Raw genomic sequence first — 72,089 nt, forward strand, 5'->3', positions numbered from 1 at the left:
CACATTTGCTTTCTCTAGACCTTATAATACTGAGTTACTTCTAGCTGAGCAGGCAGAAGGTGAGTGAAATGAGAGTTAAATACTTTTGCAAAGGATCACTTATTTTTATGAATCATGAAATCTAAACTGAACCTAAGAGAGAACAGAAGGGTGTTTATAGGTAAGGAGAGAATGTGGGTTTAATATTTGGGAGATAAAGATGAGAATTTACTTGAAAATAAACTGAAAGCAGAGAAGATTGGGACATGTGACTGGGATTTGATATGTTGGCATTAGATACTTTGAAATTGGTAAATTTGGGAGTGTATAATTGTGAAGGAGAGGAGGTCAGTAGAGATACAGGCAAAGAAACAGGTAAGACAATGTGTTCCTGGGAATAACAACAAGTAATATGGTAGACATGCAGGACTGGTCCTGGAATAGCACAGGGAATTGATAGGCAAGTTAATGAATGATAGTAATAAGGATAATTCTCTTTTTTAGTTTTTAGTTTCCATTATGTAACCAAATAATTCTAATAGTAAGCTTTACCTATTACTTAATTTATTGGTTTTGGAAAAAGATATTTGGTTTCCTATCTTGATGGAAGTTTTGGGGTTTTCTTTACTTATAGTGGATGTTGTCTTCCCTCTAATCTCCACAAAGTTTTGTCTAGGGCTTTGTTCGACTGGCAAATATCAGCACAGCCTTCAATATTCAAATATGCCTCTAAGTTCATTCATAGTTTCATCTCTGGATTTTTGAGTGCCTTCTGCGGTCCTCCCCACACCTTCCTGGGACAGAGCAGTTTTTAGCACTTTGATATAGCACTAAAGTTGTTGATGGATACATACAGGCTCATTGGCCTACCTAACTGTAATAGTTGGCATAACACTTAAATATCACTGCTGGTGTTCCATGCTAAATCCTTTTATAGATTGCCATTCCAACATGAAACTACATATTTAAACCCTCACTTTTTAAAAAATAACTGCTATCATTTACTGTAGACTATCTTCTTATTCTTTGCTCTTTACAATTAGTCATTAGTACTGCTTTACTTGTATTCACCTGTTTTGCCCTGCCTTCAGTCTTATCATGTACAGGTTTTACTTTATTAAGATGGATAATATCTGCATTGAAGTCTGCATATGCAATTTAGTAATTGTAGTTAAAAAAAAAAAAACACATTATCTACTAATTTCTTTGTACCACATCATCTCATAGCACAGGAATGACTGGGAAATTTCCTACAGGTACTTTTTTCCCCACTTCTTTCTGTTAAACAACAAAAGGATATGTCCAACTGACTAGTTCTCTATAACATGTTTTCCAGCTGGCATTTGAAAATAGCTTGGTGAGTTATTTATTACAAAAATTCACATTCTTGAAAGTTTGCACAGATAGTAATTGAGTGAGAAAGCAAAATTCCATACTAGCTAGGAAGTCTCTCCAATTTTCTTGAAGTCCTTTACTTCCTATTCAAATGTGGCCTTTTCTTGGTGATGGTTATTTTCTATTTTTGGATAATGACTTTCTGGTGCAGTTCCACTCTTCACTGTGTATTTTCATCATGTCATTAGGTTTTTCTGCACTCCCAATAATACTGGAAAGCCCCTGCAATCTACTTCTTTCCCAAAGGATGACCCTCTGGAAGTATTTCTTTTTAAAATTTGTATATACAATGATATGAAGAATAACAACTTCACACCTGCTGGCTTAAGAAAAAAAGGTAGGAATAGAGGAGGTAGCTTTTGCATTTCATTTGCTCGCTCCTAACCCTTGTCCCCACTCCAAAATACACACATATGTTTACATATGCATGTATTAGTCAACACCACACGGCATGTTTTTATGTAGTGAAATAAATGGTATGTATATCATTTATCAATTTGCTTTTATGTGACATTTTGAGAGCATCCATGTGTACTACATGTAGTTTCAGAACATTCATTTTTACACCTTCATAGTAGTACTTTGTTCCATGAAAATACAAGTTTCTTAGCCATTTTGAAGTTGATGAGTGTTCCACATTTTTTCTCTTTTGCTCTTACAGACAGTGCTGCAATAGAGAACTACCTGTATATTTGTGAGTTTGAAGAAAGATTTTGTATACACAAATTATTTAGTTGGAGGCACATGAATGTATCTACAATTTTACTAGATACTGTCAAATTAATTACCAAATTGGTTTCAACAATGTAGGTTCACACTGCTATGGTTTGAAAGTCATCTCCAAAACTAATGTTAAATTGGATTGTCATTTTGATAGTTTTGAGAAGTGGGTCTCTTAACAGATGATTAGGCCAGGAGGGCTCTGCCCTCATGAATGGAATAATGCTGCTATTGCAGGACTGGGTTAGTTCTTATGGAAACAGGTCCCTGAGAGTGGGTGAGTTGGTCCCGATTACCTCTGTCCTGTGAATGCTTGCTCACTTGTCTTTCTTCTGTGTTTGGATGCAGCACAGAGACCCTCCTCACCAGAAGCCACTTTATGCTTTCAGTCTTCCCAGCCTCTAGAAGTGTAGGCCGAATAAACTTTAATTGCTTATAAATCATTCGGCCTTTAGTATTGTTAAAACAGCAACTAAGACATCTGCCAACTGACTTCTTATTGCTCCAAATTCTTGTCAATAGCTGAAGCTCTAACTTGCATATTCTTGTGACCTAATTTGCATATTCTTAATTATCAGTGTTATTCAGATTTTCTGCTCTGTGTGTCTTTTTGTATTTAGTCATGTTCTAAATTAATGTAGTCCCCTATTTCTTATTGATTTGCTCAGATATATATGCAAAAATACATATTTATTTGTCTCTTACACATACTCAGTATATGATTTTTAACTGCATTTATTTTAAGTAGATTTTTGGTTGACTGACATGGGTCAATAGTTCATTAATTAATTATTTAAGTAGTAAGTGTTAAATAGCTTTTAACATGTACTACCATTTTCCTTAAGGGTATATACTCATATATGCTTTGGGTTTTATTTAGGAAATCCTCCAATTCGTAATGCAATTTTTACTTATTTTCTTCTAAAGATTAAAAAGGTTTTCATTTTATTTTGAATCCACCTGTATAGATATTTCTGCATGAATGAAGAAAGGACACCACTTTATTTGCTTGCAGAACAATAACGAGATGATTCTCCCAGATCATTTGTTGACAGCTTTCCCAGTGAAGATCACAATGACAACTCTCATCTAGTACCAGACTGGACTTGTGGCTCTCTTGACATGCTACACAGCTGAACTTTCTTCTTTACTCCTGAGTTTCATCTACATTTTGAAGATAGAGTTCAGTGACTCCTAAGAAAACAAGTATGGGAAATAAAGCATAATTACTTTAGCTGTAGATTATACTGCTGTTTGTAGATTTATATGACTATATAATATCAGTAAACCTTTACCTCAGGCAGTAAACACAGTATAAATTTAGATTCCCAAGGCATATTTCCAGAATTTGTTTGTCTCTTCTACTTGCTACCTATGTGATCATCATGCTAATAATCTTCTGACTGGGTATGGGCACCACTTGGAAGGACACAAAGGTCACAAATTGTTCAAAGAAATAGATTTTCATATGCCCAAACTACTTATGTATATGTGAATACTTTCCCCAAAGGTATCTATGAAGACAGCATTTGTATTGACATTTTGACTGATATTTTGTTCTTTTCTACCCAGGTTTCTATCATTTTACCAAAGAAATACATACCTCTGATTCATGATAACAGTAATATCATTTGCCATTTCTGTTGGTAAACTCTTTAAGGCACCTAACACATGGACAATTCCAAGTGTTATACAGGAGTGATTCTAAATGGGTAACAAATGCCTTTGTGAAACAGTTGCGGCCATTTTTTTTTATTGCAAAGTAAAAATTTGCTTTCACCCTTAAAGAAATACATTTTGATTCAGTTTTCAGGTGAAATATCATTAAAAATAACTTTTGATGTTAGATCAGTCTCTGATATTTAGCATATGACTTAGTGAGGAGTCTGGCTCCTAATTAAAATCCTGTGATTATTTTTCATTCCTAACCCATAGTCAATTACAAAGGCTTTACCAGACAGACCTTGAAGAGCACCTTGGAGATTGTACTTTGCAGTATCTGAGGGAGTTGCAACCAGATAGGCAGCACCCAGGTTGGTCTTATTTTGCACATATTTGTTTTCCTAGCCCCTGGACTTTTATTACCAAGTCTATCTGTGGACTTGTGCATTAGTCCTCTTCAGGTATTTCCCTGTGACTTCTTCATTAGAGAAAGAAAGGGAAACCTCAAAGTTATTTTTTTCTACTCTGACTCAGTAACAGGTAGTTTTATATTCATAGCTCCTCCTCTGGTTCTTGGTTTCCCAAACCCCAGATCCATACAATTGCTAGTCCCATTCAGGGCTCCCTCAAGAGTGAAATTTTCTTCATGTCTACTGATACATCTGGCCTTCCATTGGTTTGCTGTTCTATGTAAAAATGGAGCTGGTGCTTTTCCTGGCTTTAGACTTTTCCTCAAAACATCAAGATAAGCAATTAAAGTTTTAATGTTTGCTTTTTGGCTTGTTGTTATAATGGCTATTCAACACTTGGCCCTTCAGCTCTCCCTCTCCCAGCTTAGCTGAGGTCTTGACACTTCGGAGTTAATAAAATTGAGTGACATTACTTTAAAAAACTCTTATTCTCATTAATAATTTACTTGCTATTCAATATTAAGTCTATGGAAGCAAAACACAGCATCACAAAACTGGCATAGAATTGAGGCTAAATTATTTCTCCTAGCAACAGGTGACAGTCATCTATAGATATTAAAAATTAAGAAAATCAAGCCACATTTGTTAAGGCATGGGTACATAGCTAAAAATTTATTTTTTTATTTTTCATAATTGTTAAATTGTAAAAATATTTGTATTGATTTATGATTAATTTAAAATCCAAACCAAGAGAAAAATATTTAACACACATGTCTTATGCTACAGGAAAACATTTCAATATTAATTTTGTGTGTATATATGTATATATAGAGATATATTTGTTTCTGTGAAATCTGAAAGGTTTCAATAAAATACTTTCAAAAATAAGAATATACTGCATTAAGATATAACTGTGAATGAAGTAAAATGGAAATAGAGTATAAAGAGAAAAAATGATGTAAACTCTCATTTATTGGTTAAAATTTCATCAAAATTTGAACTGATAATATTGAATTTCAGTGATATTCTGATACAATTGGGAACATATGATTGAATATCAAGAGAGCAGTTGTCAGGTGAAATATCAAAATACCTATGTTTACAATATAGAGAAATAACTTCCCTTTCAGCTATATTTCAACTTTGGATATAACACTTCAGAGGTCAAGTTAAAAACGTGATCGGATAGATACTTTGTTTTTGGACATTATTTTTGGAGTACATCGTCCAAAATATTTAATGACTACTTATCTAGGAGATCTTACTGTTCTATAATACACATAAAACAACATAGAAAATCTCCAACTTGGCCAGGATCAGGTATAGACTCTTAAGGAAAATAAAGCTTAACAATATAAGCCTCATGCTGATATTCAGGAGAAGGTGAAAAATTTTATTGGGACCTCGGAAAAGTGGACATAACACTTTAGAGCTACTTTTTAAAAATTGCTAAGAGTGAAGGTCCAAACTGTTACACTTTAGAAGCTTAATCTCCTCGGAGTTATCTTCCAATACACCCAGCCTGCAGAAAAGTTCACTGTAAAAATAATGGATATAGTACACACAGGATACTCTCTGTCAATCAAGGCTTTGGCAGGAAATAGATGGTGTATTCAAAAGGGTAACTGAAGAGAATTTAATGCAGGGACAATTTACAAAGGTGCAGCCAAGGTCAAGGGAGCAAGGAATGATGAAGTACTAATACAGAGGGGAAGTCTTTGCCAGCTGCAGTCGTTACCAGACCCCACAGAGACAACTGCACATTGAAAACCCGGGTTGCTTTTTAGCAACTATGATTCCAGGGAGAGAAACAGGGAAATAAATGCCTTCTCCCTTTGTCCTACTGCCAGTGTCACTTATTGGCAAAACCAAAGCAAAAGTCAAAGAATTAGGGATCCTAGTGAAGTGACCTGGTAGAAATCAGGTTTCCTAGGTGATGGCAGGGTATATAAATGCATAGTGGAAGAGAAAATAGAGACAACCCCACATACTGCTTAAAAAATAGTCATGACTCTACTATTGAGTGAATTAGAATTCTACCAAAAGTAGTAAATCTCTCTATTTTAATACTAAATTACAAAAACTAATAGACTATTATTCATTTCGAGTTTATAATGAAATATATGAATTGGAGGAGGTGATTATAGATAAATGTATGTGCATGTGTATGACACAGGAGATTTAACTTTTCTGGTAGCCACAATTTAGAAAGGATAAATTAATTTTAATAAGGTTTTATATGACATGATATATAAAATATTGTTTCAACACATTTAATTAAAAATTACTAAGTGGAAGTTTTATATCCCACTTTATTTCATAGTGTCTTCAAAAGCCAGTGTACATTTACACACATGTCACATTTCCAGTGTCCAAGGGCTAGGCATGGTAAGTAACCTCCCTGGTTATTGCAGTCCCAAAATCAATTAAAAATCCTTTGATAGAAATGAAGGGTCATTTACAGTTAAAGTGTGAAGAAGAGATTGTATTTGGATATTGTTATTGAATGTGTTTTTCATGTTTCTAGCCAGAAAGACAGAAGATTATGCAAATGAATTTTATGAAGCTCAAAATTATATGAATTAAGCTCATTTAAATACAATAATTCTACATATCTGTTTTACTCTCTCTTGCTCTTGCTTTCTCTTCCTATTATGATTTTGAGGTCAACATAGAAATTTAACCTTGGACTAAAAAGTACAATCTACAGCTGAAATTATAAAAAGGCTTGGAATGAGATTGTATCCATAAAAAAAGGAAGAAAAAGAAAAATATTTTAAAATATTTTTTATTTTATTGAGACATAATTTACATACCAAAAAATTAAACATCTTAAAGTACATAATTATGGTCTTAGGATTATTCACAAATCTGTGCAGCTATCATCAAACCCAAGAACATTTTTATTACACACGATAAAATCTTTGGTTCAGTTAGCATCTCTCAAACTCTGAACAATTATAAGAATATGCAAAAATATATATATATATATAATATTATATCATTTTGAGGAGGATCTCTGTATATGTGATATTTTGTATTATAGTAATCTGAAAATGAACTTATTGGAGTGACTGCCTTATAACTACACTTCAAATAATTGGATAATTGATTTATCTCTGTGAGTTTATAGTTTTTGAAAATACTCTTATTATTGAAGTATCTCAGAGCAATGTTTACTCACTGTGTTTACAATTTCAATAGTGTGGTAAGAACTATATTGTACTTAGGAAGATTTGTGGTATTAGCAGACAAAGCAGTATATGAAAGAGATTTTAACTTATAGAGTTGTTCTTTAAAGACTTTTAAGGGAATATTTCAATTATTTTATAAACTAGCAGAACATTTTTCTTTTGAAAAGTTCCTTGAAAGTGAGTGCAGAAAATTTAGGGGGAGAGGTCTAAAATTTTGCCAGCAAGTACAATAAAAGTTATAGTTTGTATTTGTTACTATATACTTAAGACCTGTGATAGGTAGGTCCTTTAAATCCAGACCTTATTTTCTTCAACACTGTGTTTTAAGAAGACGGACATGATCACGTTCTTATTTGGAAAAAAACCTCCATGCCAGAATGAGAAGGGTTTAATCAAATTATTAATATCAACCTAAATGATCAAGTTAATTCATTCAAACTTTTTAAAGTGGAGATGCACTCCCCATCCAGGGCAAGGACTGGCTCCTGAAAGTTCTGACCCTCCATGTTGTGAGAAGAGTCAAGAAATTTAAGCTATTTTACATGTGAATTTTAGTGAATTCCTGTTTTTCTCTCTGCTGCCACTACTGCCCTGGCATGCCGCCTTGAGTTCCATCCTTTCCAAGTTCCTTGGGGTTGACCAGTCCCCTTCTAGCTAGAGAGGGCTCCCTCTTCTAGGTGAAACCAGTATTGGGGACAGGCAGTTAGTGTAGAAATAGGGGATGGGGTCAAATTGAGAAAATGGAGGCCATGAAAACCATCTGCATATGGAAGTTGGAGACTGCCCCTGAATGGAATATCAAGGATCTCCGGAACCTATTGATTACCAAATTTACCGGCTTTCCTCAAGGACTATAGGCAGGGAACTGCTAATTAATGCCCCCTGGGCTCTTACCTGCCTGAATCACTTTGACTCTCCCCCTGCCACCTGCTGCTCACCTTTGCTGTCACCAGCAACTCCTGGACCTAGTCACATAGGCAGGAAGGAGAGATAAGCGGAGAGAGAACAGAACAAAGGAGAACCTAACCTGTAAAAGATGTAGAGTGTGCTCACTTCTTGGGACTTTAGAACATCAGTCATGACCCCCTTCTCCCTCCCGGGAGAAGGCTGTATTATCACCTTTAAATAAAACCTGCTTTATATGCTTGCCTTGAGTGCTTCTCTGATGTTACACTTCAACACCTGAGGAAGCAGAACTCGTCATTGGTAAAGGAGCCGATATCATTGGCGGTTGTCTCTTCACACCTATTTCATTCATCAGCATTAGCACTTTGTCCTAATTTACTTCCTACTGGTGGCCCTCTTTCTGTTTGTTTAATTGTTTTAAGTGTATTCCCTTTTTTCTTACTCTATTATTTTTTTTAAGGATCTTCAAAAAATTTGGGGGCTTTCAACCATCTAACTATTAAGCTTTAATTTAAATCAACTCTTTCCCAATATTTTGCTCAGCAATTTTAAAAATATTTCCTCAATTTCATTCCAGGTCAATCTTTCAAAGTGAATATTATAAGTATTTTGATGTATAAGAGGTGCAGAATTAGATAGATATGGAGTTACCTGTTTATGGTAATCCACTAGTAACTAAAGGAATATGGTTTTTAGTTTAACCTTCTTAAATACTAAATCTAAACATTTTTAGACTGATGTCTTTTGTTTTCAATGAAGAAAATTTTTTTTTCACTTTTTTTTATTGTAAACAAATGGGATACATGTTGTTTCTCTGTTTGTACATGGCGTAAAGGCATACCATTTGTGTAATCATAAATTTACATAGGGTAATGTTGGTTGATTCATTCTGTTATTTTTTCCCTTCCCCTCACCCCTCCCACCCCTCTTTTCCCTCTATACAGTCCTTCCTTCCCCCATTCTTGCCCCCCTCCCTAACCCTAACTCTAACCCTAATACTAACCTCTCCCATGCCCCATTATGTGTCATCATCCACTTATCAGCGAGATCATTCTTCCTTTGGTTTTTTGAGATTGGTTTATCTCACTTAGCATGATATTCTCCAATTTCATCCATTTGCCTGCAAATGCCATAATTTTATCATTCTTTATGGCTGAGTAATATTCCATTGTATATATATATGCCACAGTTTCTTTATCCATTCATCAACTGAAGGGCATCTAGGTTGGTTCCACAATCTGGCTATGGTGAATTGAGCAGCAATGAACATTGATGTGGCTGTATCTCTGTAGTATGCTGATTTAAGTCCTTTGGGTATAGGCCAAGGAGTGGGATAGCTGGGTCAAATGGTGGTTCCATTCCAAGTTTTCTGAGAAATCTCCATACTGCTTTCCAGAGTGGCTGCACTAATTTGCAACCCCACCAGCAATGTAGGAGTGTACCTTTTTCACCACATCCTGGCCAACACCTATTGTTGCTTGTATTCTTGATAATCGCCATTCGATTGGGGTGAGATGGAATCTTAGGGTGGTTTTGATTTGCATTTCTCTTATTACTAGAGATGTTGAACATTTTTCCATATGTTTGTTGATTGCTTGTAGGTCTTCTTCTGTGAAGTGTCTGTTCATTTCCTTAGACCATTTGTCGATTGGGTTATTTGTAATCTTGGTGTTGAGTTTTTTGAGTTCTTTATAGATTCTGGAGATTAGTGCTCTATCTGAAGTATGATTGGCAAAGATTTTCTCCCACTCCGTAGGCTCTTTCTTCGCATTGCTGATAGTTTCCTTTGCTGAGAGAAAGCTTTTTAGTTTGAATCTATCCCAGTTGTTGATTCTTGCTTTTATTTCTTGTGCTATGGGAGTCCTGTTGAGGAAGTCTGGTCCTAAGCTGACATGTTGAATATCTGGACCTACTTTTTCTTCTATAAGATACAGGGTGTCTGGTCTGATTCCGAGGTCCTTAATCCATTTTGAGTTTAGTTTTGTGCATGGTGAGAGATATGGGTTTAGGTTCATTCTGTTGCATATGGATTTCCAATTTTCCCAGCACCATTGTTGAAGAAGCTATCTTTTCTCCATTGCATATTTTTGGCACCTTTGTCTAGTATGAGAAAATTTTCAAGCAATTTTAAAATTTGGATGTTGTATTGTTTGATACCATCACCATGATATGTAAACTGAAGACACATTTATTTATACAAAAAATAATTGGTAACCTATATGGGTTGATTCTCAGCATTTACTTTACGTCTATTCTTTTGTGTATGGTCAATACTATCCCACAGAGTGAATTTGCCCTGGTACCCAAGAAACAAGTTGTAGAGAAATGGTGTCAGTATGGGTAGTAAAAGGTTTTGCCAAAATAATGCTAGATTTCTAAACAAATTGTGAGTGTTGTATAAGGGGAAAAGTCACTGATAATATCTGTTCTTCTGACAGAAGATATCTGATGATATCTGTATTCATGAAATACACTAAACTTTTTTAATCAAAATGCATGGTTAGTAGTCATAGTAGTAGTAATAGCAATTTCCCACACCTTCCTTAGACTTCTGTCTGGTAGGGAACTTTCACCCTGATTCTTAAGAACAACTCATGAAACTTCACAATTTATCCTGTGACTTTTAGGCAACAAAAAATTCCTATGTTTGTTTTATTCCACATGGTCTCAAGTCAATGTCTAATTTTCTAAACAAATATGAATTGATCTATGAAGACCTCAAAAAATTTTAAATCAATATGGAAGGGAAAGTTAATGCAGCCTTATAAATATTAGTGACTTATATTACCATTTTGAAAATGTGGTAAACAAAACAAAATATTAAAAGGCACTTAACTTTAACATATTCATAAAGAAAAAGTGAAAGCATATTTGCCAATATCTGTGATTAAATAACTACTTCCTGGAATTCTTGATTCTTGGGACTGGTAGATTATCCCACATAAGTTATTACAAAAACCAAATGATATCTATTACAAAAATTACCAGAAATGAAATATTTTGAGATGTGTCAGTGTACTTACAAGATGACCAGATATTTAGATGTATGTATACCAAAGTGATGGAACCAAATTGTATTTATGTGATTCACATAGGTAGGTAGAGAGATGATAGATATTTGTGTGTGCATGTTTTGGTTTGGATATGATTTGTTCCCTAAAGTTTGTGTGCTGAAAGATTGGTCTCCAATGCAGTGGTGTGGAGAGGTGGTACAATCTCTAAGAGTGGGACAAGTCAGGTACTCAGGTCATGAGGATCCCATCCTTGAAGAAATTAATGCTTGTCTTGCAATACTGGGTTGTGTTTTGCAGGGCTAGAATAGTTACCATGAGAATGGTTGTTATAAAGCGAGACTGTGTGTTGTGGCCTCTTCTATACAAGTACTCTCCTTGAGTTGGGTGTCACAATATGATGTAGTATGGGGACCTTGCCAAATTCAGCTGCCTGGTTTTGAATTTTCCTGCCTCCTGCTTGTGAAATTAATAAATCACTTTGTTTAAAAAGGACCCGAACTCAGGTATATTGTTAGAGCAACTCAAAATGGACTATGACAATATAAGAAGGAAAATGAAGACAGTCTGATTCAGCCAGATAATTCTTAGTTATAAGCAGAATTAGCACTTGTATATGTAATACAACCTCTGGGACGACTATTAGGGCTCTTAGACTCTCCATAAACCTCTGTTCTTATTGATGTCTGAAATTCTGACCTCAAGAATTTATTCATTTCCATGATGATTCTGTTTTAGTTCAAATGGGCAGTGTAAACTAATGTTTAAAGCCATTTTAATACAGTGACAAAATGCTTTGCAGTAGATTTTGTTTGATGTAGACAGCAATAATGAGGAAACCAGTCATCTTGTGGAACAGAGGAGGACCCTGACTGAAGGACAATGACAGAGCAGCACCATGCGGGAATGTGGGATGAATGGTAATGGACAACAGGCTTCATCTGCGAAACAGTTTTCCCCAAATCAATTCTTGTCAGAGCAATGAGTAAAATGGTGACACTCTGAAATCTATGAATTGCCAAGTACTGTCAAGTGTATTATTACTGCAAGCCTAATATCTGAGCACATTCACCCCCAGGCATCAACTAATCTTTGCTTAAATGTACCATAGTCAATTCTGCCTATGCAAAAGAGAATGAGGAGACACAGGAAATGGCCTCAGTAAATTAAACTGAATTGTCATCTACACTTAGCCTCCGCCATGGCATCATGATTCACATTGTCATGGCAACTAATATTTGAAAAAGAGGAAGGATCAAAACAGATATTCTTCTTTGGTTTGATTAACTGGGAGACATGGTGGGAAAGGAAAAGGTGGAATTTGATATAGCTTAATAGCTATCCTCATTTCTAATAATTTATTTTCTAAGAGATTTGCATTTTAATGGAGTAAATACCATTCACATTTACCTACAAGCAACCTAAGAATTTTTTTTTTCTTTTAGAGAATATTTATTACATGCTAACAATTTGCCAAGAATATGAGCTAGGCTTTGGAAACACAAAGACAAGTCAGAAAAAGTTCTGAACCCCAGGAAATTCACTATGTATTGTGGGAAAATTATATTTATTGTTTAGGTAATTATAATGCAATGCAAATACATAGTCTATACACAAATTTCTATGGAAGTGAAGGAGAGCAAATTATTAATTCTTCTGAGAAATTAGACAGTCCCAAGAAAGGAGATTTTATAACTGGAATTTTAATAATAAACATTTTTTTTCAATCTGCTATAACAGCTTAACTATATATAGTATTATCAGGAACGTTGTCTAATACTGATTACAGCATTAGACAATATAAATATATGTTGAAGGAAAGAAACTATGTACAGTTGTTTCCATAATACAGTATGCATTGAATAATTATTGGTTTGGGAAGAATGGCAAATTAGGCAGAAATAATAAAATATAAACTCTTCGACTTTCTTTTACAGACCAATTCATGAGTCTGTTCAACAATATATATCAAAATAAACTTTATGAACATGCTCTAGAAAACAATTTTCATTATTTGATCCACAATGGCACAACCAAGTCTGAGAGCTTACACAAATGTATACTCAAAGGGTAATTGATATGCTATTGCAAAACAAGGTCAAATTATTTTATCTTTGTTTTTAGACTTCGTGGTCATACTATAGAAAAGGAAAAACAGATCATAAAAAACCACAGTGTTCTGGAACATTTATCTGCATATTGATGATAGTTGAGTATGTGCATTTATGAAATTAAGGTTGTGAAAACCATTCTGTTTATCAATCTAAAAAATTTTATAATTTAGCATACATACAGGTTAGCAGTAAATCTTTTAGTCCTAAATGCATTCAGCACATTTTTGAAAACCAGTAAGAAGAGCAAGAAAGAAAAAGATAATCAGCTGCATGTGCTCAAGAGTACCATATAAAAATACTGAATGCAACATGAATTCATCAACAGCAGGGCACCCTAAGAATGTGAAAGCAAACATCAGCATATAAAAATATTTATATACACTTTCCAAATTTATTTGACACTGATTGTACATTTGTTTCTCCCAATAGTCTTTTTTAGTAAAATGGGCAGGAAGTTTTATGCTTTTTGCGTAAATAAGAAGACAAACTTATTGAGAGGTGAAGTGATTTGCCTATTAATGAGAAGCCCAGAAAGGCATATTCTTTTCACAATGTCAGGTGCACAAGCATGAACAAAGGGAGCTCTCTAGAGAATTTCAGATTATAAAAGTTGAGTGCCGTATCCACTACGAGTGAATTTTTACTTTCATATCTTAATTTATTTCTACCCTGAAAAAAATCAGAGATAACTGGGTCTTTAATGAAGTAAATAATAAATAAATGAATAAATAAAACAGGACAAAGTAAAAAATAAAAAGCAAAGCCTACTTAATCTGATAAACTACATGCAAAATGTTCTCTAACAAGACATTGAATTCCAGAAATTAGCCATAAACTTTTGCAAATAAGCTATTACATGTGTATGTAATATGAGACAAAGTAGATGAGTAGTTCAAGCAATTGTTACTCGAGTTGCTTTCAAGTAGTTTTAATTAGTCAAGGGTTCCTAGATGATAGAGAATTTGAGTTGACCTTATGCTGCTATTGAACAGGTGTGACACATGTGGAGTAAAGAGTAGGCACAAATTTGTGACCAGATCAGGGATTAAGTTTCTTTCTTTCTTTCTTTCTTTTTTTTTTTTTTTGTTGTTTTTTTTTTTTTTACTTTTGTGGAGTACTTATCAGGCAAAAAGTTAGGTTGTGTTGTGATTGTGGGAGGATTTGAGGTGAGCAGCTTTACTCCACTGAAATTTGTGGACTGGGTATGCAACTCCAGTCTTGGTAGCAGATAGATTGGAAATGAAACAAGTCTTGCAAGAATTCAGGTAACAGAGCTCCTATAATGGGCTGAGAAGCACACAGAAATGCAAGGCCTGGTGGTTGAGGCTTTGTTAAGCAAAGAGTGAGAACACAAATAGAAGTCAGAAATAGCTCCTCTCCTCTAAGGACGTTCATGACTAAGAGAACTGCCTTAAAGGACTCTAGCATACATACCTTCTAAAGTTATTTGCTATAAAATCTTTTATCTGTAATTAATACAGAAAGAATTCTGGGAAGCAAAGAGTGGTTATTGATGATCAGGTGTTTCCCCATGGGTTTTTACATGATCAACTGCTCATATGAAAACGAGACTTCTCCATACCCAAATTTTTCCAATTGAACAAAAGACCCCTAAGACTTCAGCATATCATACAGCAGGTTCGAAAGAATTGATAGATCACTTCTTTTGCTCTTTCATTTCAAAAGGATTCTTTTTTCTATTCTTTCTATTCTTCGCATGGTTTTGCAGAATTTTTTTTCTTTTTTGCATACCTGTTCTCTTTTTTTCTTCTGACAGGGTAAAAGGCCTTTTAGGAAACTTTACAAGCTTCCTCTCTATAAATCATATGTGTTCTTTTTCATGAGGAATTGGAGAATTGCTTTTCTAACTACAAAGCAAACTTGCATACATTCCTTTTCTTCCTCCTGAAATTGAGTCATGTGGTTATTATTCACTTTTGTAGTATTCTTAATGCATGTATTCTCCCATCCTCCACACCCACAGAATCATGATTTCATATTAGTAGCTAAGTTTCCTTGCAAATTACTTTATGAGTTCTACTAATAGCTCAAAAATTCTGTTATTTGGCATACTGTTTCTTTTTGATGTTCATAAACAAAGTTTGTTTGGAAGCTCAGAGTGAGATGTTGGTCACAGGTACAAACTTTCAGTTTAAGAATGAACAGATTCTGGGGATCTGAGGTAAAACATAAGTAGTGACAGTTTCATTAATTAATTTGATTATGATAACCATTACACAATGTATGCATGTATTAAATCATCATGCTGTATAAAATGAATATATATTTGTCAATTAAATATTTTAAAGTAAGAAGACTGTTCCTTTCTGTTTGATACATAGATGCATCTTCCCTTGCAGTAAGAGCTATGAATCATACTTGAGATACAATGGTGAAGTTCAGAGTAAATGAATTTGTGACCAGGCACTGAACTTTCAACTCTGGAAAAGTGGTTATTGTTGACATCAATGACTCCTTCATTGACCTTAACTACATGGTGTAAATGTTCCAATTCAATTCCATCCATTACAAATTCAAAGCTGAAAACAGAAACCTTGTCACCAAGAAGAAGCCCATCTCTATGTTCCAAATGGCAGGATCCCATGACTTCATCAATGGGGCGAAGCTGGTGATGAATATATTGTGGAGTCCACTGGTATCTTCACTGCCATGAAGAAGGCTGGGGTTCACTTGAAGGGTGGAACCAAAGCAGTTATCATCTCTGCCTTTTCCACTGACATGCCAAGTTTGTGAAGGGTGTGAACTCTGAAAAGTATACCCACTCGCTCAAGTTGGGCATCATTACCTCCTGTACAACAGATTGCTTAGTCCTACCTGAAGTCATCCATGACAACTTTGGTATTGTGAGTGGACACAACCACAGTTCAGACCATACTGCTAATCAGAAGACTGGATGGCCCCTCTGGGAAACTGTGGTGTGATGACCATTGGAATGCCCATAACATTATCTGCATACAGTGGCATTGCAAAGGCTGTGGGCAAGGTCATCCCTGAATAGAAGGTTCACTGGCATGATTGTCTGACGCCCAACCAATTATGTTGTCATGGATCTGACCTTGAGAAAGGTGCTAAACATGACATGAGAATGTAGTGAAGTAGTTCCTGGAGGGTTCCCTAAAGGCCATTTGGGGCTATATGGAGGACAAGATTGTTTCCTTTGACTTGAACAGTGACACTCTTCCTTTATGTTAAGTCTGGCATTGCTCTCAATGACCACCTTGTTGAGCATATTTTTTCATATGATGATGAATTTGTCCATAGCAACAGGGTGGCGGACCTCATGGACCATAAGATCTCAAGAAATAAGACCACCATCAGGAGAGATCTTCAACTGCTGGAAGTCCTGCCCCAATTCAGTGGCCTAACACACTGAGAATTCTCCTCATAGTCTCCATCCCAGTTCCCCTGAAGAAGTGGGGTTATCTATCTTAGGAAGCCCTACTTTCTCAGGTAGCATGTATAAAGTCCACTTTACCCAGAACCTATATACATGAATGCTATACACCTAAATATAACATATAGAACTATTAAAAATCTAAATGAAAGTATAGAAAAAATACTAATTTCTGAAGTCAATGGGGTCAAATGGTTGTGCTTAATTTAATTTTAAAGGAGTCACAAAAAGAAGTTTAGTTTTATAGTGCTGAACCACCTCTTTCTATGCCACCAATTTTACAGTATATGCAGGCTTTGCTAAATTTTGCAGACTCCACAAAAGCAGTAGAGAATTTCTGTAAATATAACACTCAAATAATTACTTCATGTACAGTATACATGTCATCACATTCATTTGCCGTTTTCATGGTGGCTTGTCTTTTCTACATTTTATTATTCATTTATGATAGCTATTATAGGGCTTTCAGATTCTATCTTGCTCTCCAGAGAAATATTTATGGCTATTATAGGGCTCTTATGAGAAGACCCAAAGATAGTTAGTGCAGAAACCTTGTGAAATGCTGCATTAGTACAGAGATAGGCTGACAGTAAAAAATCTCAAGTTGTTTCAGAGTCCCTCATGATGAAGATTAAAAGGCAAGTTACTCCTAGTGAGGTTTCCTTTTACCCAAGAGAACCAAGTTATTTTTGACATGGAGGTTAGAAAGCATAAATCATCACAATTCTGCAAATAAGAACTCTTTTGAAAAGGTCACCAGGAGGAAAGTAAGAAAGGATTTAGGATGTATAGTATCTACAAACAGATCCGTGAATGCAGTTTATAACTTTATTGCAGAATTACTCACAGAAGGTACCCATAGAGAGATGCTAGGTGCCTGGAATAGAAATGGCAATGTCTTAGCTAGCAAAAAGTTCACATTTTAGTCCCTCATCTGAGTGGTGTAATCATAAATTTTAGACTTTAAGCCTCTCGAGGGAAGGGTAGTGGAATATTTCATTCTATTTTGCATCCCACACAGCTAGAATAATATATGATACATATTTTGTCCTCAAGTAATATCTGAAGAATGGATACTTGAATTTTGCTAAAGTTACTCATTCATTTACATTTAATTACTATCTTACCCTGAAGTGTATTTTTTTGTTTTGTTTTTGATTTAAGAAAGTTGATTTTTCACAATAGAGTGACATAAATTTTAGACCACAGGAAAATACCTTCTGTTCTCTTCAGTTCCATACATTTGCTATTATTCCAAAAGTTACTAAAATTGTTTTTTTGGAAATGACACATTTTTCATTACTTTCTCCAAATCTCTATAACTGATCGTTAAGAAGTAAAAAATAGAAATTAACTCAATTCCAGAATTTTTGCAGAGCATTGATATGAAATATAATGTCCTACATTCCACTAGTCAAATACCTCTAACCTTGTCTGAAGGAACCAAAGAGAACAAGAAGAAATACTTGAGTTATATATTAATTTGCACTTGAAAGAAGAAAAGTTCTGCCTGAAGTTTTCTCATCTACTCTTTTTCTCTGAGCTCTTAGCAAGGCGAGATAGGGCTGGATCAAGACATTTGTTTAAGTCATATGTAATTTGTGCATATTGCATTACTGTCAAAAACATGAAAACTGCTGGGCACAGTGGCGCACACCTGTAATCCAAGTGGCTTGGGAGGCTTGAGGCAGGAGGATCATGAGTTCAAAGGCAGCCTCAGCAAAAAAGCGAGGTGCTAAGCAACTCAGTGAGTCCCTGTCTCTAAGAAAATACAAAATAGGGCTGGGTATATGGCTCAGTGGTCCAGTGCCCCTGAGTTTAATCCACAGTAGCAAATAAAAAATAAATAAATTAAAAAAAGAAATAAAGAAAACTACAGTCACTATTTTAACTTCATTTAAAACAACTTATAAATGAGTCACATGGGCACTATGAAATAAAAAGGCAATGAGAAAAGTATATTGCAGATTATAAAAAAGGATTTTTTTACTTGAATTTCAGTCCAACTACTTACTGTTTAATCTATGCTATATTTTTGCCTATTATTCCTCATATAATGAACAGAAATTCACAGGATTACTGTGAGAATTAAATGGAAAAATACTAAGAACACAAGAAAACTGACAGCATTTACATTTTGTTCTCACAAAGACATATTCTGGGTTCATCGATGTTTATCACTTTTGACAAGAGACCTTTGGCATTTAACTACAGGAAAATTGTGAAGTCAATGTGCACAAGGCAGTGACACAGGTCAGAATATGCAGCAAGGTGACTCATCCTAATCTTTTACTCACTGGCCATGATATCTTAGACATACAAGCCACTTCCTTTGTTACCATTAAAGAGTACATTTTATTAAAAACCATTTTAACATTCAGTAGGTTGTATCCACATAAAGCTTTGTTGCACCTAACCAACCATTACGTCCATGATCCTTCTTTATAAATGAACACTTCTTTCTTATAATAAAAACATGAAGTTTCATTTGGATTATTTCACGTATGCTCACAGCTTTCTGGCCATGTATTACCTTCCCAGTATTTTTGGTCATCTGATTACTGTTACACTACACTGTCCTTTAGGCCTATGAGAAAATGAACAGAAGTGGTCCCTTCAAGGATCATGTCACTGTGAATGATAAAAGAGTAAAAAACAGACCTAGAAATAAATTTACTGTTTGATGATCCCTGAGTTAACCCAATATATTGCTTTCTTCCTTTTCACGTTTCTGTGAGTGCCTGTTCCCATATTTGGTCATTCATTGTTAGACTATTGACAAGGAAAGTGGTTGTCCAGGTCCAAAAATGCAGGGACCGCTCAATGTGGTTGGGATGTGGTTGCATTTTTGTTTTCCTCTATCTGCTGTTTGTAGATAATGCAAGACATAGTAAATGCTTCAGAATTTCATTTTAGCTCAGCACAAAGCTTTTTAATAGACCATGTTCGTTCTGGTAATGTGCTCATTGGCCAGGTATCCAGCAGCTTATGTCAGTCCTCTTAGCTGTATTAGCTACCTGTAAGTGCAGCTCCCAGCAAGATGAAATGACCTGGGACCAATTAATTGAAAAAGAAAAAAAAATGTAGTAAATGCCGTTGGGAGTGATTAACAAAACTAGCTATGCATCAATTGCAGATGGCCAGAGACACTGCTTGCCAAATGGAGTTGGCTACATACAAAGGGGAACATATTGTTCAAGCAGCAGGACTTGTGGAGGATGTAGAAATTCCAGCAAAATGGGCAAGAGTAGACACAATGTTACCTAAATGTAACAGAGATGATATATCCTTATAACTTAATTATTATTGTTGCTGTATTTTATAAAGATGCACGTATATATAAACATATTTAAACATGTATATACATATGTGTGTATGCATATATACATGTGTATATGTATGCACACCATTTACATTAATTCTCATATATAATTTTCTAAATCATTTGACCTTGAAACTCTGTAAAATTATTGGAGACTAACATCCTAAAGAGTTATTGACTTAGAACTTGCCAAATTGTGCATTTCTTTTTTAATAATAAGAGTTTTCTTGATTATAGACAAGAGATTTTATGGCTAAAAACTTCACTGTTCAAATTGTATTCATTGTAAATTATCATTCTCTGTCAATAATAAATCTTCTTGCTTAAAGACAAACTGGAGTTTATAACTGAGAAAGCTGTTTTCCATTCTTTAAGTAAGAATTTTCCTCCAATTAAAGGAGCATGAATTAATTAATCTGAAATCTTCACATTTTAATTTTGGATTTATAGAAAGAACAGAAATTCTCTTCATGGAAATCGCTGATTTCTATGGCTTCCCAAAGAGTATGAGTAAGACAAGGTGATGATCTTTTGCCTAGATTTCCTAACATTCACACATCTTTTTAAAATTTTATTTACTTCGCATATGTCTTTATTAAAGGCCTTTGGACAGTTCTCTTCTGCTTTTGAATATCTTGATAAGAGAAGTTTCTGAAGGGTGTTTTAATGACCACATTGATTCTGTTCTTGAACATTCAGTTGAGAGATTTAGTGATAACCTCTAAGAAGCTGGGCAAACTAGGCTGCAGCTAAATATTTGAAGAGCAAATGAAGTCATGATCCACTACTAGTTAATTCATTTTTAACACTTAGATTCTCACTAACATCTCCCGAGGCATTTTACCAATTAGGTCTCAGCTATGGAATCTACCTCATAGATTGACAATTGCCCAATACCTGTTATTACTTAGTGATCTTCTCATATTAAAGCTAGTTTCCTCAATATTATCAACTCATATTTAACATGAAAATTTTTACAAAAATAGTCAGTATTCCTGTAGTGGCTCCATGAATGGAAAATAGCATGCAGCTATGTTTCTCAGTTTAGCTAGTTTATGCTTTCTGAAACCTACATGAGCAATATGAAAAGGCAGTTGATGCAGTTACACAGTGATTTTCTGTAATAATTCACCTAAATACCTAAGGCTTAGCTCTTTCCACTTGATATCTGGGACATTCAGTAGCTGCTGGTTGATTGAGGGTGGCATGCAGAGTGACTTTGTGATCATATTGAAAGTTGTCCTTCATGCTTCATTTTCTACTATTGTATAACAAAAATTCCCTTTAAAATGGAAAATTCCCTTTAAAATGATGTATGCATATCAGATCATCAATGCATAGGAGTTCAATTAGTTGTCTCATGTTCTGAAACATAAGACAAGTGAGTATAATTTTCCCCAAACCCAGAAAGAATCCCTCTACATTCCTTGAAAAAGAATTTATGCATAGTGGATTCACAAGAAAGAAAAGGTGCACTTAATCTTGAGTCAGTTCAAAGGATATAACAACATCTATATTCAAAAAACTAAACTTTGTTGCCTAGATATTGATTAACTTTTATTTGAAGGCTCCATTCCATTTAATTGGAGGGAAAATTAATTTCAAACATTTATGGGAATTTCCACAACAAACCTGTGTCATTTTTATAGACATCAAATTATTTCAAAAAACTTGGTAAAAAGCTCTTAATCTTAGGTCATCTGTCCATGGACATTTCTAGAAATATTCATTATTGTCTTTCTAACACTTTGGTGAAGAAGCTGTCTTTATTTCTCTACTCTTGTGATACTGGACTATTTCTGAAAGTGAGTAGTTGGACCACATAGTCATCCTGACAAAGGTTCCTTTGGTGTGATTATTTCAAATTTCGGTGTGATTTTATTGCCTTTCAGCACATTGAAATCCATTAGAACAGATCTTTATCTTTTTTGGGGGGTATTATCTTTGATTTTATTAGTAATTTGGTACTGTTTTTGTCTTCAACCTATAAAACAGCTCTGTTCAAAGAATATTTTCAAAGATAAAAATCTTCAGAACAGTAAAAGAAATATGTCCATATATGTTAAAACTAAAATAACAAAAAATAAACTACTTGATTACCTGACCATCTTAAAATAATCATATGTGAAATAACCATTTTTTTCCTTGTTAAGTTCATATATTGTAATTACTATCTTAATCTGTTTTTATTTTAGGAATAATAGTGTTTTTCTAAAAATTGTACTTTTCAACATGATGGTTTTATTTATTTTTCAGAAAACTGAAGTCATTGCTACCTTCTATAGTTCTTCAAGATTATACTATTTTCAACCAAGAAAACACTCTATAGGTGATGAAGTGCCTGGTAAACTTAGGATAAAAGTTGCTAAATAAAATTTATCCTCAGTTCAACACAAACACACACAGACACAGACACACACACACACACACAGACACACACACACACACCATCCAGTATTGGGGATTGAACCTAGGGACACGTTAGCACTAAGCTAAATCACCAGACAATCTTATTTTTCTGTTTGAGACAGGATCTTGCTAAATTGCCAAGGATAGCTCATTTCCTCTTGATTTCTTTTCTTTTCTGCCAGGACTGGGAGATTGCCTTCTCATCTCTTTGGAGAGTTCAGAATGGGGTAGAAAAACAATTTTTTATTTAATGACTAAGCAAGATTTAAAAAAATATGTGCTGATTCTGTTATAACTCTGGGGAACATTTTTGACTTGTGTTTTATTTCTAACATCACACATCCCTTCCTGAGACAATGCACACAGAGTTGATAGTCTGTTTAGTACTACGGAAAAAGAAAGGGAACTATAAGGGGAAAGGAAACAGGTGAACATGTCCAAATTTTATTTTATCATGTCCAAATTATATTTTATCAAATTTAGTATGGGTCACTAAATACCAATGAGGTGGCAGATAGTGATTAAAGTTGAGTATAAAAAGTGAAAGTCTCTGTTCTTCAAAATTTCAGGATGATGGAGAACATAGAATATTAAGATGTTTTTATGTTTCAATATCATGTGATAGATAATGTAAACATGAAGTTCAGGGTAACAAGCTGGATACTTACCCCAATGAGAGTGAGGAATTTGATAGGGTAAGAAGGAAGGTGCTGAAAATGAGGTTAGAGAAGATTTTAATATTAAGGATGGAAAGGAGCTGGTCAATTAAAGTGAAGGAAATTCTAGTCAGAAAAATATATTGTGACTGAAAAGGTTTGACAGTTTTTGTTTTCTAAATTTCGGCACTTACAATTTACTATGAACATTCATGTAAAACTTTTGTGTGGCCACATAGGTTTTTAGTTAAATAGTAAATACAAAAGAGTAAAATACAGGATGGTCTAGTAAATGTGTTTTACACTTTATAAGAAACTACCAAATGACCAACATTGATAACATTTGGACCAATCTCTCTACTTAGAAGCAATGTATGAGATCCAATAAATTCAAATTCATGGTCACAATTTTTTTAATGATTTTTTTAGTTCTGCCATTTAATATGACCAAGAAGCAATTGAAAATCTGGTATTATTCATTCTGCCATGATGGAATGAAAAGTCCAGAATTGGAAAAGTATTTTCAATAAATGATCCTGGAAAAACAGGATACCTATGTGGGAAACACAATAGCCATGACCCCACAGCCTTTCAAACACACAGCAACACTCACAGAAAGTAGTATCTCAAGATATATCACAGTCACAGATATGAAAGTTAAACTATATGGATTCCAGAGTATAGGAGAATATTTTCAGGATTCTGCAAAAGCAGTTTGTCTTTCAACTTTGACTTCACACTAAACATAACATAAGAATAGTGAATATATTAAACTTTAGGAAAACAAACTTCTGCATATCAAAGATACTATTAGAAAACTAAAAAGAGGAAGAAACCAAAAAATGGAAGAAAGTTATACTACATGTATATCAAAAATATCTTGTATCAAAATATATAAAATACTGCTGCAAATATAAAGGAAAGTAGTCTTTTAAAAAGTGCAGATTTTGAACATATGACTCATAAAATAAAAAAACAGTGATCAATAAATACATGAAAGATTATTCAACTTTTGTTTAGTATCCTTCAGACAATTTCCTAAATATTTTTTGGAGTTGTTGCATTCTGAATTTAGAAACTGAAAATGTTGCCAGGGGAGGAGATAAGTGGTAAAAGAAATTTTTTCTCCATCCAAAACTAATGTTTCCTTACAGAAAAGTACAAATAGAGTCTGAAGATTTTTTTTTTCTCCTGAATTAGGGTATTTCTTTTTGAGACTAAAGAGTCTCTTCCAATTTTGAGATTATGACTGAGATATATTTTATACAGTATAAATGAAATGACAATTTTAAATTCTACCACTGTCATTATTATCATCCCCCAGTAGAATTATGTCCTATGCTTATAATTGTATGAAAGTAGCACTCTATTAAATAGTGAATGAAATACCAAATGATGTGATTTTAGTTCTTTGTGAGATAAAAATTTAGAATTATTATTATAGACATTGACCTTAAAGATGAATAGACAACAATAAATAAAATTTAGAAGTTAGTATTTATATCAGTTAGAGTCATTCAGGTATCATGTGGGAGAGGTATAGAGAATATATACAGGAGAATCTGTGTAGCCTTGTTTTATGTAATTAATTTCATTACACAGAAGTAATGGCAAGATCTTGAATTCTACAGAAAAGAATCACACAAAGATGAGTTCCTATATATTTAAATTAAAAATTAGATCTGTTATAATATTGATGCCAGTGTGTATGTTGTACCTGAATACATAGCTCATCTTAAAAAACTTCAAGTCAGCGGACACATATAAACAGCTCCCCAACAGATGTACATTAGTTCAGTTTGAAATTACAAAATCTCAGAGACCACCTCGAAGGCAAGTGTGATCCAGAACCACAAATTTCTCTATGTGCTCAAAAAGTGTTTCACCTTCTAGAAGCTATCATTTAAAATGTGATGGTATTTTGGAAAGTTGGAATCCCTTCAGAAAATGAATTCTTAGAAACAGATGTAGTGCTACCTCATAAAACTTACAGAACTAAGAGACGACTTTTTCAAAAGCACTGGAAACAAAAACAAACACAATTTTGGCCATAAATAACTGAAAGTTATCCTTTTTTGTTCAGTATTGTAAAATCAGTCTGTACTTGACCCATAGAAAAATCCACACAAATTTGTGGGAGGAATGAATGAGTAAAATGATTTTCACAGGAGAATGAAGATAATAAAAATATCCAAGTACATCTGCTAAAAAGGAAAAAAAAAAAAAAAAAAAAGGAAGGAAAAAGAAGAAAGAAATGAAGGAGAAAAAAAGGGAAGCAGGGAGAAAATACAAACATACAATGTTTGTTTCATATTTGCCAAAGACAGAAATATCTGAGAGTGTTTCTTAGCGGTAAACCACTTGTTTAAGCCATATGAATAATTGATTTTATGAATAACTTGATATATTTTCAGAATAGCAATTCCTGTTTTTGAGTTAGTGATACATATTTGCAGTAAGTTTTATCATGTTCTTTTAATATAAATTATGCCAAAACCAGGCATCCTAAGGAACACAGAATAATCTTATCAATTTTTTCACAAGAACTTTATGATAGACAAAGTAGCATATGTCATATGACAAACATATCACTTGTCCTGTATGTTGCCACACTCCAGAAATACAGACATGAATAAACCATGGGCTCTGCTTTCAAGAAGTTTGCACTAGAGTGAGGAAACTGAAGTAAATAGAAATGTACAAAACAATATTCATGCAAAAGTAGGTGAGAACCCAGAAGGTCAAGAGACTCACTCTCCAATAGAAAGTAAAATTAAAATTTTACAATGGAAATAGCATTTGAGATGAATTGGGAAGGGTTAGCACAACTCTTAGGTGCACAAGAAATGGAATGAAATACTAGGTTGAGGGGAAAGAATATTAAAAAGTAGTATATCAAACAAAAGGCTGAAGTCTATGTATATTTCTTTGGAACTTACCATTGGCCATGTAGATTGTAAAGGAGACAGGTATTAGGAATAAAAAAGAAGAAATCAAATCTTTCCACTGAACAAAATGATTTTTAGACTATTCAAGATACAGTTTCACTCACGAATATGGTAATATGGTCATCTACAGTGCACCTTCATTAAATGACACCAAGTGTTGGGTGTTTTTATTTATTGCTTGTTTAGTTTTTGATACCAGGGACTGAACCCAGGAGCACTTAACCACTAAGCCACCCTAGTCCTTTTTATTTTTTATATTTTTGAGACAGGATCTCGCTAAATTGCTTAGGGCCTCACTAAGGCCCTAAGGCTGAGGCTGGCCTTGAACTTGTGATCCTCCTGTCTCAGCCTCCTGAGTTGCTGGGATTACAGGAGAGTGCCACCATACCTAGCTTAAGTGTCAGTTACATAATCCTCCTCATCATCCTTCATTTCTAGCTAAGAAAACTTTCACTCAAAGAAATCATATAATGTGCCCAATACCAGCAAGCTGTGGGGAAAATATTTAAACCGAAGTCCCATTTCTAGCTCTATCACTGAGGCCTGTATAAGCAAAGGAATCATTTGATCTTGCTGATTTTCTTCATCTGAAGTTTGGCAATGGGGCTGGATATGTAAGTCAGTGGTAGAGCAAGATCCTCAGCAATGTAAAACAAACAAAAAGTTTGGCAATTATACTAAAATCTAATTCTGAAAGTTAATTGAATTTAATAAGAGAATTCAATAGAAAGACTTTTGTAAGTAACAATGTATGGAATCACTATTAATGATGCATATAAAGCATATTCTAGGTATTTGTGCTATTTTGAAGATCAACGATAATGAGACTAGGAAAATTCAACCAGGCGAACCGTGTTTCTAGAACTGTTTATGTTGATAGAGACAATGTTTTCCAAAGTATATTTTCTAGAGCATAATTTCTACACAGGAAGTGTAGGTTTAATTGTGGGGAAAGTGTTACATTTTAAAAATACAGGGTCAAATAAATCTAAGTTATCATTATTATTTCCTTTAGGATTTCTTAGGGTTTTAATATGTATTCAGTGAATTTCTAAGGACTAATAGAGTCTGAAGGACTTATTGAACTTTTTTCAAGCTTGGAAAGTTATTTTCATGGAAATTATTATTCTACTCAAGTTTATAGAATATTCTTTAGAAATTCTGATGATGATACACAATTTTAACCTCAGCATCTATGTACAAACATTAGTGTAAACATTTTAAAAAGTAAAAAATGCTTAGTGTTCTTTACTACCATAGCAGTGCTAAAAAATATATATTTTTTTTAAGTTGGAATTTATCATTTTCTTCCTGACACTGAAGTTACTAATAAATATTAACACTAATTAATAATAATAGTTGTTATTGCTTAATATTTTAATTCGTACTAATTCACAGTCAGCAAGAAATACAAATATAAAAATGAGCTTCAGTGTCAGTAAAATTGGACTTTCAACATCATAGCACAGTAAGGGACCCTTGATTATCACAAATGATGCAAATTCAAATTGTTCACTTTTTCAACCATTTTCTTCCCAGTGAGTCTACCTCCCAGTGTTTTTCTCTCAAATGCATGTTTTCTTTCTTTTTTTTTTTTTTTTCCTGAACTTCTGCAGTGGGAATTCAATTCAATTCTAACTAATTAATCATTATGTGATGTTAACTAAGAAATTTTTGTTGAAGATTTTTACAAAAAGGGATAGGCATATGAGAAAAATAGTCTTATAACTTTTGTTCTTATTTTCTGTCTTTGGGAATGGCTAAAGTATCAGTTTTGCAGTTGGGAAGAGAAAAGAGTTTATGATAGGAATTTGTAGTGGAGGTCAGGGAAAACCTGGGTCTTTGTTGATAGTATTGAGCTATGAAAAGTGTTCACTTTGGACTTGCTTTTGATAATCACTTGCCATGTGATTGAAACCCCGCCTAATTCCAATTTCTTGCTGATGATCAGCTGTGTTTCCTACCTGGTTGAAGAAGGTCTACAGAGAGTTAGTGTGTGTGTGTGTCCTGCATAGTCTAAGATGATTATTTTCCACAGTCAGTGCAAGCAGTTTCATGCTATGTAGTCATATTTTCTTTGAGTCTATACTTTGATCTCATACTACAAAAGACTCTGAGAACAATTGTTTTAGAAACGACAGAACAGTGTTTTCTCACTCACCATCACCACATAAAAATTTTTAAGTCAACATACTTTTTCTCAGCTGTAAACAAAGCTTAGACATACTTTCCCATCTCCACCTGCTAAGAATATTTAAGAGAATGCTATTTATGAAATCAAAAACATCTCTGAAAGTTGGAGAGAAGGCAGCACACTGGCATGAGTCCTTAGGACAAAAGTGTGCAAAATTTGTGAATTTATTGTTTTCATTTTTGCTTTAAATATCCCAAAGTTGGAGGTGAACAAACTGGCAGCATGATTAAAAAGTAAGACCCAATTCTGTGCTGCCTATAAGGAACTTGCTCCAATATACACAGGTTGAAAGTGAATTAATATAAAAAAGATATAGCATGCAAAGAATAAATAAATTGCAGAAGGAGAAACTAGATTTTCACATGAAATAGACTTTGTAGAGAATAAAATAATCAGAGATAGAGAAAATATATGATAATAAAAGGTCAATCTATGCAGAACCTATAGTAATCCTATTTGTTTATGCATGAAGCAACATAGCCCAGAAATATAAGAAGAAAAATCCCATACAACTGAAGGGATAAGGAGAGAATTACACAAATTGGAAACTTCAAAATGCTTCTCTCAACAATTGATCGCTAGCTAGACAGAAAATCAGCAAAGATATAGCACAGAACATCATCATGCAACAGAATCTAATAAAAATTTACAGTACACTAACTCAACAACAGTAGATTATACACTGACTTCAACTGCCAACACACATATAACAAGTTCATATATTGGTTCATAAAAGAAACCTCAGCAAATTTAAAACCATACAAAATATGCTCTCAGACTGTAAAGGAATCAAACTTGAAATAAACAAGAGAAGCAAAATACTCAAACACCTGGGAATTACATAATACAATTTTAAATAATCCATAGAACAGAGGAAAATTCAATGAAAAGGAAAAGTTGTTCAACATCACTAGTCATTGAGGAAATGCAATTGAAAACTACCAGGAAATTCTGCTGTACATCTATCAGAATGGCTTAAAAATATTGCTGGTAAGACTGGATCACTCACGCATTCCTTTTGGAAACATAATATGTTATAATATTCTAGGAAATAATTTGGAAGCTTCTTACAAAACTAAAAATGTAACCACTCTATGACTCAGCAGTTGCACTCGGGCTATCATCCCAAAGAAATAAAAATTGAGGTTCACACATTGACCTGTATACAAACGCGTATGTGTATATGTATAAGTGTATGTGGTTATATTTGTAGATGTATTTCTAACAATTTATTGTAAGTAGAATAGCCCCAAACTGGAAACTATCCATGTGTTATTTAATGACTGAGTAATTAAACTGTAGTGCATTCATCTGAATTTATCTCCAGAGAGTTGTGCCTAGTGAAACTGCTAATCCAAAAAGTTTACATGGTGTAAGAATGTGTGATTAGAAACTATCTAGAAACATTCGTGAATGAAAAACTGTAGAAATGGAGAAGAGATTACTAGTTGCCAAGAATGTGTGGATGGGCCATACTATGGTTTGCATCCATCAGGGTTTCCCCAAGGTCCTATATATTGGGAGCTTGGTCCTCAACATGGGGCTACTGGCAGATGGTAGAACCTTTAAGCAGTGGGGCCACGTAGGAGGTCACCTAGGGCTGAACCTCTAAGGGAGTCTTTTCCTCTTTGTCTTCACTTCCCAGCTGTGAGGTGAGTTTTGCCACAAGCTGTCTTACCACAGACCTCAAAACCACGAATTGACCATGAAGTGACACCTCTTAAATTGTGAGCCAAAATAAACCTTTGCTATTTGCCAGTTGATTACCCCAGGCATTGTTATAGCAACAGAAATCTGAATAACACAAAGTCGAAACAAACTGTGTAGATATAAAATGGCAACGAAGAGAAATACTTTGATAACGGAAGTGTTGTGTATATTGACCACATCACCAAATCCTGACTGTAATAATGTATTATATTTCTGTAAGTTGATAATATTGAGAAATTAGGGTGGGAGTATGTGGAATTTATCTGTATTATTTCTTAGAATTGTATACCAACTTGAAATTATCTCAACTGAAAATGTGATACCTTAAATTGTGAAGGCAATTATACTAATTTCTTTAAAATTGAATGTTATGAAGGATATTGTGGTTACTATAAGGATTAAAACTAGCAATTGAAATTTATAAGACTAGTTAGAATTAATATCAACTTAGCTTTAATATAAAATACAAAATTTTTTTCTACTATCCATTTCTGTTTTCCTCACTTTTTGTGTTGTTATTGGTAAAAATAACAATTTTTATATCATGTGCCAGAGAACAGAGATTTACAACTTTTTGAATTTGTCATTTAAATCATATATGAAATTTAAAAAGCACTTAAGGACAAACTGTGCATTAATACTGGCTTTTGTATTTTCATATTCAGATTTATATCTAGGTATTTACATTTACTGAAATTAGTGGTTTCTTCATATGAGTCAAGATACTCTCCAGGGTTCTTTCATTTCAGCATGAAGCAATCCCTTTAGGATTGCAAGCTATTGTTTATCTTATAGGGTCTTAATTTCTCCAGTTTTGAAAGAGGACTGATGAGAATTATTGGTTGGGAGGTTGGTTTTTTAAAAAATATTTTCTTCTTTAAGTACTTTAAAAATGTCATCCATTCCTTTCTGGCCTCAATGGTTTCTGATAAGAAATATGTTCTTAATATTTTTAGCAATCCCTTGCCTATAATGAGTTGCTAATCCCTACTTTTGAGATTCTTTGTCTTTTTCTTTCAAAAATTTAATTATAATATGTCTTGGTGTGGATCTCTTTGCTCTTAACTGCAGTTCTTTAAACTTCTCGGATGCATACACTTGTGTCTTTTATCTAATTTGGGAAGTTTCTGTTCATTATTTCTTCAAATATTCTGATAAACTCTTACTCTATTATGTTGGGGTTTTCTTTGGGTGGGAGTACCTGGAATTGAACTCAGGGACACTACACCACTGAGTCACATCCCCAGTCCTATTTTGTATTTTATTTAGAGACAGGGTCTCACTGAGTTGCTTAGTGTCTCACTTTTGCTGAGGCTCACTTTGAACTCAGGATCCTCCTGTCTCAGCCTCCAGAGCTGCTGAGATTATAGGCTTGTGCCACCTATGTTGGTATGCTTTACGGTGTCCCCCAGATTGCCAAGACATTATTTATTTTTCTTTGTGCATTTTTTCCTTCTGCAACTTAGGCTGCATAACCTCTATTATCTACTATTTAGATTCAATGATTCTTTCTAAAATCTAGAATATGCTAATTAATCCTTTTAGTGAGTTTTTATTTCAGTTATTGAAATTTTAGCTGCATAATTAATTTTTTTGCTTTAATTTCAGTCTTCTCATTGATATTGCATATTATTTCATACATTATTCTCAAATTTCCTTTACCTTTCTGTGAAATATTACCTTTAGCTCTTTTAGCATATTTAAGATAATTTATTTAAAGTCCTCACATAGGAAGCCCAATATCAGTGCTTTCTTAAGGTCAGTTTCTATTGATTTAATTGCTTAGATAAGATATAATCTCTTATTTCTTTGCATCCTTTATAATTATTTTTTCAAACTGAACATTGTGGATACTATAATGTGGTAATTATAAAAGAGTCTTTCCTTTCCACATGATTTGTTCTTATTCCTTGCTCTAGATTATAGCTATTTGTTATTTGCTAATTTTTCTAAACTGTTTTTGTAAAGTCTGTATTATTCATGTTGTCTCTGAAATCTCTTTTTCTTTCATTTGTGTGATTCTGGTGTTTAAAAGAATTTTCTGTGAATGCCAACAGGAGAGGGAGGGGGTTATGGAGTAGTGGTGTTATGGAATAGCTACACATGCCCATACACACACACACACACACACACACATACAGGTGCACGCACACACACACACACACACACACACACACACACACAGAGAAAAGTAAGAAAAACAAGAACAAAAAAATATCTCAGTCTTTGTTCATTGGTCTTCTGGTAGAGTACATTTCCTAAGTGCTGAGTCACACCATTTAAAAAAATGTAGTAGGCATTTACATGCATAAGTTTAGTACCAATACGTAAAATTTAAAATAGAAATAAAGTAGTCAATAAATTGCTGTATTTGATGTGTATTTTATCTCACAGTAAATGCATATTATCTGAGATTCAAGTCTGAGAAACAATGTAGTAAATTAGAGCATTAACATTTTTTAAGTTGACTGTTTCATAGTAAAGCAAGTTTCTTTTATAAAAATATCTTTGAATCATTCTCTCTCTCTTTCTCTCTCTCTCTCTCTTTTTCTTTTCTTTTCTTTTTTTTTTTTTTTTTTGTACTAAGCCTAGTGGAGCTTAGTTAGTGATTATATGCTGGTGAATGTTTAGGATTTCTGAGATCTCTTCCATGTAAGCCATGTTCCTGATATTCCACCTTGGAAATGGGCATGACTTTCCAAGTCACCCAGTCTCACAGTGAGTCACTTTTAATTGCCCCAATTTGCCTTAAAAAATTTCTTTGCTCTGATTTCCCTTAGACATTTTCTAGTTTTTTTATTTTTTTCTTCTAAGATTTTGGTACTGTTTGCTTTAGTTATAATCTTTTGCTCCAAGTGACTATAGGGTTTTCATTTGCCTTTCAAAGTTTTCAAGGAATGTCCACTGGTTTTGCACACAGTAATTTCCAAGGTAGGTGAATCAAAGGCAAACATCTTCCCGTGTATGGTCTAATGATAACCATAAACAACAACAACAAATAAAGACTTTACCAAATGTATTTCATCATTTAAATAAGTAAATGAGCCTCTCACAATTTTCAGACAAATGAGAATGAAGAGTTGTATTCTTAGTTGTGATGTTGGTGGAAGTTAAGCACATGATTAATGGCAACTTTTGCTATTTAGTTTTAAAAGGTTATTTACTTTAAAACATTGAATATTTGATTGTCTTCTTCTAGAAAATTAAGGGCTTTGTATGTTTAATATGCACATATAATTTTGGAATTTTCTGTGACTTTCATGTACATTGTATTCTGAGTGTTAACAACTACCTTCTAGAAATGTTAATATGCCATTTTTAAATGAACCATTAGAATTATCTAAATTCCCAAAGTCAAACATGTGAAAGTCAGGAATCAAACCTGAATCTTTTTTTTTTTTTAATTTTTTATTTGCTCTTTTTAGTTGTACATGACAGTAGAATGTATTGTGACATGTCATACAAACATGGAGTATAACTTCCCATTTTTCTGGTTGTACACAATGTGGAGTTACACTGGTCATGTATTCATACGTGAACATAGGAAAGTTATATCTGATTCATTCTGTCTTTCCTATTCACAATCCTCTCTCTTCCCCCCACTTCCCCATGCCCAATCTGGTAAACCTCCCTGATGCCTATTATGAGTCAGAATCCACAAATCTGAGAGGACATTGGTTTTTGGCTTTTGGTGTTTTGGAATTGGCTTATTTCACTTAGCAGATAGTCTCTAGTTCCATCCATTTACCAGCAAATTCCATCGTTTCATTCTTCTTTAAGGCTAATACTCCTTTGTGTATATGTACCACATTTTCTTCATCCATTCTTCTGTTGAAGGACACCTAGCTTGGTTCCATAGCTTAGCTATTGTGAATTGAGCTGCTATAAACATTGATGTGGCTGCCTATAGTATTCTGACTTTAAGTTCTTTGGGTATATGCTGAGGAGTGGGATAACTGGTCAAAAGGTGGTTCCATTTCAAGTTTTCTGAGGAATCTCCACACTGCTTTACAGAGTGATTGCACCAATATGCAGTCGTACCAGCAATGTATGAGTGTATCCTTTCCCCCAAATCCTTGCCAACATTTATTGTTACTTGTATTCTTGATGACTGCCATTTTGACAGGAGTGAAATGAAATCTCAGTGTAGTCTTAATTTGCATTTCTCTAATTGCTATAGATGTTGAACTTTTTTTATATAGTTGTTGACTGATCATATTCTTCTTTTAAGAAGTGTCTGTTTAGTTTCTTTGCCCATTTATTGATTGGGTTATTTGGTTTTGGGGTGTTAATTGCTTTAAGTTCTTTATATATCCCAGAGATTAATGCTCTATCTGAAGTGCAAGTGGCAAAGATTTTTTTCACATTTTGTGACTTTTTATTCATGTTCTTGATCATTTCCTTTCCTGTTAAGAAGCATTTTACTTTGATACTATCCCATTTATTCATTCTTGATTTTACTTCTTGTGCTTTAGGAGTTTTGTTGAGCAATTCAGTTCTTAAGATGACATGCTGGAGATTTGGGCCTAATTTTTCTTCTAGTAGGTGCAGGGTCTTTGACCTAATGCCTAGGTCCTTGATCCATTTTGAGTTGAGTTTCATGGAGGGTGAGAGTTAGGGGTTCAATTTCATTTTGTCATATATGGATTTCCAGTTTTCCCAGCACCATTGATTGAAGAGGCTATCTCTTCTCCAATATATGTTTATAGTTCCTTTGTCTAGTATGAGATAGCTGTATTTATGTGAGTTCTGTGTCTTTGTTCTCTGCCACTGGTCTTCATATCTGTTTTGGTGCCAATACCATGCTGTTTTTATTATTATAGGTCTGTAGTATAATTTAAGGTCTGGTATTGGAATATCTCCTGCTTCACTTTTATCACTGAGGATTGCTTTGGCTATTCTGGGTCTCTTATTTTTCCAAATGAATTTCATGACTGATTTTCCTATTTCTACAAAGAATGTCTTTGGAATTTTAATAGGAATTGCCTTAAATCTATATAAGGTTTTGGTAGTAAGGCCATTTTGACAATATTAATTCTGCCTATTCAAGAACATTGGAGATCTTTCCATGTTCTAAAAGTCTTCAGTTTCTTCAGTTTTCTTTGTAGAGGTCTTTCACCTGTTTTGTTAGATTGATTCCCAAATCTTTTTGAAGCTATGATGAATGGGGTAGTTTTCCTAATTTCTCTTTCATTTGATTCATCACTGATGTATAGGAACACAATTGAATTATGGGTGTTAATTTTATATCCTGCTACTTTGTCAAATTCATTTGAGTTCTAGAAGTTTTTTGGTGGAGTTTTTTGGGTCTTCTAAATAGAGAAGCTCATGTCGTCAGCAAATAGGGATGGTTTGAGTTCCTCATTTCCTATTCATATCTTTTAAATTTCTTTTTTCTAATTGCTCTGGCTCAAACCAGAACTTTCTTATTTATCAGGGTTTCCTTCCAATATTACATTGATATTATTTGTCAAAAAATAGTTTGAATTAATTTTGAACTCTTATTTTGAATTACTTTCATTTTTAAAGTAGATGTACATTTCTCATGTTAATTTTGAAACTGCTGGGTTAGTGATATCAATCAAACCACAGTTCAGCTAATGTAGTCTCTTTTGTGAGAATGATTTGGACTTATGTCAAGTATGTTCTCAGGTCATTTTGGTCTTCTCGAGGTAGTTAGAAATGTTTCTTTGAACAACAAAGTATTGTATATTGCTTTTCATGTATTTTTATTGATAAGTTCTTTAAAAGTTCAGTCCAGATGAACTATTCTTGAATTACTATTTAAAGTATGCTAGGGGAATGTAAAGTGTATTTGTGGTCTATTTAAAATAAATTCTAGGAATTCCACCAGATAACCAATACATAGACATTAAGATTAGATGGTAATTTTTTCCCTGTGATTGTCTGTTTTCTACAAATGCTTAACCATAAAAAAAATTAGTACTTCAGAAATATTTGGACTGCATTTTATAGGAAATAAAATATGTGTAGCTAGTAGGCATAAAATCACTAGCGATCCTTTATATTTTACATGGTATGTATTGACTTTCCAAGAAAATGTAAAAGTCCAATCATACTATTCTTTAAACTTTCATTTCTACTTTAATAGTTGACAACATTCTTTCCATAAGGCCTAGGGGATAAAATTATCCTATATGCAAAGTATTTGTTTATTATTATTATGAACAAATATTCTTTAAAATAATTTTTTCTTATAATTTCAATATTGCTCATTATTAATTCTAAGAAATATTAATTTGTAGGCTCTGGTAGACATTATGGAAAGTCCAATTCACTAAAATTATGCAGTCATATAGGAAAAGTATATTGGTCCCTTTTCTTAGGTTATATTATTATTCTGTCACCCTCAGAAGTGAACCAGGAAGACTCCCAAAACTAAAAATTGTATAGGGTCTTTTTTAAACCTATTTTATAATATTAAAATCTATAATTTACAAATTAAAAAGTAAATAAATAATAAAACATACATATAATTTAATAAATTCAATACTTTTTGCCCTTTTAAGCTCTTATAGATTCAAATTTTATATATTCTTCCACAAAGCTAATTAATCAAAGATTATTAGTATGATGCATGCTTGGGTTTTGATGGGGAACAGACAATTGTGAGGACAGTGAACGTGAGGTTAAGAGAATAATTATATCATCTGGGTCCACTGTGCTGAACTCCACATGCTTTCTTTTCTAAAAGGTAATTTACCTGCAGCTCTGTTTGACTTAAGACCACAGGATATGTTACATTCCTTAGCAAGCAACATGATATCTACAAAGGAAATACAGGCCAAAAATGCAGATGAAAAGCACACAAGTTATCCTGAAGGAGCGTGGGAACTTTTAAGATTCTTACACAGCCAGATTCCAGAACTCAGGGAGCAAAGATAATTTCCCCTTATCATAAAATCTGTTAAGAACGGGTTCCAACTGGAACTGATCAGCATACACCGAGGTTACCATGAATTGTCATGGCAGTGGGAACTTAAAAGTCTAATGTCATCCTGTCAGTCAAAAGTCAAGAGGTGTACTTAGGTGGGTTCTGTGCAAACTTCCCTGTGGTCCCCCATAAAACTGAATGACATGAGAGGTATCCCATCCCTCTCCTCTCTGAGAGGACCTACTCTCTCCCTTGGCATTGTCCCCCTTTTCCCTTTCATATCCCTTCTAATAAACTCATTCCTGGTTTTCTGAGTGAGATATCTGAAATCTTTCTGGTCTCATTGCAAGAATTGGGATTTGAAGTGGGTGGGACTTCATTACTGCCTCAGTTCCTCAGAAGGTCCCAGTCCTGTAGCAATATTATGGGATAAGTTTTCATGAAAAACCAAATCCTAATTCAGAGTGATCACAAGACTATATACACTGAAGAAGAAAAGGGGATTACCTAGAATTTTATTAATATCAAAACCAGTTCCTGATATTCTCTAATTTATGACTTTCAGATAAATGTAAATTGAAGAAAGAGCTTAGACTCTAAGAAGCTGGTCTTCTTTTTCCCACCCTAAATCAAACACCAATAAAAGCACACTCTGATAAAAGAAAGAATTCCTTCACTTTTCTAGCTATTCGAATTGGAAAATGAATAAGGTGACCCACCTGACCCCACACTGGCAGCTTCCTGTATCTGACTCAGAAAGTTCAAAGGAGACAGAGTGTACTGGGACACTTTTTTTCAGATAGAGGAACCCTTACCAATAACACAGCCTACTATATGAGTACCTCCCAATTTGATACTTGAAAGTAGGAATTCTTCTTCCTTGGAATAAGTTGGGAATAGCTTCAGAAATGACCTTTATGGGGAAAGAGGGATTACAAAAACCCTTTTCTTAATACAAGATAAGCAGATGCTCTATCTTTGGGTGATTTGGGGGAAAAGGCATTTGGAAAGAAATTGACTCCAAAAGAAGCAAACCCTATTGATTAATCAGAGCATATATATTTCCATGAATAGCAGCCCCGTAGTACATACTATAAAAATTTAGATTCATAAGTTGTAATATTAAAACTTGAGATCATAATTTCTTATAATTAGATCATGCAAAAAGACAAAGAAACCATTCCAGAATAAAATTATAAAAATTAGAGAAAATAAATCAAACTCAACAAGAAAAGAACACTGCTGTGAGAAGAAAGAATGATCACAGAAACAATAAAATTTATTTATTTATTTGTTTGGTACTGGGGATTGAACCCAGGGGTGCTTAATCAGTGAGACATATCCTCAGCCCTTTTAAATTTTTTATTTTTACACAAAGTCTCTGCCAAGTTGCTGAGGCTTGCTTTGAATTTTCAATCCTCCTGCCTCAACCTCTTAAACCACTGGGATTACAAGTGTGCACCACTGAGTCTGGCTAATATAAATAGATTTTATGCAGAAAATATATTTAGAAATTATGATTAAAATGGTTAATATATTATCCTGCAAAAGCAATGAGAAATGAAAATGGGTAACACTTAAACATTTACAGATGATTTTGAAATGATCCCACCATTATCTAGAAACAAAATTTAACTTCTTATTAATGAATCAAATTTTATTGAAACTAACATATAGTCTTATTTTTTCATTATATAAGAAAGGAATGGAATACTGCTATCTAATTTTAAGTGGGGGAATATAACTACTTACAAAATATTTATTTAGCCAATTTTTTTATAAGCAAGAGCCATAAGGTATACTACACAGTACTTTAAAAAATAATAGTCATTCAGATATATTACAGTAGACTGAGAAATAAATCAAACTAAAGAAGTCACATGTAGTTAAGTGATAGTCTTAGAAAACATATGCTATGGGGTGCATGCCTATAATCCCAGCAGTTCTGGAGGCTGAGACAAGAGGCTTGAGAGTTCAGAGTCAGCCTCAGCTAAAGCAAGGCACTAAGCAACTCAGTGAGAACTTGTCTCTAAATAAAATACAGAATAGGGTTGCAGATGTGGCTCAGTGCTCAAGTGCCCCTGAGTTCAATCCTCAGTACACAAAAACAAAGAAGCAAAATAGGATATGTTTGGAAACTATGCCTTAGAATTACATCCAGGTAATTTTTCTTGACATGGTTTAGGCGACTTAGCATGTCAAAAACTATTTCATAATATTAGAAAGCAAATAAAGGAAATTTTCCCTGAGAAATTGAAAAAAAAATAAGGAAAACATTGAAATAAATCTTATAATTTTGGTTTGGAGTCTCAGGTATTAATGTAAACTCATGTGATTTTTGATATATATATATATTGTTGATGTATACATACATATATATTCTGTGTATATATGTGTGTGTGCATATGCATATTCACACACATATAAACACACATACATGCCAAGAAAAATAAACACATAAATAGATATGTGTGTATATATGAAGTAGAATACATATACATAGTACCTCACACTGAACATTAAGAAAGTCTAGAAGCAGCGATGCTCCAGGAACAATGAGCACACTCAGTACCCATATATTTATAAATATGTTTGGAGACAGTAAAGCTGATCAATTAGCCATGTAATTTCTAGACTAGATTTTCTCTTTTTTCTATTTTTAATAGATATAGGTTTATTTTCAATTTCTTGATTTTCCCCCCATATTTAATAGAATATTTAAACTTGTGCAGTAAGAATTGAGATTTTTACAGTAAGGATATGAGAAGTTTGAATTTAAGAATTCTCTTAACTTTTTTTTTAGCATATCTGAAATAGATTAGATAAGTGCAAAGTAGCAGAAAAATATAGCATTCATGTACAATTTAAATGAAGTCTCATGCAATGATTTAATTTAAATTTAATAAGCTAGTTATTGCAGGTTAATTAAATGCCAGTTGATGATTAAAAGCATATTTATTTAGATTAACAGCTATTAAATGATCTTATCACACCTTTTATGGTTAATTTTGGTTTAACTATATTTTAAATTAAATCTTCATTTTATGCTCACTTTTGATTGAATTGTTTCCTTTAAAATTTAACGTTAAAATTTTTCCTTTTCTTAACAGTCTTTGTAAATAAATTTGTTATTATTTAAAAAAAATTTACTATAAAGCAAAATAACACAGAGACAGTTAAAAGGATCAACAGACAATTAAAGTAAGGTGAAGTGGAAATAAGCAGGTTAATTAAGCAAATTAATTTTTCAATAGAGCCTGCTCACTTTTAATTAATGCTTTTTTAATTATAAAATTCCTCTCATAAACCTCACATACTAGCACATTTTTAAATAATAATAATAATAAACATTCATTATAAACATTTAGGCAAAATTTTAAGTGTTTAAAAAAACTTATTTAAATTTCAATACAAACCATGATTTAGATGTTATCTTTTTCTTCTTTCTCATTTTTAGTTTTTGTATTAGGAAACTCAGGCACATACGGATTAAGCACAGATTCAAAAGAATAACTAGGAATTGACAAATCCATGGTCATTTGTAACCAAATCTCAGATTTTTAAACAAGTACATTATATTTCCAATCTATAATCAAAATGATCTTGCTGAGAATTATTACTTTTTAATTTTTAATTTTAAATTGATGAGTTATTAGGTATATTTTTGGAATACAAAATATTATTATATTCATGAATATAATATGGAATAATTAAATCAAGCTAATTAAAAATATATCTGCCACCACAAATGCCTATTATTTGGGTGTAAACTTTTAAGTTTGCTTTCAGCAATTTTGAAATGTACATTATTATATACTATATTAGGCACACTGTGCAAGAGATATCAATAAAAAAATACAAATTTCTCCTGATTAACTGGAAATTTGTGGCCTTTAACCATCATCTCACCATTTCTCCCCATCTCTCAGCCTCTGGTAACCACCATTCTACTCTTTGCTTCTATGAGTTCAATTGTTTTAGATTTCATATGCAAGCGCAATTATGTGGTGTTTGTCTTTCTGTGCCTGGGTTATTTCACTTAGCATAATTTTCTCCAATTCCATCTATGCTGTCCCAAATGACAATACTTCTTTGTAATGACTTGATAGTACTCCATTGTAGATATGAACTATACTTTGTCTATTCATCTGGTGATGGACACTTAGGCTGATTCCATAACTTGTCTATTGTGAATGGTGCCACAGTATACTTGGGAGAGTAGCCAGACATCTCTTCAGTGCACTAACCTCAAATTGTCTGGGTAAATACACAGAAGTGGGATTGTTGGATCATATGGAAATTCTAGCTGTATTTATGTATTTACTTCATGGAAATTCTGCACTGTTTTACACAATGGTGCTACTAGTTTAAATTCCCAGCAGCAGTCCCTGAGTGTTCTCTTTTCCCCACAGCATCAAGAACACTTGGTTCTCTTTCATCTTTCTGATAATAGTCACCCTAAGAAGTGTGAGGGGATACATCATTATGATCTCAATTTGCATTTTTCAAAGGATTGGTAATGTTGAAATCATTTTCATATATATTTTGCCATTTTTATGTCTTTTTTTGAGAAATGTCTATTTAGGTCTATTGTCCATTTTTAATGAGCTTCCTTTTTCCTACTACTTAGTTGAGTTTTCCTTATATTTTTTAGGGTATTAACTCCTTAGGGAATGTATGGCTTGCACTTATTTTATCATTCTGTGCATCATCTCTTCACACTGTTCTTTCCTTTGATGTGCAGAAGTCTTTTGCTTTGTCTTTTAATTGATGTAATCCCATTTGCCAATTTTTGTTTTTGTTTTCTCGCTTTTGAGGTAAAATCTAAAAAATATCACCCAGACCAAAGTCATGTGGATTTTTCCTCCATGTTTTCTTCTAGTGGTTCAATGGGTTCAGGTCTTATATTTAAGTCCTTAATCCATTTCAGTTTATTTTTGGATATACTGTGAAATAAGGATATAATTTCATACTGTTGCATGTGGCCATTCAGTTTACCAACGTCATCTGCAGAAGAGATGTCCTCTTCCCACTGAGGTAAAAACTGTTAAGGAAAAACCGCTGCCAACAGTGACTTGACCAACGGCTTTGAAAAATGAAGAAGTCAGAGTTTGAGATCAGCTCCTCACAAAAGGACAATGTGCTTTGGATTAAATGAAAAACCTCAGGAAGCAGTTGATACTGATGAAATTTGGAAAACAGATGTTAAGAAATTCAAATGTGTGAAAAGAGTTCATTGGACTTTATATCTAACAAAGACATTATCTAAGATGGGCAAGGAAAAATCTGCTTTATAATTTTTTCTTTGTGATAACTTAGAAAATGCTGAAAGTGTTATCAGGAAAGAAATTCTGAAAGCTCTCAGGCACTTTGATAACTGGAAAATTGCTTCTCCCAAACTAAAAATATCTGACCTAAGAGTTTGAAGAAAATTTCACTGATGAGGTGAAGCAAAGAATGATTGTGAAATGGTTGTGATGGAGAAGAAGTGAATGAATAGGAGTTTCTGTGGAAAAAGGAAGTCTTTAACCCTTTCTTTCTCCTCTCCTGTGAGTACAGGCAAAGAGATGTAGTATTTTTCCAATCTGTCTGCTTCCATTTTGTGAAATCTTTCTCCACTTAGAAGATAGAATGTCACCTCCTCACTTCCCTGATTTATCCAGATAACAATTTAATATCATGTATAGTATCATTAAATTGTCTAGATCTAATTCTGAGCCATTTAACAGCTGCATGGCTTTTTTTTTTTTTTTAATTTATACACTCTGATCTCAGTTTACTTATTAGACTTATTAGGAAATGGTGACAATAAGAGTATCTCTGTAGTAGAGATTTTATAAGGCAAAAAAGAAAAGGAAAGGGTTACAACTTTTAAAGCACATTAACATTTGAAAAGTGGTTATTGAGTAGATATTAGAATTTTAAAGTTGATTTTAATTTGATGCTTTTATGCATAACTGTCCATTGTTTTTATTCATAAAACTGAATTATTGCAATTTAGATTGATATGACAATCACTTTCCATCACTTCACTAAAATCATTCATTTACATCAAGAAAACAGCACACTAAATTAATAAAATTAAATGTGTATTTTGCTTTTTCTAGTCAAGGCTTATGCAGTTTTAAGACACAAGTCCCTAAATGTGACCAATAACCCAGCCATGTCCTAGACCCAGGCACAGGGCAATCAAATTTTTTTGACTTGTACTATTATTGGATGTAGAAAAAATTAAACATTTCTAAAATCTAGATTTTGCTTTTGGATTAAAATGGATTTTATAGTTTATAAGTTCTCTGTCTTCATCACACAGAAAGAATTCTTGTTTCTGTGTTTTATCTACTTGGATTACTTTAACCAGTTTTTATTGAAAGCAGTCTGTTTTTATCCTACTATTTGTACCCTGATAATGTAATAAAAATTAACATTTGCCTAAACACAATGCAAGTAATGTGAAAATTAAGTTAACTAAAATATTTAACAGTTTTAAGCATAAGTATACAGTGCCTTCAATAAAAGTAAAAAACAAAATGCTGCATTTAAATGTGTATCCTCTTTGTAAAGACATATAATAATGTTTCATTTATTAGAGCACTGTAACACATAGTAGGATTCTTTATTCTACCTTTTTCAAAAGTCAGAACTTTTAGTTCAAAGAACATTTAACATCTTAGTCTTGATTTTCCATCCCTTGTGAACTCCCACCTCCAGTTTTCTTGGTTGAACTTGGTTATTGAAATTTGCACAAGAGTTGATGCAATTTTTTTTTCTGTATTGTAAACAAAATTCATTGTAACAGTAACTATTGTGAACAGTTTCTTTTGAAAAACAATAGAAATAATTGTCATTGAATCTGGCTTATGAATAAGTGCATTTTTCAAATTTATGGTTGGATTATTATTTGGCTTTCTATAGTATGTAAGTGAAAAGTTAAGGCAATATTCCGTTCCTCCACTGAGTTTAATCTTCTATGTAACAACTCCTCCCCCAATCCTGTTTTTCCTTTTTTTTTTTTTCACATAAATGAACAGTATTGTTTGGCCCAAACATATTTTTCTACTTTGGTATTGTTTGTTCACAGTATGAGAGAAGGGTATTAAAGATAAGGCTGTGTGGGAAAGTGATCCCTTGGCGGATTATCAGTGGGTTTGCTTGTGAACCTGATCTGGAATGAATCATAGAAGCCATTTCAGCATTGACTATCCCAGATATGGTAGAAATAAATATTTTGAAAGAGTAGTAAAACAAAGATTGAAATTTGTTCCCACGTTAAACCACTAACACCCAATCCCCATGTCCATGTACCATTTTATTTTCAGTCAAAATTTTTGTCAGTGCAAGTACTGAAGCAACCTGTCTTTATGGAACAGAACTTTTGGTGTGAAAGAAACCACAATTGCACACACTATTGTTCACTATTTTTAAATGGGGTTTCAATATTAGTTTAAGAGAACTTCCACAGGTATGAGTATTTGGATATTTAAATTATCTTCACCTTGATATTTAAGATTTTCCCAATTTATAGGCAAGATTATGGGACACAAGAATGCCCAGCAGCTTTTCTCAAAATGAATATGAGTTTGTAGCTACACTTGGGCATCACTGGAAATGCAATGAACTTCTAGAGGTGTGTGTATTATTTCTTTCTAATAATCAGTTTTATTTATTTTAAATTTTTTTTTCTTTTTAGGAGCAGGACATTTGTATTCCACTTCTCTCTCTCTCTCTCTCTCTCTCTCTCTCTTAGTTCTGGAGATTGAATTCAGGTTCTGCAGCATACTAAACACACATTTTACCACAGAGCTACCCATCCAGCCTGTATTTGCCATTTCGTTAAAAGGTAATTGGTATTGATTACTTGATTTACTAAGGGGGATTTATCTGAATGATGGAATTTCTAATAAATAGTAAGTCATATTAAGTCATATTACTGAATCTCAAGCATGTGGCCCTTCCAAGGATACTTTAAAATGATCTAATAGAAGTAAACTAGACCAGGATACAGAGAGGAACTGAGAATAATTCCACAAAACCAGGTACTCAAATTATGATACAACCATATATAGAATGTATAATAATGTATACATTATGTATTGAATGACTGGTGCTGCATTATTTATGAAATGATTAACTGATTACATTTGTGTCTATATCTGGGAGGGGGTGCATTAAGGGACAAGCAGAGAAAAGACACTATGAAGTACCATGCAACTGTAATAAATAAAGGTTAGCATATCTATCTATCTATTGATCTATCTATCTATCCATGTCAAGGTTAGGGGACTTTAACACATTTAAACTGAATGAAAAAAAAATAAGAAACATAATGCAGTATAAAAATATGTATAAAGTTAAAACATTACACATTTTATAAGAATGTATACAAACAGAATGATATACATTAAGAATGTAAGAATGTTGCTCTTGGTAAGAAGGGAGTGAGACATGGAAATGGGGATTAAAGGAACAAACCAATGATAAATTGCTGAATCCTGCACCATGACACAGAAAATACATCCTACGAAAATTAATGAGATGAAATATCTAATTGAACAATCAATAATGTGAAAAGAGAGCCTACAGAGTGAGAGAAAATTTTTTCCACACACACATCAGACAGTGCACTAATCTCCAAAGTTTATAAAGAACTTAAAAAACTTTACACCAAAAATAAAAGAACAATCAATAAATGGGCTAAGGAACTGGGCAGACACTTCACAGAAGAAGACATACAAGTGATCAACAAATATATGAAAAAGTGCTCATCATCTCTAGTAATAAGAGAAATGCAAATTAAAACCACCCTAAGAGTTTATCTAACTCCAATTAGAATGGCTATGATCAAGAACACAAGCTATACTAAGTGTTGTGGATGTGGGGAAAAAGGCACACTCATACATTGTTGGTGGAGTCATAAATTGGTGCAGCCACTCTGGGAAGCAGTATGGAGATTCCTCAGAAAACTTGGAATGGACCCACCATTTGACCTAGCTATCCCACTGCTCGATTTATACTCAAAGGACTTAAATCAGCATAGTACAGTGATATAGTCACATCAATGTTCATAGCTACTTAATTCACAATAGCTGGATTGTTGAACCAACCAAGATGCCCTTCAATTGCTGAATGGTTAAATAAACTGTGGTATATATACACAATGGAATATTACTCAGCCATAAAGAAGAAAAAATTATGGCATTTGCTGGTAAATGGATGAAGTTGGAAAATATCATGCTAAGTGAAATAGGCCAAGCCTAAAAATCCAAACCTGAATGTTTTCTTTGATAAGTGGATGATGATACATAACGAGGTGGGTGGCGGGTTTGGGAAGGGAAAGAGAAGAATGAAGGAATTTGAATGATGTAGAGGAAAATGGGGCAGGAGGGGTGGGAGAAGGAAAGATAGTAAAATGAGACAGACAGTATTACCCTATGTATATGTATGAATGCATGAATGGTGTGAATCTACATTGTGTACAACCAGAGAAATAAAAAGTTGTACCCCATTGGTGTACGATGAATCAAAATGCAGTAGTAAAAATTTAAAAAAAATTAAAAAGAAGAAACATGCAATGAGATTATTAATATTTATTCACTAAGTGCAATTCCAATGGAGTAAGAAATAAATGGCAGTAAGTTCAAAGAAATAAGAGAAATTAAGAATAGTAGAAAATTTTTACAATAAGGTATAAATGAGTTTCATTAAAAAAAAATTCATCCAAACAATTACTGGTTGAGTTTCTATTGTTCTACGCATGAGAGAAAAGTTAATCAAAATGATGAAAACTTTGCCCTAATTGTTAAATCAAATTATGTTTCAAATTGTTTGTATAATATAATGTTAATGAAGGAAAAAAATTCTGTACCTCAGAGCAAAATGTCAGAAGGATATACAATATAATAAATTGTTAAATTTTATTTTCATTTTCCTTTGAAGAGATTTTTATTATAATATTATAAAATAAATACTTATTTTTTGAAGTCAGAGAAAGCAAATCATATATTGATTAACTGTGATAAAAAAGCAAAATTATAAGTATAAAATATAGAATTTGGGTTTAAGAAAATAAAAATAAATTTTACTTCATAGAAGAGTATATAAGTAATCAAACATTAAAATATTTAAATAATTATAAAACAGCCTCTAAAATGTGTGAAGGTTACTTACCACTTTTAACAGAGTACTCCAGAATGCATCCTGTTTTATAATCACTAGAGAGACAGATCAGTTTAGTTCAAACACTGGTTTTGGTGTTTACTATGTGTGTAAATTTAGTTAATTTACTCATTTTCTGCACTCAATATTAATCTTTTGGAAAACAGGGATTATATTTGTACCTATTTCATAGAATGATCAAATTACTAAATGAAATATATAAAGTATTTAAAGTGATTCTAACTTCCAATAAATTACAGCTATTGTTATCTTACAGAGTCTTTTATAGGAGTTTATAAAATGGTCTTGGAAAATTAAGATAACAGAAATGAGAACATGAAATATATTTTACACCTAAAATTCTTAATCAATTATATTCAGAAAGGTGGGTAAATATTTGCTTGTTAATCTCAATTTTATCAGAAATGTTTATAATATATTAATGTTTATTGCATTATTTATATTGAAATTAAGTAATATTCTTTATTTTTTCTGCTTGGATGGTCAGCATTACATAATGTAATAATTTAATTTCTTTCAGGAGTGTTTGTACCTTTTTGTAAACATGTTACAAAACCCTATCACAAGATTATTATACAATTTAATTAGGGACATAAAATTTTTGCTAACTACTCATTTGATCATGCTGGTTTTGTTTAACTTGAAGCTGATTTGAGGTATTTTTTCTGAGGATGGGTTATAAAGATGGTGGTTGATATCAACCTATGAACTGTTATCACTGAGATAAGGTAGAGCCAGCACTAGGGTACACACACATTTAGGATTCCATTTATACTTTCAGTGTGGATTTTTCAATTTCATATTCTGGATTTGAATTGAGGACCTAGGAAATATCATTAAATTTGAATAAAAGTCCTCACTCTTAGAGCTATCCCTATACTTAACATTTACATAACTGACCTCTTTGCTATTCTGGCAATATGTAGGAATATAAAATTATACTACTTTTTTGTTCATTGTTTTTTTTCTTCTACTTTAATTGCTGGCAGGATTTTTGAGGAGGATGCTAAGTTTAAAATTTCTTTCTAGATACATAAAAGGCCCTGATAAAATGGAATTTAATTAATATACAAATATGGTTAAATTAGTACACAAATATGAAAAACTCTGTCGCGTCCCCTGCCCGCAGAGAAACACGAAACCGGATCAGGGCAAGTTCTTTATTTTCCGCAGTCTGCTTCTTCTGGCTGGCCAGCAGCGGCGGGCCGCTCTTGCAAGCGCCTTACATTACATACAACAACCAATCAGCTTATAGATCACGAGGGGAAAGCATGGACAGTAATGGAGCACAATAGTGTGGATATAGCAATCATGCAGTGTCCACGAGGACCCATGGCCAATCATATTAACTTCCTCAAAATACGCCACTTGTTGGCAGAGAGTATTAGTCTGCTGGAGGTACCTGGTTTTGTTCTCAGCACTTCCTTGGCACCTTGCCAGGCGCCATCTTGGCCACGCCGAAGGGCTGGGGGTCTGCAGTACCCCGACAGCTCCCCCTTTTTTATTTATTAAAAGAATGCTGGCTTGGGATCGTGCCTGTCTTAGGCGGAGTGGTCAACCATCGTCCTTACCCGTCATCGGATAACTGTAGAGCATGCTACAGCTCCTGTCTTAGGTCGGTACGCGGTTACCTCCTTCCTTACCCGTCGTTGACTATCGATCCAGCATGCTCAGCCAGACTTGAGGAGAGCTGCCAGCCTCTAAGGCCATCATGGCTTGATGGAAAATGATGCGATCTCTGGCATGAACTTGGTGTATACGCATGATAAAGCGTGTGAGGAAGACAATTGCAATGATCATAAACACACACAATGCTCCCATTCCTGCCCATTGCTTTACAAAACTGAAGGAAGAAGATAACCAATTTTGCATTTCAGATATAGGGGCTACATTAACTCTAGTAGAATTAAGGCTAACAATTTGTGATCTAAGAATGGCAGTAAGATTATCAAATTTATAAGACCAATTGGCACGTAGCTGAGTAGATATGATTTTAGACAAATTTGCTGCATAACTAAGATTATGATAAGCTACAGGTGTAATGCACAGTCCCGGCAGATGATAAATACACCCCACGCTTAACAGTTCTTGCAAAAGGTCCATTTGTTCTTGAAGTAAGTCCACACGCTGGTTCACCAAAAGTAGTCCTGCTTTTAGGTGTTGATCCACTGTTTGTTGAGTAGACAGAGCAGTAGCTGTCTGCTGGACCACTTCATTAAGCTTAGTTGCTGACTGTACTGATGTCGTCAAGGCTACAGCTGCTGCGGCGACTGCTGCTGCTGATGCAACTATGGTGGTAATGACTGCTACGGTGATTCCAAAGTCCCTCTTATTTCTGGAAAGCAATACTGGCAATTCATCATCTGTAACAGAAACTGGGACTGGTAGGAAGGTAGGAACACACATTAAGTCTGCCAGCAGGAACCTAGAAGCATTTTAACATTGAGAGATAGCACAAATCTGAAGTACAATTGAGAGAAGCATTGTTTTGTTACATAGTTGAACTGTTCCTCCTAAGAGACTAAAAAGAGGTTGTAAGTTAGTTTATTCCGTGGAAACACACAAACTGAGTCGCAGCTCCAGTAAAGCACCGGTTACCCTTATTACCCAGAGTTAAAAAAAAAAAACCCAAACAAAGAGACAAAGAGAAAGTTTATCTTTAGGGGACCTGAAGGTCTCCTCTATTCCCCCTTTTTGTTTATCATGGATAGAATCTTATATCCATTTGTCCATCCTGTCTCGGTTATCAGTTTGCTTAATCATTTGGTACTGTTGAGTAAGGACCATAGTTTGGATTGTTTAAAGGGAATAATACAGACTTCTCCCGGCAGGGAGAAAGCTGATATTTTGAAAGTCCCGAGAAGTGAGCGCACCCTACATCCCCTATAGGCAGGTAAATTTGGTAATCAATGGGCTCCGGAGATCCTTGACATTTGCAAAGGCAGATGGCTTCATGGCTTCATTTCCTCGAATTGACCCGATTCCCTATTTCTACACTAACTACCTGTCCTTAATTCTGGCTTCATTCCCCGCTTTAGCTATAGGAACTCCCAACTGCTTCAAGGAAAAGGGGGCGTCGGTCGTTCTGGCTGCTTCGAAGCTGAAAGGGGGCAGTGAGGGGCAAGCAGTTTGGAGTTCCTTTTTTAAAAATCGGGTCAATCGAGGGGTCCGAGGCCATCTGGGGGTGGGTGCTTCTATGATAGAAGAACAAAAAGACATGAGTACTGAAATGAAATTAGTACAAAGTAAATGTTGCAGCATCTGGAACATGCCACTGAGTATCATGAAAATGACAGAAGTCAATCTTTCACCAGGAGGTGGAAGAACTGAGAAATTGTTCCCATAACTAGACCTAGCAAAGGCTGGAAAGGACAAGGCCTTTATTTGGGAACTTTAACATTGTCCAGGTTATCAGGAATGTAAACACAACATTTAACTCTTAATGTCATAGATATCCCAAAAATATAGTTAAGCTACTTAAGTCATCTGATTGTGTAAAATATCCCTTTATTGGTATAACCTGTGTTTAGTAGAGAGCTCTATATTTCTGTTACTTAGGGCTAGGTAATCATACGAGCAAACATAGATTAAGTCTACCTGTGTAGCTTAGGAAGATCTGCAGGCCTTAAACTGACTAAAAACTTCTGACTCTGGCAGTTTCTCTTGATTGTAATCAGGCACATTTGTTGAAGAATCTTTTTTTCATTTGTAGCTTCCAGTCTTTATTTTAGTGGACTAACATAAGTGTACATCTTAAGTTACATTTAATTATTATTTTTCTTAAATGTCCAAGAATGGCTATATTTTGGTTTTTACTGTTTTGCTGGGTGTCCAGGATCCTCTAGTCTCAACAATCTCCTTGATCAGGAGGTTGTGTGACCCAGAGTTGCAGCACTCCTTAGAGAAGTCCTCTTATTCCCTGGGTTCAGGCTGACTGAGGGCAAAAGATCCAAATACTGGCCTATCTTGCCTTCTGTATTTAATTCCAATCTCTAAGTTTGATCTTAATCATCCAGCAAGCCAGTTTTACCAGTCATAGAGTGAATGTACTGGGCTTTAACTTTAATGTTTATAACTTTACAGTTATTTACCCTTTTATCTAACTGGAGTCTGTATTAGTTCTGGAAGTTACCACTATCTGTTCTATAGGTGATGGCTTATTATCATAAGTTACCTAGGTTGCGTGTTTTTGAAGCAGCTACTTTTGTAAAACATTAACAGGTAACAGTTTTACAAAATGAAATTAGCAAGAGTAAAAATATATTTTGCTTGTATAATAGCTATCTTGAATTTTGACTGAGAACCACATTATATTTCCTATTTGAGATCATAGTAATTTTACAACAAGAACCAATCTTTTGATTATAACTTTAAATAAGCTGAAGTCTGACTTATTTTGGAGTCACTCTAACATGTAGTAAGGTGAGAGGCAGAGCCTTATCTCAGGTAAGGCGTGACTCTTTATAGATCTTAAGTGTTCTAATTCTGATGTTGATCTTTGCTTCTTCCTTAAATATCATTAAGTAGTTTACATATACTGTTTCCTGAGTCTATACAAACTTTATAATTAACACAATTTAACATTGTATCTAAAACATGAATCAAAGAAAGGCTGAGAGAGCTTTTAACTTTCCTTTTGTGTGTCAAAGTGGCAAAATATTTTCATGTTTCACAAAATTAACCTTTAAACAAGTCAGGCTCTAATGTTTAGAAATACATTTACATTTGAAATTTTTTATCTCAATGTAAAATATAGCCAATTTTACATATATATCCTATTGATAACAGGTCCTCTAATAGAACACTAAATGATAGAAATTAATCCCCAATGAAATTTACTCTTTATAAGCTTAAAATTACCATTACAGACAAGTTTATCTGGAGAATAGCAGCTTGATAAATTTTCCTGCTTTAAAACTTGTATACCTGAAAAATATGAACACATTTAATGTACAACTAGAAACCATTTCACAATTACCTTGACACCTTTTTTTCTTACCAAATTTAGTTTTTAAAGAAAAATTTAGACTCTGTAACACAGTACAATACTTTAACAGTTGTTTAACCATAATTGTATACACCCCAATTTTTAAGACTAATTGTTCTAAAGAATAAAACTTAAGAGACTTGTTGAAACTTGTCCTTTACTTACACACAGACTTTCTTACTCAGAAACATTTCCTTTTTCCTTTTATTTATCAACCTATGAAAACACCAAGAATGTTTAAGTATGATACCCCATGTAATTTAAGAAGTTAAAAGTACTTGATGTTATTTAACAATTAGCATTTTAACTTTGTAAATTAACCAGACGTCTCTACAAACACATTTGAGTAATCCCATACATGTTAACTCCAATTTATTTATTTTATAAAAACCAAGATATCAGACAAGTGTCCTGAACAGGATCCGTTGCCTCTTTCCTGCTGAAGAAAAGTCCTAGAAGCAATTGATATTAGACATTGTTTAACAATAACATTTCATTAGTTTGACCACCTGGAGACTTGTAAGTTATTTTCAAAGATATTTTACTTTTATTAGTTTACCCAATATAAATTGAACCTTTTTAAATCACGTGAATAAAAGTATTTGGATCCATTTTTAAATTTTAATTTTAAGAGCTCTCAGTTTTGACAAAACATGACATTAGACAGCACGACATACAGATAACATAAAATCAAAGGCCTTGTAACTTTATAGGTAAATGTTCATTGCAATGAAACAGATGTTTAAAAACTTCAGTTGAATAAAAAATAGAACTGATCAAAAAGAAAAAAAAATCATTAACCTAGGTATGTAGGATCAAAATTATGAGCTCAAAAATACAGCATTAAAGAAAAACAAAACAAACAAAGAATCCTAGAAAATAAGTTAGTTAAGTTTAAAACGGACACCCCTTTTTTTTTTTTTTTTCTTTTCTTTAGGTTACCCCTCCTCCTTCCCGCTGAGACTGCTGTAATTTATAATCCATTGTAGGCTTTGACAAGGCCAGGCAGGGGGGAGGGAGGATCACCCAGGACTTTTTAACCCTTTTTTTACCTGGTTGAGAAATCAGATTAGGTTTGAATGCAGAAAATCATGAAACAATTATCTCCCAATACTTGTGGGGACTATGGCTACTATATTATGTTCCCACTCTTTCTGAAGTCTGAGAATATGATCGTTCCTCTTTAATTTCTTCTAAGATCTGACTTCCTTCTTCTAAAGGCCCCTTTAAATCCCAAAAAGGGTTTTTTGATTTACCTTGCTGCATCAAACAAGATTTAACAAGTGACCATATTGCCAGAGTTCCCATTGGCAAAGGCTTGCGTCTCTCCGCGTCGCGCAAATCCTCTCCTAGCTGTTCCCACTGAGGAAGATTTAATAATCCCTCGTCTAAAAACCACGGAGAGACTTTCTCTACAGTATCTAGGAACTTGAAGGCCGTGTTTGCCTTCAATGGTGTTCCGTGATTTTTTTTAAAAGTTCTCTAAGAGGCCGCTGCATTCTAATCTTAGACAGATCCGTTCCCATGACTACGAGGTAGTTTACTAGTTTAAACACACAAACAAAAGACAGGCGCGCGCACGCACACACGCTCACTCACACACGCACACAGTTTGGTACCACTTGAATCGTCCCTCCCACGGGGAACCTTTTATGATGAATCGTCCCTCCTCTGGGGAACCTCTTATGATGAATTGTCCCTCCGCTGGGGAACCTCCTGTGATGAATTGTCCCTCTGCTGGGGAACCTCCTGTAATGAATTGTCCCTCTGCTGGGGAACCTCCTGTAATGAATTGTCCCTCTGCTGGGGAACCTCCTGTAATGAATTGTCCCTCTGCTGGGGAACCTCCTGTAATGAATTGTCCCTCTGCTGGGGAACCTCCTGTAATGAATTGTCCCTCAGCTGGGGAACCTCCTGTAATGAATTGTCGCTGCTCCGCGAACCTCGAGACGTCTCACCTTTTCAACTCTCAAACTAATTTTTCTTGATTTGAAAACTTATGTGAACTTACCCTTATATTTTTTCTCAGTCCGGGTGTTTCGGCACCATCTGTCGCGTCCCCTGCCCGCAGAGAAACACGAAACCGGATCAGGGCAAGTTCTTTATTTTCCGCAGTCTGCTTCTTCTGGCTGGCCAGCAGCGGCGGGCCGCTCTTGCAAGCGCCTTACATTACATACAACAACCAATCAGCTTATAGATCACGAGGGGAAAGCATGGACAGTAATGGAGCACAATAGTGTGGATATAGCAATCATGCAGTGTCCACGAGGACCCATGGCCAATCATATTAACTTCCTCAAAATACGCCACTTGTTGGCAGAGAGTATTAGTCTGCTGGAGGTACCTGGTTTTGTTCTCAGCACTTCCTTGGCACCTTGCCAGGCGCCATCTTGGCCACGCCGAAGGGCTGGGGGTCTGCAGTACCCCGACAAAACTCCAAAATGTTTTCTTTATTCTTGCTCTATTTTGATTTTTTAAATAACCATTTAGAGAAGGGAACATGTTGCCTAATGCTGAGCATTGATTATAGAAAGTTGTTTTGCATCTGACCTGCTCTAAACAAGAGTTCATTAACCTCCATACTTAATGTGGGTCATTCTATCTGCCTCAAAAAGGAAATCTATAGTTTTTTAAAGCAATAGAAATCCTGATTCCTGGAACAACAATAATGGCTGAGCCTTGTAAGTTCTCTTATTGTTAAATGAACTTGTAAATGGATGGCATTGAAGAGGATTCATTCCCAAAAGGAGTTAAGTGACGAAAGATGAGCAATGGAGCTAGCTAGACAAGACAAATATGAAAGGCTTTAAGTGTTAGGGGTCACAGAATTTAGCACTGCTCTATTGGTACAATCACAAAAGCAGATTTTTTAATGTATTCTTAAAGTAATTTGGGATAAGGGCTCTGAAGCATAGGGTTTTGAGTCACATCCTGGTACCTATAATTTCTTAAATGTATGACCTGTGTAACCTATCTGTGATTTAGTTTTCTCAACTGTCATATTACCTGTCTGAGAGTTTGAGCATTAAATAAGTTGATATGTGTAAAGCAATTATAAGAGGCTTGCTACATAGTAAGTGCTCTGACAGCTTTGAACATTGGCACGGTCATTCTTGCTCTACATTTAGAGATTACTTTCAAACTATGGAATTCTTTGGGCACTGGAACACATGGGTGAAGGGAACTGTTAATTTTCTTATTCTTCAGATTGTTGATCTACCCTGTCTCCTGATAATCTTGGTAAAAATCACATCTGCAGCACTCTTGAGATAATTCTAGAATGGAATTTGCAGTCCAGAAGCTATAAGATAGTTTTCATGTTTTGATATCCTGTTTTACATTTGCAGTGATGTTTGCGTATTCTCAGATCATCCAAAAATCTTTTATATTGCTGGTGTAATGAATGCTTTAGAATAAGCTAATGGATCTATATGAAAAATATATGTACTATTTTGATGAAAACAAGTGTAAAAGACACTTGTCTTAGAAAACATGATGATTAATGATTGAGAGAGAGCGGTGGGGAATGTTTCTTCCCTAAGTTGAAATAAAAGGGGTGGAGTCTGCAAGTATAGGTGATTAAAATGTAGAAGACAGAGTGGAAACCAAGTCAAGGTTACCATTTAAAAAAGCCTGGATGAGGTATAATCCTGTGAAATGGAAGAGGAACTTGGGAGAAACTTTTTCTCAGTTTGGAAATTTTTCTTTAGTGAAGTTGAGAGGAATAAAAGTCTACTGCTATGGTCTGAATGTTTGCATCATTCCCACCAAAGACATATGTAGAAATCCTAATCTCCACACCTATGGTAATAGAAGATGCAGTGTTCAGAAGGTGATAAGGGTGCAGAGCACGTGAATGGTATTAAGTGCTCTCATGAGAGATGCTCCAGAGAACATCCTTCTTCTTTCCATTCTGTGAAGACACAGTGATAGGACACTATTCTCAGAACTAGAAGTAGGTTCTACCAGATACCAAATCTGCCAGCATTTGACCTTGGATGTCCCAACCTTCAGATCTAGGAGAAAATTGTTTCTGTTGTTTATGTTTCAATTTATGCTCTTTTGTTATGGAAGCTCAAATTGATTAAGACAACTACTTACTCTAATTGATTTTTGTAACCTCTACTGGAAGGATCCAAATCCTCCATATAACATTAATGTGACTATAGACTATAGATAGATAGAGGTGATTTAATTACTATCTGTAGGAACCTTAAAGAGTGGTCCATTCTTCTCTCTCTCTCCTTCTCTCCCTCTATACCTCCCTCTCTCTCCTCTCTCTCCCCACCCCACACACAAATCTCTTTTTTTAAACAAGATAAAACAGATAGCAATAAAAAATCTCTTGTCCTATGGTTTACTTAACCAGGATCTCATATTTCATTGCCTGGAATGCAATTCTGAAAATTCCCAGGCATCTGCCACTTTAATCACACAAAACTATGTTTTTTATACCTCTTTGGTGTGACATCGAACTAATATTTGCAAATAGTTATAGTAATAAGTGTATATAAAGAATTAAATGATTTTAAATATAATTGCTTTCTTAATGAAGATAATAGTTTGGGGGAGGGAATTACAGTGTGTAAATAAGACAAACTCACTTATTTCCATTGAGTTATTTTAATTTCCTTTGACTTTGCAAAATTTACCATAAATCATGAATTTAAACCTTAATCAAAATGGGAATAAGCATTGTTAATTTTGTTTCTGTCTTTATATGTCAAGATAGTTTAAGAACTTGTTTATTTAACATGGTTTTTTCCAAACTATTTTTATTACAGTGAATATCAACATTGAATGTCATGAAACTATCACCATTCATATCTGAACAAAGCTTCATTGATTCCTTTAGATTTTCTATTAAATAGTGATGATCTAATATGAATATAGCATTGTCTTGGATGTTGTTAGCTGTCTATGTTCTAACCATACTATTTTATTTTATGCCAAAGTCATATTTTAAGGGAAAGTCTAAAGCAAACATGCCAAAATATTTGTAGAATTTAGATGGAAATTATAAGATTGCTCATTTTCCAAATTTACTATATGTTTATAATTGTTATAATAAGACTTTGGAGAAAGAAGAAATCTGGTATAGTTACATAGTTACTAATTATGGAATACCCTATAACAACAATAGACAGATTAATATTTACTGACTTCTGGGATGCTTTTGACTGCTATATCTGTACATCTTGAAATTCAAAATCACCCAGTTTTAGAATCATTGACAAGTATTTTTTTTCTCTTAGTTTCTGTTAACGTTTGGAATAGAGCAAACAATGCATATAACAAATTTATATTTATGGATACTCGCTCAGTCTTTTTCACTGACTCCTCACATAACTTGGAAGAATTTTAAATTTTTGCTGTTTAGGTTTAAGTACCAAATTACATGAGCAAAAGAAGTGTGTCTACATTGATTGCCAGTCAGTCTCCAAAGTTTAACACAAACTATTATGGCAGGTTTTTAATCAGAATTTTTGGAATCTGAATTTATAAATGAAAAATAGGTCTCTTTCCTAAGAATATGTTAGTATGTTTTTTATTTATCATATTACTTGGCAAATAGTAGGTTTATCCGTAAATGTTTGATGAAGGAAGAAGTAAAGAAAAATAGAAGTAGACACAAGAAAGAAAGAGAAAAAAAGATAACGAGGGAGAGAGAGGAAAGGAAGGATTATTGTTCTTTAATCTGGTCAGTGTCTAGCTGTGAAACTACTTAGTTATGAAACTCCCTCTGTTCAACAAGGAGATTTATTTCAATTTAAGGCACTATTAAAAATCAAATTTAAAGGCAACAAATATAGTTCCTTAATTTCTTAATTCCATTCAACTGCTTCTTCTTTTTTTTTTTTTTTCACATGCTTTCCTTATATGAGGCTCTAGATGGAGAAGAAAAGAGAATATCATTAGTGAGTTAACATTTATGTAACATGGGATGGTGGTATAGAGAGGAAAATTTCAGCAAATCCTGTTTGTGATTGCTTTATTTTTGTGTGGTGTGGGGGATCAAACTCAGAGTTTTGTACATGCTAGGTAAACATTCTATCACTGAGCTACATCCCCAGTCCCTAAATTGCTTTTTTTCCCCAGCTTTTTAAAATTGTAATACTTTGATTTTAAAAATGGTAAAATTTTTCTGTCACATAGCTAAAAATCAAAAGAAAATAATAAAATGCAGTGATAAACAGGTCAACTTTTGGTATGTAGACTTTTTTATTGTTTATCCAGAATACCACATTGTTTTTTTGACTCATATGCAAACTACATTTCAGTGAAGTAAATCATTTTAGAATTAAATTCATTACATATTTTTACAACATTTAAAAGTGTTTACAAAAGGCTTTCTACCTGCCTTTTCTAATATGTAGTTCCTTAAAAAATATACCCTGACTTAAATTGACCTTACTGAAATTAAATCAATGCAACTAATTATGTACATCAATTACTATGGGTAAGGCCTTGTACTGCATATTGTTAAAAAAAAAATGTAATGGGAAGAAAAATCAAGTGTCTGATTAGATCATTCTTATTTTAAAGATAACAATAAATGGTTTTAAAGATTCAGCCTTAGCCACCAGGGATCTTTTTATAATAATTAGAAAGAAGAAATAGAAAGAGAGAAGCACTATATGCTGACTTTACTAATAGTCCTCCGTGTCCTCAGGATTGACCCTCACCTCACCATCCACTGCCCACACAGTTTTTTGTTCTACTTTTGTCATGTTGTAAAACAAATTAAAATCTTTAGTTATGAATGCCGTGGTTGGCAGAGTTAGAACAGCGATAGTTCAAAGAACCCCATCTGGCAAGCAAGCACTAAAAACAAAAATAAACCTTTTTTCCATCTCACAGAAGTCCAGAGAGAGTGAGATTAATTTAAGTCAATGGATAAAAAAACATCCACACTTCCCAGCATTGTGAGGTTGGTGATTTCTTTCTTATACTCTTTGCTTACAAAGTCTTTCCCCTTCACATGATATTCAAAACTATAGTCTCTTCACAGTGCAATTCAGACCTTTAAAATATCTGAGAATAAATCTTATTGAACCCATATTTTGGTAGTTCAAAAAGAGCTTACAGTATGATTTCTGTCACACTATGTTCTTTGTTTTCAATTAGTTTTCACCTGCATGGTCACAAACCTTTGGAGTTGGGTTCATTTTCATGTAAGGTTTAACATTTTTCCTTGACTCTTTGTTATGGGCCAGTCTATGTGGGCAATGACCAAACAGACTCCATTTTACCCCATGACTCCATGACATGTAAGAAATGCTTCTCCCATGAGAAACCTGCCTCTAATATCCTGATCCTGTTTAGCATACATTACTTAGAAAAGCAAATGTCTCTGTTCTTCTTATACAATATAAAATTATTCTTTTTTTCTCCCATTTTTCCTGGACAATGTACTCTGTCAGAGAATGATTGTAGTAACGATTCTTAACCATTCTTTAACTTGTACTCCACTAGGGTTGTTTTGACCCACTTCCTCTTCTGCTTATTATTTCAGATCTCATGATGTTTGTTTGTGGTTTTAAATCATAGCAACAGTCACGTATGATTAATGTGATTTTCGACTCTAACCCTTGGAGGGGGCGTTGAGGAGTGTAAACTTGCAGTTTTCCCTTGTCCCATCACCTGGGGGCCCACCAAATGGTAAATAAAGATGGTTCCATCTCCTGCTTTAAGATCCACTGGGTGATTTATTTCAATCTCGCCAAAACATCTTGAATCAGGACACCAATTGATTATCACATTCCCCCCGTGGAGCTCCTCAGGTATTTATTTCACACACTACCAGGTAATTTACATAAGCATCCTCAGAAGTCTCTGAAGTCCTTGATGAAGGTAACATTGCTGGGGACAATAGGATGCCTGGACAATGGTGTGTCCTTTGAATCCTGACTTTTAGTTGTGGTTTCAGAATTCTTTTAAAGAGCCTGGACTTCCTTTAAGTTTGTTTCAGGAAGGAGGAAAAAAAGAAAAGCTAAATCAAAGCATTAGCGTGTACTTTGAATTCGACAGTTTCACAGACTCTAAAAGCTAAAACCTGAGCTGTCTGTGAAGTATCTTTGGTCATGATGGCTAGGAAGGAGGAGGGAAAATGGACTGCTCTTTGTCAAAAAAAGACAGTCTGTGATTCTTTGTGCTAAATGAGATGCCATTGCCATTACATGTTCTCCTACATGGCAGGCAAGAATAAGTTCCTTCTCTTTTTCTTTCTTCTTCCACTCTCCCTTTACTTCATTGTATTGACTGATTTGCTCACTGGGAGAAAGAGTTGCTACTATGTAAACTGTATGTGGTAGTAAGAAGGAAATACTGAGCTTACACTGTATTTGTAGTGTTTGGGCTTTCTTTTTTTTTTTTTTTTTTCTAATCACCAAATGAGGCACAGCTGGTCAGGATAATTCTGGCTTGGAAAACATGTTTCCCTTAAGTTGTAAGAGTTCGGGATACAAATGATATTTTAACAGCATAGGATTTAATATGTTTATTTTATATTTTTGCTTCATGCATTTGCTTCAATTCAGGTATTATTTTTTTTAAAAAATATTAAGTGATTATCAAAATACACTTTATATTTTTATCCCTGACACTTTCTAAAGTTTGTAATGATCATTTCAAAACTATAAAGATATTTCAAATCATAAAGTTATTTGGAATAAAAAAAAGTATCTGTAGTAACTCAGATCTACCTGCAAGAACCAAAACATGGACCGAAATCATGGATCAATTAAAGTTCAGTTTGTTGCCACAATAGATCATGTTAATACCACTCAGATGACTGTGGTTTTAAGAGAAAACTAGTAGTTCAGTGTACTAAGAAATGAAAATAAAAAATCCCTTTGCTTTATTCTCCCTTATTTCTCAGTTTGAAATTGAACCAGATTTTTCCACAAAAGCAAACAAACCTTAAATATATTTTGACAATTATTGGAATATAAATGGATCTTTAATACTCAATCTTTAATAAGATGCCAAGTTGGCATAGCAAGATGAACCCTTGATTGGAACCTAGAAATTGGTTTGAAAAGCTTCAAAACTTTTATTGCTTACTAATATGTGACTTTTATTTTATATTTTTAGTTATCGATTCAATGTATAAAATATACTATTTTCATAAATGACTTTGGAGGAAAGATAGCAATTACAGTTTCATAGAATAAAATGTGGATGGAATTTCCCATTCCACCCCCAATAGACAGGTACACACCCAAGCAGTTTAACTGATGCCTTATGAGCTTAGATAATTTACAGTGGTCTATCAAGACAATAAAAAGGTCAAATTTTTTGGTCTATTCATTAGCTATAAACTAACAGTATTATAAGAGTGAGAAATAAGTGTTAAAATATAATTTCTGTCATCAAGAAAAAATAGATATGTTTGAAAAGAGAGTTAAAAGTATAACACCTTTTATGAGCATGTCCACATCAATGATAGATTAGTTAGGGCTAAGGGGCAGCATGTGTTTCAAACATTCAAGAGGAAAGTATTTAAGGATAGAAATGGATCTCAAGATTGCACAGGGAAGGCTGAGTTAACTAGCCTTGAAGAAGAACAAAACAAAACATTGCAGCTCTCCTTTCTTTCATTGCTTTATAATTTCACACTTTGAATCTGATCTTCACATATTTGACTATTTTCCACCAACCCTGTCTTCCTTAGGGTGGCAGGCACATGGACCCATGTTCAGTTCTTTATTCCAGTGTTTTGTCATTAATTGACTAATTCAGTAATTTCCTTTTATTGAATATTTACCACATGTAAAATATTGTCCTTTTTACCTCTGCAAATGCAAAATTGAAGAAAACATTTTTAGCATTTAAAGGAAATTGAAGACTACAGGTAAGATAGAACAGTATGCAATAAAATATTGAAGGAAATGTGGTTATTAAAAAATAATGCATAAATGTTATATTAAATGAAGGTAGTGACTAACAGGATAAAGGAAGCAGTCAGGGAGGAAGTATTTGAGCGGGATTTAAAGTATTTCATTTCACTGAGAAGGGAAATCATGCATTTTATGGAGAAGGATAAGAATAATTAGTGCATAAAAGCAAGAAGATAAATTATTTATTGGGGAAGAACAAGTATTTTTATTGAAAAGGACATAATGTAGAATAATAATTATAGTTAAGTTCTGAAAGGTAGGTTAGATTTAAATATAGGATGTGAAATTTAAACATTAATCCACTTACAATGAGATCCAGTGTAAGTTTTTATCAGTGCCATGTTTGATTAAAATCCATTTTAGAAAAATAAATCTGGCAGGAGAAGAAAAAATATCATAGAACATGTAGAAATTAGAAGCTAAAAAAATAAGATAATGATGAGGACATTAACCAGGAGACTGACATCTAAATGAAAGGTAACTATGAAAAATCAACTAAGTACAATTGCAGACATCTAGATACCATTGGATTTGAAAGCTAAGGTAGAAATAGAGGAGAAAAAGGGTGAATATACAATATTTAGGTTGAATGAAGTAGCAAAGAAGTTCAATAGTAACAAATACACAAACATCGGATGAATATTAATATGAAGTAGGGAGGAGATTGGGGGCTTATGGAAGATGTAAAACTTTATGTTTAACACATCACATGTCTAGACTTTGGATGAATTTATGTTTTACAACATATTTTAGTAGCAATCAAAATATGTATCAATCTAAATATATATGTTTGCCTAATATGTAAGTCAGATAGAAGGAATAGAGGATATAAATCCTGCTTTTAAAACAGTTGTGATATAACTAAAGAAGAAAATAATAGAGTAATAATTATTACAAAAATAATTGAAAACAAAATGCAAACTAATTATGCAGTGTTTAAAGATAAAAACATTCAGAAAAAAAAAGGAAGAGAATTAATTATCTGATATCATTATAATAGGTTGGTTTCACCAAGTCACACAAAGAAATAAAACTTTAAGGAGACGATAAAAATTTTGGGTATACCTGAGGCCTGGGATGTTTTGCATGTCTCTGTTTATCAAGTCTTAACTACCTCAAACATCTGAATGTTCACAGGAATATAGAAGACTCTCCTGTTTGCACACTCTATTTCACCACCTGAATGACTTGAACAGATTCTGCAAGTCCTTCTAGAGAATGTAAGTTAAGTCATTCTTTCTTCACCTTACATATTCACGTTTTAATAAAGGCAACAAGTACTTAGGCACTCTAGGGAAGGTCAATAAATTAATACTGATGGCTGAAACAAATACCTGTGCTAAGCTAATTCCTTACTTAGGATAATATAAAAATTGCAAAAGTTTCACTTCATATTTTGAAAAAGGAGATACATTTTCTTAAAAGTTTTGGTAGAATTGTCTCTAAGTTGCATATATTGAGAATGTTAAAAATTGCATCTGTTTTTCTTAAGAAGGGAACTGCTGATTCTTTTGTAATTATTCTGCTCCTAAGGGCCTGTCTCAATGTTGTTTCCTGATCCTATTAATCTAGAGTTTAGATAACTCCATTTGGCACTTTTACATAATGGCAAGTTTTCCTCTATGACCTGTTTTTGCAATGGTTTTCTAAGGTAGAGGTCATAATAGTATTTCTTGTCCTGTTATGAGTTTCTTAAGAGAGTTATCAACCAATATCAAATGAGAAAAAATTTAAAGCTTATATAAATATTTAAAATATATAATTAAATCAAGAAATAATACCTAAGAACTGATTTTTATTACATTATTTTAATGTCAGGTTATATACAAATTTGATGCATAAAAACAAAATTTGGAGGATTGAAAGGCTCAGTGATAAAGCACTCAAAACAAAGCATAGCAACATAATTTTTGGATCTTTTGCCTTAAAAATGATTATATATGGTTATTATTACTTCCTTACTAATAGTTAACTTTTCTTTATGCAACAATTACTATTTCTTATATTCAAGATTCTTCACATGCTTCAAATATAACTTCTCTGTGTGTGTTGGGGTTGGGGGACATGCTAGGGATCAAACCCTGGGCTTCATAAATACTATGCACATGCTTTACCACTTTAAAATTTGGTATCAAGAAGTAGCTGCCTTCATTGAATTTACAATCTGGTGTAAGAGACATACACAAATAAATAAACAGAGGTAAATAAAGACTTTAAAGATATAATTTCAAGTAGTAAACAGGAACTCTTAAAAAAAACATCCAGAAAAACTAGTAAAAAAGATGACTTTATGGAAAGGTATGATTTATACAGCATAATCTAAAAAAACTTTTTGGGGAGGTGACATTTGTTTAAAGAACTACACAACATGATCAATTAAGTACCAGGATGTACTTTGCAAGAGGCTTCCAGATAAAAGAAAGAGAAGGGCAGACTTGGAAGTATGGAGGGGTGAGGGAAGAGGGAGAAGGGAAAAGTGGAGATGAGTGGAGTGAGTGAGGGCAGAGGCTGATGAGGACAGGTAGAATTTGTTAAGCAAAAATATTTACAGTATAAATAAACAAACATAAAAGTAGATAAGTGGGACCCATGAGAGCTTGAGGAAACAAACCAAAGTGAATGAATGAATGACAAACTTAGATGTCACTCTGAGAAGAGATAAATTATGCTATCTTCACCAAAAGCACTGGTCACAGATATCATATTGCTGATTACATAAACCAGTAATTTCAATTCTGGTTTTGACACACTTGGAGCAGTTTTAATTATCTCAAGAGATATGATATAATTTTCCAAATGTATAATTAAAACCTATAAATGAAAGGATATTCCAAAATCAAATTAACCTGCCCAAGATGCCAATAATGTAAATGTATGGTCAGAGGAAGAGGTAGTTTTTAAAAATGAATTTACCTGTCAACTGACTTTTAAATAGGAATACTAGCAACACTGAAACATTGTGGGTGCTTTTAGGAACCATGACCTTATTCTACTAATTTTAACTTCTAACTTAAAAACCTGCTTAAAAGTAAACGTGTAATTCTGTTCATCTACAGATTTATTGTAACCTAATTATATGCATCACATATAACCTTCATTGATTTTATTTATATAATTCCTATCTATTGTATTGTAAGATGACATAGATGGAACCACACTATTTAAATGACCAAAGAAAATGATAAAAATAAATGTCTTCTGAGAGACACCCTCCTACTTTGTTATCAAAGTTAGTCCATTTCTTTTTTTCCCTTCCTCAATTACAATCTATTGCAACCTTGCAGAAAGGCAGTTTTTTCACTTTGTTTTTTCAGTTTGTCCTCCAGCTAGGGAAACTATTTAGAAAATTGGTTTCTTTTAGTTTGGTCCCATGCAGGCTTGACCTATTTTACCTTATTACAGTGATGGAGAGCTGCATTCCTGCTAAAATTTAGCTTCAAGTTTCTGCTAATGGAAGAGGTACAGACACCTCACCAGGAAGCACAAACAAAATTCTTCTCTTTACATCTTGCAATCTATTTACCAAACTAATGTTGAAAAAAATTTTTTCCAAATTAAATAAAAATGAATGCAAGCATTCAGATATGTCATAAATCATCTTACAAAACATGATTTTTGAAACAACAATTTAATTTAATAAAAGTAACAAAAATAATGCTGTCTAGAAATTGGAATGCATTCAGATGATAATCCTGATAATTCAAGTACCCAGGATTGAATAATATCTTTCTCCCTTTCACTGTTTAAGGTAACACTGAGATTAAGACTCAATGTCTAATGAACTATCTGTTTTCCCCTTTATAGCATAGTGTATGATAGTCAGATTGGTTACCTCAGTTAGTTTTAATATGTTACCTTAAGTATAAATACAACTCGAAGTAACAAAGTAATTTTTTTAATTCACTGTACACAAATGAGATACAACTTTTCATTTCTCTGTTTGTACACAATGTAGAGTCTCACTGTTTGTGTAATTATACATGTACATAGGGTAATGACGCTTGCCTCATTCCATTATATTTCCTTTCCCCCATCCCTCCCACACCTCATTTCCCTCTACATAATCCAACATTCCTCCATTCTTCCCTTACCCTCTCTCTGCCCCCATTAGGTATCATCATTCACTTATTAGAGAAAACATTCAGCGTTTGGTTTTCTGGATTTGATTTATTTCACTTAGCATGATATTCTCCAGCTCCATCCATTTACCTGCAAATGCCATAATTTTATTCTTCTTTATGGCTGAGTAATATTCCATTGTGTATATATACACCACAGTTTCTTTATCCATTCATCTGTTGAAGAGTATCTAGGTTGTTTTCACAATTTAGCCATTGTGAATTGAGCTGCTATAAACATTGATGTGGCTCTGTCCCTGTAGTATGCTGAGTTTAAGTCCTTTAAGTATAAACTGAGGAGTGGGACAACTGAGTCAGATGGTGGGTCCATTCTACGTTTTCTAAGGAATCTCCATATTGCTTTCCAGAGTGTCTGTACCAATTTGCTATCCCAAAAGCAAAAGTAGCTTTTCTCCACTTTCTTGCCAACAACTGTTATTGCTTGTATTCTTCATAATAGCCATTCTAATTAGAGTGAGATGAAATCTTGGGATGGTTTTGATTTTCATTTCTCTAATTGCTAGAGATGCTGAACACTTTTTCATTACTTGTTGATTGCTTGTTATGTCTTCTGTGAAGTGTTTGCTCAGATCATTAGCCCATTTATTGATTGGGTTATTTGTAATTTTGGTGTAAAATTTTTTAAGTTCTTTATAACTTCTGGAGATTAGTGCTCTATCTGATGTGCATGTGGTAAAGATTTCCTCCCACTCTTTAGGCTCTCTCTTCATATTGTTGTTTGTTTCTTTTGCTTAGAAAAAGCTTTTTAGTTTGAATCCATTCCATTTATGGATTCTTGCTTTTATTTTTTGTACTTTGGATGACTTATTAAGGAAGTCTGCTCTGAAGCTGACATGAAGAAGATTTGGGCCTACTGTTTCTTCTATTTGGTACAGGGTCTTGGGTCTATTTTGTGCTTCTTGATCCATTTTGAGTTGAGTTTTGTGAAGGGTGAGAGATAGGGCTTTAGTTCATTCTGCTGAATATGGATTTCCAGTTTTCCAAGCATGATTTGTTGGAGAGGCTATCTTTTCTGCATTGTATGTTTTTGGCACCTTTGTTTAGTATCAGATAACTGTATTTATGAGGGTTTGTCTCTGTGTCCTCTATTCTGTACCATTGGTCAACCTGTCTATTTTGGTGCCAATATCATCCCGTTTTTGTTACTATTGCTCTGTAGTATAGTTTGAGGTCTGCTATTGTGAGAACTCCTGCTTCACTTTTTCTGCTCAGGATTGCTTTGGCTATTCTGAGTCTCTTGTTCTTCAAATGAATTTCATGATTGCTTTCTCTATTTCTATGAGGTACATCATGGGAATTTTAATTGGAATTGCTTTGAATCTGTATAGAGCTATTGGTAGTATGACAATTTTGACAACATTAATTCTGCCTATCCAAGAACATGGGAGATCTTTCCATCTTCTAAGGTTTTCTTTAATTTATTTCTTTAGTGTTCTGTAGTTTTTATTGTAGAGGTCTTTCACCTCTTTTGTTAGATTGATTCCCAAGTATTTTTTTTTCATAGGCTATTATGAATGGGGTAGTTTTCCTAATTTCTCTTTCAGAGGATTCATCATGAATAGAAATGCATTAGATTTATGAGTGTTGATTTTATACCCTGATACTTTGCTGAATTCATTTATTAGTTCTAGAAGTTTTCTTCTGGAATTTTTTGGATCCTCTAAATATACAATCATGTCATTGGCAAATATTGATAGTTTGAGTTTTTCTTTTCCTATTCATATTGCTTTAATTTCTTTGGTCTGTCTAATTGCTTTGGTTAGAGTTTCAAGAATGCAATTGAATAGAAGTGGTGAAAGAGGGTTGACTTCCCTGTCTTGTGCCAGTTTTGAGAAGGAATGCTTTCAGTTTTTCTTCATTTAGAATGATGTTGGCCATGGACTTAGCATAGATAGTCTTTACAAATGTTGAGGTATGTTCCTACTATCCCTATTTTTTTCTAGTGTTTTCATCATGAAGGGGTGCTGTATTTTATCTAATGCTTTTTCTGCGTCTATTGAAATAATCATAAGATCTTAAGTTTAAGTTTGTCGATGTGGAGAATTACATTTATTGATTTCTGGATGTTGAACCAACCTTCCATCCCTTTTGAATATGTTTTTGTGTGAGATTTGCCAGAATTCTGTTGAGGATTTTTGCATCTATGTTCATCAGGGATATTGGTCTAAAGACTTTTTCCTTGATGCGTCTTTGTCTGGTTTTGGTACCAGAGTGATACTAGCTTCATAGAATGAGTTTGGAAGGGTTCCCTTCTTTTCTATTTCATGGACTACTTTGAGGAGTATTGGAATTAGTTCTTCTTTGAAGGTCTTGTGGAACTTGGCTGAGAATCCACCCGGTCCCGGACTTACCTTGGGTGGTAGACTTTTAATGGCTTCTTATATTTCAGTGCTTGAAATTGATCTGTTTAAATTGTGCATGTCCTCCTGATTCAGTTTGGGAGGATCATATGTCTCTAGAAATTTGTCAATGCCTTTGAAATTTTTTATTTTGTTGGAGTATAGATTTTCAAAATAGCTACTAATTACAGTTTATATTTCAGTAGTGTCTGTCATGATATTTCCTTTTTCATCACAAATTTTAGTAATTGGAGTTTTCTTTCTCCTTCTCTTCATAACATTTTAATGGGGAAATAATTATGGCAGTCACTATAGGTTCCATCACTAACCTAGATCATCTTCATTAATCTGTCAGTCTATTATTATCATTATTATTGTTATTATTCATAAGCAGAAGAGTGACTGAATCAGTCATGTATTGCCACACCTGGGAACCAACTTTATATTCTACAGAAATATTATCTTACTCCTGGAAGTAGAATCCCAATTATCTGAGTGTAATTACTAAATTTTGGTCAAAGTGCCTACTTCATTTTCTCTATATACCAGTGTTGTTTTGGCTGGCCTTACTCAACATAGCTGAGTTCACAGTAAATATTTCATAAAGTCTTTCAGAAGCAACTCTGTGTTGTTGAATTTTCTTTAAACCAAAAAGAATTGGGAGGAGGGAAGAGAAAAGGAAGGAAAAGGCAAGGAAATTGATAAAATTATGTGCTTGTACAATATGACATAATGAATTGCATTATTATATATGTTTATAATATAGCAATAAAAAGTAAAATATTAAAAAAGATTAGGATTTTTCTCATGACATTGACTAATTAATATTCAGTGTGAGCACACATTTTGGCCAGAGTTTATGACATAATCAAGTTCAAAAGTTATTCCCATGCCACTTGATGATGTTAATTTAATGGTTATAATAAAACTATGATATATGACAATTTAATAAAGTATAATTATATCTACACAAAATATGTTTCTTTTAGAATATAGGAATTATTAGATCAAGTATTGCCTACAGTCTACATATGTGTTTTAAATTCAGCAACCTTAAATATTTTAATTATAATAATGACAATTACATTTATTTTATATTTTAATTTATCTTGAAGAACAGGGAGAATGATGCTTTGACAGAAGTCACAAATTTATTCATATTGCCAAAAAAACACATTTTGCTAAACACATGTTTGAAACATCTGTTTAATGTCTCCAATTGTTTTTCATTTACAGTAAGCTTGTCAATAAAAAGAACCATTTGGAGAAAATATAACAGACTTCCATATATCAGGTCTAAGAAGCTTTCAAATAATAAAACATTTGCACTTATACACAGGAGTTCATAAAACTAATAGAACAATCAACTGGTATGGGGGAAATTTTCCGATGAAAACCTTCATCTTTATAGTTGAAGTGATTTCCTCAAGTATGCAAGTTAATTTGAACTGTTTTACTAGTCCCATCTCAGAACACTTGACATTTTAACAGTCTTATCACAGAATTTCTTCCCTCTTTTAGTTAAATTTCCATCCATACAAACTTCTTGATTTATCTGCTGATGCTCCTTCATTTCAATGTTTGGCCAATATTCCACATTGCAGTTTCTTATTCATTCATCACTTGTACTAAAAATCTCTTTAAAATATTAATCATTATTATAATATAAATAATGTTGAAATATAAAATGTGGGTCATACATCATTAGCCCAAGTCCTTGAAATTGCATTGTATAATTCTAGCAATGGAGTTTACATTTTATTATATTCATTTTATACATAAGGAAATAGAGTTCCAGAAAGAACTAAACTTTTGGAGTTAAAAATAAGGGGCAAAGACAGATTTAAATCTTGACCCCTACAAGTACAGGATCATGCTCTTTCTGTTAAGCTCCATGAGCTCATCTTTTCTTAGGAATCAACTCTCTTCTCATGGATTAAGTTCCAGGTATAGGAAAGAGTGGCACTAGTAGATTGCCCTGTCTCTTGACCTTTCTCTCTCTGTGTCTTGGTGAGGTTTGTCAATCATCACTGCTCAGAAAACAAAACAAAAGTTTTATGAAGAACAGGAAAAAGTGGATTAAAGTATTTTTTAGCATATCATTGGATGTGAAATTTTGTATTTTCATGAGACAAGATTGAATCTATAAACTCAAATTGCAGTTCTAATTATTTTTACTTAATTGATAAAATGGTTACCCAAAACATTTATGGGAAATTAGAAATTGGTTTGTTCAAAATTTTATTTTATAATAACGAATGAGTAGCTCAAATTGGATAAATGCATTGCTTAAAGTTTCAACCATATTTTATTATTAATGGGGCATTAAATTCTTTATTAAATTTATTTCCTTTGTTTTGAAAATTGCCCTTTTAATTAACTAAGAAGATACAAGAATTAATGAACTTTAAAAGTGAAAAGAATTTAAAAAAAAAACTTTAGCAAGCTACTTAGAAACTAAATTCTTGTCATTTTTAGCTTATATTATGACCTAATATTGAGTGAAATACATTTTATAGTCCTTAATTCTAATATTGCTTTAACCAGTTTTGTTTTCTGAAGCATGCACTTAAATTAGATTGTAAAGTGGTGATAGTGTTACAGAGTGAAAGACTATGTGTTTCAGAATCAGAATGTCTTTTCTACTATAATAACTAACAAACAATGTTTATTCAAGTAGATATTTGTCATTTACTACCCAATGTTCATTTCTCTCTTCCCAATAGTACCAGAATTCTCTTATGTTACCCAAATAAATTTGATTTTGCTCACTAGAGAGGAGAAATATTTAAGCGTTATGGTTTAGATACTAGGTGTTCCCCAGAAGTTCATGTGTGAGATAATGCAAGAACATTCAGGAGGCATCAAGATGGTGGAATACAGAAAGTCACTTTCCTGACTGCTCCATGATGTGAAACCAAGAAAGCAGACAGACATCTCAGCAAGAAGGGTGAATGAATAAAAAAGGGGGGCCTTTACTGGAATTTAATACTGGACACTCAAAGCAGATCAGGGACTAAGGAGTTTGAGTATGATAAAATAAGGAAGAAATTCCTAATACCACAGCCACTACTGTGACTGGAATTACCAGTCAGGGATCCTTTCACAAGCACAGTGGAAGGATAAGGGTGTTCTGATTTGGATGCGAGGTGTCCTCCAAAAGCTTACATGTGAGACAATGCAAGAAGTTTCAGAGGAGAAATGTTTGGGTTATAAAAGTCTTAACCCAATCAGTGAATTAATCCCATGATTAATTTACTAAATGGTAATTGTAATGATAGGATGTGACTTTACAAGGTGGGAATTGGGCATGGCTTTGGGGTATATATTTGTATCTGGCAAATGGAGACTTCTCTCTCTTCCTGACCACCATGTTAGCCACTTCCTTCCACCACACTCTTCTGCCATGATGTTCAGTCCTCTAGTCCTCTGGTTTTTTTTTTTTTTTTTTTTTTTGCAGTGCTGGGGACTTGAACCCAGCACTCTACCAACTGAGCTATATCCCCAGCCCCTCAGTCCTCTAGTCCTGAGGAATGGAGTCAACCTTCTATGGACTAAGACCTCTGAAACCGTTAGACCTCAAATAAACTTTTCCTCCTCTACAGT

This window comes from Sciurus carolinensis, chromosome 5 (genome assembly GCF_902686445.1).
Source record: "Sciurus carolinensis chromosome 5, mSciCar1.2, whole genome shotgun sequence".
NCBI lineage: Eukaryota > Metazoa > Chordata > Mammalia > Rodentia > Sciuridae > Sciurus > Sciurus carolinensis.